The 51,947-nt window shown below is 33.0% G+C and overlaps 3 protein-coding genes across 3 annotated transcripts; 1 reads left to right on the forward strand and 2 right to left on the reverse strand.

Annotated features, from left to right (window-relative positions):
• Positions 1-2,068: 2,068 nt before the first annotated feature.
• LOC148600951 (uncharacterized) lies at positions 2,069-2,395 on the reverse strand. The gene has a single exon (XM_088556310.1). The coding sequence runs from the start codon at positions 2,393-2,395 to the stop codon at positions 2,069-2,071; it is 327 nt and encodes a 108-aa protein (XP_088412436.1).
• Positions 2,396-25,024: 22,629 nt separating this feature from the next.
• On the reverse strand, positions 25,025-40,340 carry LOC148600952 (glycosyltransferase 8 domain-containing protein 1-like). Its single transcript, XM_088555199.1, has 9 exons — positions 40,193-40,340; positions 39,539-39,640; positions 38,931-39,123; positions 38,121-38,238; positions 37,614-37,701; positions 36,296-36,396; positions 35,112-35,278; positions 34,408-34,520; positions 25,025-30,980 (listed from the first exon to the last, which is right to left on the reverse strand). Exons 1-9 carry the CDS (start codon positions 40,215-40,217, stop codon positions 30,811-30,813), a joined length of 1,077 nt encoding a protein of 358 aa, XP_088411325.1. The 5' UTR covers positions 40,218-40,340; the 3' UTR covers positions 25,025-30,810.
• On the forward strand, positions 40,341-50,623 carry LOC148600953 (28S rRNA (cytosine-C(5))-methyltransferase-like). Its single transcript, XM_088555198.1, has 8 exons — positions 40,341-40,500; positions 42,841-43,026; positions 44,535-44,634; positions 45,429-45,546; positions 46,603-46,744; positions 47,497-47,612; positions 48,706-48,884; positions 49,589-50,623. The coding sequence occupies exons 1-8, from the start codon at positions 40,408-40,410 to the stop codon at positions 50,605-50,607; spliced, it is 1,953 nt and encodes a 650-aa protein (XP_088411324.1). The 5' UTR covers positions 40,341-40,407; the 3' UTR covers positions 50,608-50,623.
• Positions 50,624-51,947: the final 1,324 nt, after the last annotated feature.

A 51,947-nucleotide genomic window follows, 5' to 3' on the forward strand; every position in this document is an offset into this window, starting at 1 on the left:
TGCACCACTAAAATCAAGGAAATAGGAAATGATTTTCCATATTATGTTGGTAATCGATTTAAAATGAACATTTCAAAGACAAAGTTTCTGCCCAATCTCATTTCTAACATTCTATTGAAAAATTTCTGAAAAAAATCCAGTGATGTTGAGATCAATTAGTGGCCTTTTTATTTAGAGACTCATGCTTAAGTAAAATTATATTGTCAGATCGGTGGGTTTTCGTCATGCATGTTTCTGATTTTTCCCATATTGCCTGATTCTTATAAATACTTACACTAAAGATTGGTGAAAGTAAACATTCATGCAAGAATCATACATGTATGTAGTGACAGAGAGGCATAAAAAACTTTTGTTGAAAAATGAATTTGAGGTAGATCAAACCTATTACACTTAGCACAGAATTTCTTTTCTCTGGCCCCTGTATGTATGGTTTCGTTTTCAGATTCAGTTTACTTTTATGTTGCTGGGGTATATAGGGCAGCTATGTCGTAGTACCTGTGTATATTGTTGTTTTTTGGCCATTTGCAGTCTGCAAATGTGGTATGAGGATATCCTCATCATTTATTGAAGACACGTGTATATGGGTGGCCTTGAGCTGATATTTGTCATCATCCCGGTGGGGTTGTTGTCTCTTTGACATATTCATCATATCCAGTCTCGTTATATTTTCAGTCATCTTGCAAAGTTACACAGAAGTATGTAATTTTAATAAGCAAATAGTGAATGAAAATATTGTCTTTGAATTATTCAAAAAGATTTTTGACATAAACCCATATATTGTAAAATTTCAAACATTAATTTTAAAAATCCTCTTTCAAGGGCAAGATAATTGGCGGGAAAATGTTGTATATAAAGAAATGGTAATTTTAGTTTTTTTCAATATTAAAATAAAAAAATTTTTTTGAAATATGAAAAAAAATGTTAGACGAATGTTCTTTATACAAATATTGATAAAATTCTGAAAAAAAAAATAAATACCAGTTTGTTTCATATTTGACGAAACAGGTTAAATATTCCCTGCAGAATCCATATAAAATGTAAACATCGCCTATTTCGGTGATATGTTTTTCAGTATGTTCGTTCTAGGTCATATCTGAGAAAAAAAAATTAGAAAATCTACCTTAAATCACATTCAGTTGGAACCCCCCTCATTTTGTTGGAAGATTTTGTTAACTTTATCCGACCCATTTCAGGAACACCTTAGGACCCCCTTTTTAAAATGTCTTGATTCGCTCATGCCTCTTCTCTTAAAATTACTGAAATATTGCCGTTGTTATATATCTTCTTCACCATATCAACATTTTATCAAGAGCACGTTTAGCCACGATTGTTAAATATCATCTAAGAAACAAATGAAGTTACACACAAATGACGTGTTACCATCTGCATGACACATACCTATATTCAGGTAATACATATTAAAATTGAGATTAAAGAACTACTAATTTTAACAACTTATTCTTTATTACTAAAGCGCCGAGAATCACACCAATTAAAACTACCACTCTGAAATACGTACAAATTTCCACAAGTCTTATACTGTGTCATGTTAATACAAGTTAGTAATCACTTCAGTTGCTGTGCAAACCTCCTTAATCAGTCACTGTTAATAAAGATCATGAATGCAGGCAATAATGTCTCTAATTTTCAAGCCGTGAACTGTCAATATAGTCCTATATTAACCTGCATTCAGAACACCAATGAAAGAACTCGAGGAAGTATGACAACCTTGTATACAAATGTAATTATATTGATATACATTAAGGTACATTAATGGTCCATCCATTTTGGGATTATTATTGCACTATCTCAATGACGGTTACTGCACAAAATAAATAAAACAGAATCCGTCTATAACCTCGACTTTTATTATTAGACAGAATTTGAGAAAAATAAGAAACACTGCATTTGATACGACTTTGAAACAACTAATACCTAGAATGTCATAAAAGTGACTATGGAACGACAGAGAATTTAAACTACGGAAAGTTAAATATGCCAAAACACTTCGACACAATAAGAAACAAAAACGATTGACAAGTTAATAATACCTTAATGACGACTACTATTATTCTCTCGCCATGAGTTGTCCATCTTGGTCCCAGCCAACTTCTTGGGCTTCTTGTACCAGGGCACAGATCCCACAGCACCACCAAATAAGGAGATCATTTATGCAGCTTCCTTCAATGCCTTTCTTATCCCTTATGATCCCTCTTATTTTAGTAACAGCATAAAAGTTAAGAATCGGCACAAAAAGTGCAAGACCGCACATTACGCAGTCCTCTCCAACACGCGAGGCATTTTTGCCAAAAACGTAGCAAGGCACGAAGTAGGCTATAATACAAGTTTTCAGGTCGTCGAAGCAACCAAATAGACCATGCTGCCATTCACCCATGTTAAAAAATTATGAAAAGCCTGCTTTCCACTCGGCGCAAAATATAGAAATGTTCTTCAATTCACCAAATTATAATCTACGCTTACTAAATCGGAAAGTATTATATTCAGTTTGTCATTATAATTGGTACGTCAAAATGGCTTATTTCCTGTTTTTAAGGATGTATATACAAGCTGTATTATGTTTTTCCAAAAGGACATCTACTTAAAGCTTGTTAATAAATAAGATTTTTACAAAACCTACAACCACTAAATCAACGATGCTTAGCATCATGATAGAAGTGTATATGTTTATATATTTATACATGTACATACAAATATCTTTCATGATAAATTCGTATTATCCAAATCTAAATGTATTTATTATATCTCCCCCGTGAAAAAAAAAACAGAAAAAAAACAACGGAAGTAGAGATGCTATTTATCTCTAATTTACTGGAAACTGGTGTACGGTTCTATATACTAAACAATTGAAAGATTTAAAATTTAGGGGCGAATCATCAAAAAATGTGTAAAAAGAGGGGTGTCTACCACCTACTCATGCATTTTTGTCCAAATTATAAAATAGCGCAAAGGAAAACCAGTGCAAAATGTTTTTACTCAGTCATTACTGAACAATGTAGATTTTCAAATAAAAAAATATGATCCCGCCACCACGAGAAGAAAATGGTCTGTGCCTTATTTTACCAAAGAGAAAATATTATTATGGAAAGGCAACATGTAAATAGATCAGCAACTTGAAGATGCTTTTTATGTCCCCAATCGTTTTGGTCCTTTCTAAATTATCAAAATGCCTGGCAGCTGACATACATGTAAACTTTTAACTACATAAATCATGCGACAGCGTTTTAGTACCCGGAATTTTGTTTTTGATATACACTCAACTGTAACCAAGTTTTTTGTATATATTTCATGCACATTTGATATGATATGCACTTGCAATGACTTGAAATATTGCAAATTAAAACTAAATGGCGCATGTACATGTATGCTTTGCCCAAAATAGTCATCAAGACAGCCACATTTCCAATTTCTTTTTATATAATCATAAACTGATCTATTCTGGGTGGATTCATCGTTGGTATTACCTGTGTATTAAACATTCAATTATCTCCTCACATAAAAAGGGTCTAAAAATGTTACTACAGGAAATCTGAAGGAGTACAACACCAAGCACGTTGTTTTGTTCCACTACACTGAGCTATAATATTTTGTGCATTGTACAACGATTGTTAGAATCGGGATAATCGAGGCAGAATAGGCAAAATCAGGATAACAACCACATTCTCTAAATCGTCAAAACTGAAAGTCTATGAGTATTGTTTGCACTATATTTGCGAGTGCTGGCGAATGACACAAAAAGACACCAAAATACTGTCAACTTTTCATAACAACTGCTTAAGGAGTATAATGGAATATTCTAGCAAGATAAAATCTCCAAAGAAGATCTGTACAGAATAACACACGCCAATGGCATCGAGACTACAAAAGAGATGGATGTGGCCTAACACCGGAAGGAAGAAGGAAGAAAGGACGACCTGAAACAACATGACATTGAGAGAGAAATAGTGGAAATAGGAAACAACTGGGTACCATCGAAAGGAGAGTCAGTAACAGATAGGAATGGCGAAAGCGTGTCCTTGCCCTATGTGTCCATGCATGAAAGTATAGCAAGACTAAGGTAAGGTAAGGAAAAACAATTGTAACCGTAAATAAGGGATTATTGTTCTATTGTGTTCTACTGAGGATTTGGTTAGAAACAACACATACAAACGTAGTTACAATTATGATTAACATAAATGATTCATCTTTCAGCAGATCAAACCCTCAAGTTACGCCCAGTATACACTAATTGGATAACAAGCCGGAATAAATGTTACTGAAACATAGTTACTTAAACTATTCAAAATCCTCTCCGTCAGAAACCAAAGATCCTACATTCCTGTTACGTCTACAATATCCCAGTGTTTTGAAAATTTGAGCTTTTTGCACAAGTAAACATAAACAAAATTGCTTAACATAAAATCTTGTAAGTAAAGTTTAAAAGATATATCGGTATTTTACCTTATGTAAGCCAATTCATTCTCTTGCCATAAGTTGTCCCCCTTGATCCCATTGGACTTCGTTTGCTTCCTGAACAAGTGCACAAATTGGACAACACCACCAGGTCAGAAAATCTCCACAACAGCTTCCATCAATTCCTTTCTTTTCTCTTATCGTTGCTCTGATTTTAAGTATGGCGTATATGTTCAGAACAGGTACAAACATTGCCAATGCACATGTCAAACAATTTTCGCCAACTCTTTCAGCATTTCTGCCAAAGACGTACCAAGGGATAACGTAAGCAAAGATGCAAGTTTTGATGTCATCGAAGCATCCAAACAAACCGTGTTGCCACTGAACCATTTCGAAAGGAAGTTAGAGCTATTTCACCAAATACAAAACGGAGAAATGGTAGGTTGTCAAAATATTGAACGTATACTCCGAATTATGCACCTTATCGCTTGATTATTTCAACAGATAATTGATTAAATAGAAGTTCTTTTCAAAGATAAACTACATAACATATTGAATACTGCATGGCGAGAGAAGGTGTACTTGCCTAATGAATAAACATTTTGGTCGGCAAATTACACATTTTGCAGATATACATGTACACTACCAAAAGTACCAGTTATGATTATCATATGGTGCTTGATTAATATGGTAATCATATATTGCTCGATTCATATAATAATCATATAATAATTAGCATATGATTATCATATGAATTTCATATGTAATTATTGGCTTGTTAAGATAATATTATCATATGTTTGTTTAAACTTTTATACCAAGAATGAAAATAGGACAAAAAAAAACAACATAATATCAAAACAAAAACAAAAAACAGAATATAGGAGCAACAATCATCTTTGGTGTAAGAAGTCATGACCCTTAAAAAAAAAAAAAAAAAAAAAAAAAAAAAAAACAGAATATAGGAGCAACAATCATCTTTGGTGTAAGAAGTCATGACCCTTAAAATACGGTAACAGAAAAGTATCATGCGTTTTATTTATGTATTAATGTGAGTACAATTCTCAAATTCTAGATTTAAACACCCGCACTTGAATTAAAAAAGCAAAAACATTGGGAAGATTATTTTCCCTCAAAAAATGCATCAACAACAGAAATGGCAAAAACATAAAGTATGTATCTGAACAAGCATTATGCAAGCCGATAAATTCTAGGTAAAATTTATAAAACAAAGGCATACATCTATTTGTCCCCTTGCGATAGACATTTGAACATCTCGGCCTCCATTGTTTAATATATGTATATAATATTTAGCTTTAATATGCGAAAGCATCGCGTTATTTCGCGAAAAAATATATTTTCAGTCTATGAAAATGAGCTCAATGGGCTTTCGTACAATCATGACTGTGTACACCATCGCTTCCAAGATGTTTCCCATTCTTTTTATTCCAATGACATTGTTTTACCTCCTGTGCACAGCAAGCACCGATTGCAAACGTAATTACATAGATGTCACGAAATATGTATTTGAACAAGTTAGAAGATATGGATAAAAAAATGCGGAACCAAATGACAACACATTAATTCGTTTGAAAGTTAAATTTAATAATATAAAGACGTCATCGTTTAAGGAAGAAATACCCAACAATCCAACAATTAAGAGTAAAAATATTGATTAGTTGGTGCATGCGTAACATGAACATCATTTGAAAGTTGAGGAAGTGAATGTCTAGAAAACCAAAACATAATCGATATCGCGTGAATCGTACAATGCTTCTGATTGGTTAGATCTCTTTGAGGTTCAAATTTAATTTAGACTGGAAAATGTTCAGAATTAAACCATAAGGATTGTATACAAAGCTATGTTGTGATAACCAATTTAGAGACAATCACCCTCGTCGTGGTTCATAAACGAAAGTTTGCTAAGTTTTGTTTTTAAAATCCCCAAAGTTGACTTCCAATTTTTCAAAAGAATCAAAATGCTTGGGACATTTTAATTAGAACAACATTACAAACACATCATAATAGAACAAATTATGAAATGTGCGTTCTTTATCCCCAACTATATTTTTTTACTCTCGAACTTGAAAAAAAACTGATGGTAGAAAATATCCAGCACAGCAGGTTACCGTTAACGAAACAAATGATATTAGTGGTATGTTATCTTATATAAACCCTAAAAATGACAATACTTCCTGAAAACATGACAAGCTCTACCAACTATAGAATAGTCCTTTTAGTTTTAGATTCCGGTCTCACCTTGTATTACTATGTATAATAATATAATGCTGCCGATGAGAGGTGACTGCCTAATGCACGTACATGGACAGCATATCCAAAAATGCAATAGTAGTACTAATGTGATCAGTATTAATGTATTTATTTGTTCCGGACGAGTACCTGCAGTTTTGTGCATTATCGTGTATATCCTATGTTCGTTTTATGTATAGGAATCGGATTTTAAATGTACCTGTTAAAAAACAACTAACAAACAAGCAAACAGTCATACAGACTGAAATATAGATGAACAGCAAATGTTAAAATGTATCTTTACAGGAAAGTGAGTGTATACTCAACTCTTATGAAATTAAATAGGAGACAGAAAAAATGAATTAATGTTTGTTATCTAAGAGAATTCGGTTTCATTCTCTTGTCATGAGTTGTCTCCCTTGATCCCATTGAACCTCATTCGCCTCCTGAACGACAGCACAAAATGGACAGAGCCACCAGGTCAGAAAAATCTCCACAACAGCTTCCTTCTATTCCTTTCTTCTCTCTAATTGTTTCTCTGATTTTTAATATGGCGTATAAATTCAGAAGAGGAATGAAGGTCGCAAAAGCACACAAACATTTCGGCCAAAAACGTACCACAGTACAAGATAGACACACATACAAGTCTTGCAGTCATCGAAGCAGCCTGTCGGTTATATACAAACGTCTCAGAATGTGACGACTCTATTCAGTACACTGCTCCATCGGATCAAATTGATACAGGAAAGTTATGTAAACGTATAGAAAGGTCTGAAAAATTCCCAACGATGTTAGAACTGTCAAATTTGCGATGCAACTGGTCGTTCCCTCCGCGGGACTCGAACTCGTACCGCTGTGACATCTATTGCAACACCGCCTGCACAAAGTCCAGCGCCCTAGACCACTCGGCCAGCTAGGCTATGTAAAAATATATCCTCGTAGGATTAATCTAGGGCTGTAACTTAGTACACGATGTATGGTGGTACGGGACAGTTCATTTCGATGTTATTATGTAGGATAGAGGATCAAATTAATGATGCATGTCACAACAAATCAATATTATACAAACGTCTCAGAATACAGCTAATTTACATTGGTACAAAGAAAATCAACAAATACATAACATGCACATTGATGAACAAACACAACTATTTACATGTACAAAAACTGTGACAAAATGACGGTACAGACAGATAGTCAGCCAGGAGATCAAACAGTATCGTTAATATGTTTAATAAACTTACATTAATTGTTCAATAACTTTTTGTTTTTACTTGACATTAGGTCAGAAAACTTAAAGGTGTTATGAGCTTTCAGTTTTTGTTTGTTGTTTGTTTTTTGGGGTTTAACGTCCGAGCAGCAATATTTCAGCTATATTCAGACGATGAACATGAAGTGGATGATAAAATAAACATGGAATGATGAATGAAATGGAAAATGAGATAGGACACAAGGATAATGGGGGTCGAGAAATTTTTGATTGCCATTTGAAATAGGGAGAGGTGGGTAGGGTCGGGCAATGTAGCCTCCTGTGGTGGAGCCCTATAGTTCCTGCTCCGGGAGAATACCACAGTAGGGTTCTTTAACGTGTGAGGGACGTGGCATCTTTCCCAACACGGTGCACCACTATGATTTGTGGTCAGGTTTTCCGTATTATAGCCTGACAACCCCAGCATGTAAAACGCCAGGGGTACCCCATTCCACCACCTGGGGCACACAACCCAGTTGTTCTGTGGGCAGAACACCCTAGCCCACGGCTAGGTTTCTGAGCACTATTCAGTCGTCTTTTACGACAAGCTTAGCGCTGCTGCAGGCCTATTCTTTTGACACCCGGACCTGCACGGGTCATGAGCTTTCAGATGATACCTAGGAAAAAGTCTTGTGCGTTTTTCGGTTTTTATACATTCAAATGTATAATGGTATTCGTCTCCTAATTTTTGACATAAGTAGAAATGACAATAACTGTTTTCTCTATCTGTATTTTGCCATCTGCCTTTTATCTATCGGTAGTTGATGGTTTGTAGTTCTGAACCTACAAAATTGTATTACATAAAAGTTTTATGTAAAATATGAAAACATAATTCGAATTCAAACCTTGTCTTAAAGATTCTATAACTTAATGCTTTTGGAGAGTCAAACATGGTTGAATGCCAAGATTGTACGAATTGTTCTATTAAGCTTCGCCTCACGACGCCTTTATGCCAGTTAACACTTTCGAAATTTTCGTTATTACATATGTTTGAAAAGCCACATTTATTCAACATTTTCTGTATAAACGACACCCAGCTTAAGGATAAATTGTGTTCTTTGAATTTTTTGCATATTTTATATAATATGCATGAATTTTTTTGTCTGTTTACCAGATACAAGTCTTCCCCAAGAAGCAACTTTATATCAATTTCTATTGGGTATCTACCCACCTCACCGTATAAAAATATCATGTAGCTAAGAGTGGAAGATTTCAAATTTAAAAGAATTTTACAGAATTTCCCAATACACCATTATTACCACATCCAATAACCTCACAGCCATAAAGTAATATAGGTTTTACCATTTTATCAAATAAATCAATTTGAGTACTAATTGGAAGATTATAGACTCGTCCGATCGACTGAATATAGCTGAAATATTGCTGTTCGGGCGATAAACCTCAACAACGATCAATCTTATAGACTCGTCCCAATTTAAGAAGCTCATACATAGCTCTTAGAGATTTATCCAACCAAATGGTTTTTTGCCATAATAAAATTACAAGTTTTGGTAAAGACAATACCAAGATAATTGAATTCTTTAACAATTTCAATATTAGCGATTCCATTTAAGTCTTTGCCGGTTCTACCGAATCCAAAAACCATGACTTTTATTTCATTTGCATTTACCGTCAATTTCTATGTTTCACAATATTCCTGAAAGGCATTTAATTGAGCTTGAAGATCCTCTGGTGATTCGGCCAAGAGAGCGGTATAGTCGGCATATAGAAGAACAAATATTTTCAAATATACTTCTAATTCTCTTTCTACTTCACAGGAAACTGTTTGTAATCCAAGAACGTTTTTTGTTAAAAGAAAATCTGCCAAATCATTCAGAAAAATCGAAAAAAGGAAAGGTGTCAAGTTCTCTACTTGCCTAACTCCAATTTCACATTTAAAGTAATCTGATAAACAATTGTTACAAGAAATACATGATTTGATATAGGAATACATATTCAATATAACATTATACATTTTCCCATTAACATTATTAATTAGTAGTTTATAAATGATACCACGTCTTCATACCATATTGAATGCTTTTTCAAAATCGATAAAATTGTAGTGTAGTTTTTTTCTTCTTGGATGTCAATAACTGGAACAGTGAAAAAATTGAAAATATATTATCAAAAGTAGAATAATTTTCACGAAAACCACATTGGTTTTTTTTAATATCATGAACTGGTTGGAAAAAAATTATTCAGTCGTATATTTAAGACAGCCGTAAATAATTTGCCGAAACAACTAACCGAAGTTATTGGTCTGTAATTTTTCTGATCATGGCGATCTTATAAAAAGGTCTAATGATACCGGACAACCAGCTTTGAGACATTATTCCCATGTCAAAGATCAACTTAAAAAGTTTTATATATATATATATATATATATATATACTCATTTACAACTTTGTCTTCACCACAGGCTTTATTATTTTTCAGATTTTTACACATTTCAGGATTTCGTCTTGGGAAATGTATTCATTTATTTTTTTCATTTGCGTTTACTGATTGATTTAAAAAAAATACAGAGTTATAAATCAATATCAACGTGATGATGCTTTTTTCTGTTTTGGGACTAAAATAACTTCCAAAATTCTTTTGGATCTTTCTTAGAGAAATCCTTTATTTCGTTTGATATTTTCTGCATATATTTCTTATATTTTTCATCCATAATTTTCAAACATGAGATTTGTCAATTATTTTTGTCGCGATTTTATTTTTGACTACAGAATCATTGTGTAATATGATATTATTGGTCGTCATCATGGACTCGTGGATCCATCTGCACCATAATAATCGATTCGTAAATCGTGTGTCATAGGTTTTGATCCTCCTTCGTCTTTCGTCTAAGTGACATTCTATTAGCAACTCGGCGAGTATTTCTAGAAAAGCAGAGGGCGCTTACCCTACAGGTGCACATAAGTTTTAGTAGAGTCCGAGTTTCTCATTTGTGTGTGTGTGTGTGTGTGTTATTTTGGTTATTTCATGTTATCTGTTGTGTGTGTTCTAGTCGTTATTCTACGAATCCTGTTTTTCAGGGTTTCCCTTTCACCCCAGATTTTCACTAAATTGCAATGGTTGCTCTCTTATTTATACAAGTGTCGTGATAAAAATACACTTGACCATATAATTTTCGAGACAGTTTTTCGAACACGGCTAAGTTATCAGTATTTGGTCAAACGGGGAACATAATTGCGATCAGATGATTTTGCGTTTCCATGAAAGAGCGTCTTTAAGGTCAAATGGTTAAAAAGCGAAACTATACCGACTGCGTCGGAAAAAGTTTTTTTTTATGTGAAGAGAGGGGCTGAGGAATTCCGATTAGTTAAACGGAGTGTAGCGGAAATGGTAGAGTAGTTCCAATTGTTCTGCTTCAGGAATCCAACATGTTTAACTTTTAAAAAAAGCTTGCCGCCTTTGTAGCTTCTTATTTTTATGTTTGCAGTATATCAATGGAATTTTTGAATTTTTTTTTCAGGATGTTGAATATTATTTTCGTAATTTTTGCTATATGTATACGATTATTATAATATAATGTTTGCTGTTTGAGCTATATTATTAGAAAGTAGTGTCAACTTGAAGCTTTAATGTTGTGTTGATCTTTAATGTGCAATGCCTGACCTTTGATATCAAGGTCAGTTTTTCACCTTGACCTTAAAGCTTATTCGTGGCACATCTTGTTTTGGTAGTGAACAATCATGCCGTAAATGACTTGTGGATTTGGACCCAATTGGTCATATTATACAAAGTTATTGGAGTCTTATATTAAGGACATGGATGAAATCTGGACCTAAAATTTAGTACAAGACCTATATTTTCTCAAGCTTGGCATTATAGCTGCACATTCGACAGTTTATTCTGGATGGTGTTTGTTTACAGTCATACCAAGTGTCATGTATTAGATATTTTAGTATTGAAAATGTAACGACTGTAAGCATAAAGAGCCGCTCTTTCTTCGAATTAGAACAAAAATCAGAAGGAATTCCGAAGTATCGGAAGATCCCGAAAAGCAAACACCTGGTGGTTTTTTACGTTACCTTTCCCAGTCCGACGAAACGTTATCGGATGAAAAGTTTCCTGACCAAAAGTGTTATCCAATGAAAAATTAGGATCGTTGATTTTTATCCAATCACTGTACATTATTGCCGACTTCTGTTTTCCGTGGCAGATCAGAAGCAATCAATTTTAGTTCCCGTCTACGGAAGAATAAAAAAAAAATCGAAATTGGACCAAAAATAAAAAATGTAGTCCCTTTGACTCCTTATAATTTGAAGAGATATCTGAAATCTGATTGAAAAATAAAGGCAAGGATATTTATGAGGACCCCCCCCCCCAAAAAAAAAAAATAAAAATAAAAATAATCGAAATTTGAATTAAAAAAAGTAGATCTTTTTTTCAGGTTTGGCCCCGTTGACCCCTATAACTCGAAAACCGTAAGAGATATCTGAAATCAGATTGAAATACACATGCAAAGATTTATATGAGGAATAAAAAAAATATACTTTTTTGGGTGTTGCCCAACTTTGACCCCAAATTACTTGAAAACGGTTCAAAATACACAAAATCTGCTTGATACATTTTTGTTTACCAGAATTAAATTAGGAACACAATAAAAAAAGAATAATTAAAATCGGAAAAAAAAAAAAAACTTTCTGCGTAGGTTTTAATAAAACACCTATTTTTACCCTTTTGGTCCTTTTTTCTAAAACGGTAGGGCCATTAAGTTCAAATTAAATAGAAACATTCCTTGAATGGTTAGTAAAATCATATTAAAATTTCAGAACAATTGGTCAACTACAACCACAGTTAAAGGAAACGAAGTGTCCCCAGACGACGACGCCGACGACGACTGCGCCATAACATTATTCATAAAAATACTGCAAACAAAAGCATCAAGCAAACAATTCTGTTATGATCATAGATGTCAATTAAATTTGTTCAAAGTATTAAATTCAGTATTGGTATACATTGCTCTAAAGGATATCTGTATGTTTGTTATGCTCCCTAATTTTGTTTTACAGACGGCCATATCGGAAAGGTTTTTTTTAATTTTGTTGACATGTTTTACTGGTAAATACTATTGAATTTCTGGCGAATGTTTGTCATGAAAGTGTAATAATATAAATATATATATACATATATATATACAAACGTCTCAGAATGTGACGACTCTATTCGCTACACTGCTCCATCGGATCAAATTGATACAGGGAAGATATGTAAACGTACAGAAAGGTCTGACAAATTCCCAACAATGTTAGAACTGTCAAATTTGCGATACAAACTTTGGTCGTTCCCTCCGCGGGACTCGAACTCGTACCGCTATGACATCTATGGCAACACCGCCTGCACAAAGTCCAGCGCCCTAGACCACTCGGCCAGCTAGGCTATATAAATATAGAGCTTTCGCTGGCGGGGTCATTCCTCCTCGTAGGATTTAATCTAGGGCTGTAACTTAGTACACGATATATGGTAGTATGGGACAATTCATTTAGGTGTTATTATGTAGGATAGAGGATCAAATTAATGATGCACGTCACAACAAATCAATATTATACAAACGACTCAGAATGTGACGACTCTATTCGCTACACTGCTCCATCGGATCACATTGATACAGGGAAGAGTAAGTAAGTATAGAAGGGTCTGAAAAATTCCCAACGATGTTAAAACTGTTAGAGGTCGTTCCCTCTGCGGTAGTCAAACTCGTACCGCTGTGACATCTATGAATTGGCAACACCACTCGGCCAGCTAGGCAATATAAAAATATAGCTTTCGCTGGCCGGGTCATTCCTCCTCGTATGATTAATCTAGGGTTGTAACTTAGCACACGATGTATGGTAGTACGAGAGATAGCATAATAACACCTAGACGAACTTTCTCGTACAAAATGTTTAGGTATTCAGAATCATGCAGAAACGAAACGAAACGAAAATACAAAAGGTATAAGTTCATATTAGGATCATGTCGGAGCAACAACATGAAATGTTCAGTACCGTACAAGTCTTTCTGAAAGCCATGCGAGAACAAAGGTCAATGTTTCAACTACTCAAGTTCAGTTTTGTATACGTTTATCTGAGAGGATTGACAACAAAAATAAAAACAAATAAAATTCGGTAAGATAATTAAAGTAATACAAATGTCCACATGAATCGTGTATGAAGTAATAATCAAACTAACAAGTTCAAGCGTGTTTCTGAGAATCATGATGGATCGCTGATATTATACAAGCCCATCTAAGAAACGTGCGGGTTTGACACAAAAAAAAATGGCGAAACACGTTTTATTTGGAATGAACTTTATGGAAACATTATTATGAAAACAAGAAAAGTGGTTGGTTAGATAAGTTAAATATTTGCAAACAAGACTTAGTAAATTTTCAGCATACGGAAGTATATATTTTTCAGCGAGTGTCTCCCATTATAACAGGTCCATGTATGGTTTGTATTCATCATAGTGGGCAAACGTCATTATACTTATATTCCGTATTGTCAAATGAACAGTCTGATGACACCAGTAACTTCAAAGTTGTGTGTAAACTGAAAGTGAAATCAGAAACGTTAACTGAGAATGGACTTGGTCCAACTATTGGCTACATGAACCACCATTACTATTCGCATACATGTTTGTTAGCGGGTACAAGTTAGTTCATAACGTTATATTGGTTAGGCATGGTTCTTATAATGAGTTGTTCTTTGCTAAACAAGTAAATATAAGCACACAACATTAGTTCATGTATGAAAATCCCGTTTCAGTGAAGAAAAAGTGGAAAATAACCAAAGAATTAAATCAATGCTGCTATGTTATCAACAACACACTACGTTAACTCAAGATATCAAACTTTGTTTTCAAAGTTTTATGTATAGGATTGGCAGTTTTTAATCATTCATTCCGGGAGCTGACACAGTGTGGTTTTAATTCTTCATGTAATTCCTCGTATTCATGGCTGATCAATTTAACGTGAAAAATAAATTACATGTGACAAACATTGTATGTGCATGTACATTTAATATATTTTGCAGACAAGTGCCTTTAGGTTAATTATAATAAACGGTAAGATACTTAAAAATGTGCTTTTAGAAAATACATTTCCGTTTTAGCGGTCGAATTTGGAACAAAAAAGACACTAAATCTGTATTCATTTATAAGCAATAACACTTTCCTTCTGCTTTATCCACGCTAGAGACCATAGGTCATGTCTGTTGAAAAGCCTTCATAAAAAAGTAAGGTTACAGTAAAACGTTACTTATTTCCTTTAGTTTGATCATTAAAGCCATGCAAGGCACATAAAATATTCGCTTTCTTGTCCGTCAATATTCATTTTTTTCCATTATTATGGCCTAATGTGGCGCGCCCATCCAATTCTAAATTTTCTTGATCCCCTGCTATAAAAAAAACAAATAACAAAGCTCCACGCAGTGGTAGACATTCGTTTCCTCTCGCACTAACCGCTGCAGACAGGCCTTTCGAAAATATTGGGCGTTATTCAAATCAAACGTGTCGTTTGACGATCGTAATCATTCACTTTTTCTCGACTTAGCAAAATTCTTGCATATTCTGAGAGGACTGGCTGTCTAGAGTGAATTTCGAACTGAGACGCTGTTCAGAGCTTGCAATATTATAATTATGTTTACCTTTATTCCCTGGCCATGAGCTGCCCTTCTGTTTCCCATTCAACCTCTTGTGCTTCTTGTACCAAAGCACATATTCCACAGAACCACCACATGATTAAATCATTGAAACAGCTTCCTTCTATTCCTTTCTTTTCTCTAATCATTCCCCTGATCTTTGTCACGGCGTATAGATTCAGACCGGGAACATAGAGTGCCAGAGCACACATGATACAACTTTCCCCGACTTTCTCTGCATTTTTACCGAAAACGTAGCACGGAACGAAATATGAAAAAATGCATGTCCTACAGTCATTAAAACAACCAAATAGTCCGTTTTTCCATTCACCCATTTTGATGCTAAGTTACTTTGAGAACAAAACAAATAAGCTTTCGATCCAACTAAATTACCGATGGAGTTTCTTTAAAGAACAAATCCCGAATGCCTATACGTAAACTGGTTAGCTTTATTTATTCTTTTATTGGTCAGCTTGAAAATTGGACAAAAGGTTTGAATAAGTCCTTGCCAACATGATCTAAGCTACAGGACAAACAGTTGGGTTAATTAATAATTCAAAGAAGGATTTACTTAACAATAATACATTATGTTGTACAAACACAATGGAAAGTTTTAAAAATTAATTCAAATTGTAACACAGGTATAAATGGAAGCTTAAAATTACGGAAACCTGTTGGAGACATTTTAATATATATATATATTGATATTGATTGGTGTAACAAATAATGACTTTTACCCAACCCCGTTTGCTATAAAATATGTTTCAACTAAATAAATCACTTCTGATGAAAAAAATAGTAACGTAAAATATTCTACTAACCCTCAACAGGTGGGACAATTACGAATACAATATGGCACCGAATACGATCAGAAACAAAGATGTCTTTTTGGGCCCCTTATTCTCAAATTGTCTACGGCCCAACCAAAACCTTTTCACTTTGTGGTACAATTTAAAATCACCTACAGTCAATTTATTGTCCGGCATAGTCGTTAACCTTCGAAAGTCTCTCTATTAAAAGCAGTTGTGGATCCAGAGGGGGTACAGGGGGTTAGCATCCTCTTTTTATTGTGAAAAATTGACAAAAAATGGCAAATAATGTCTTAGCATCCCCTTTTTTTCTGAGAAACCCCGGCTGGCATCCACCTTTCAAAGTGCCGGATCCACCCATGCAATGTGGAAGATTTACGGAGGTTTTGTCCATTCGACTTGTTTTATATTTTGAAATTTGGCATTTTTTGAACTTGATATCAATTTCCCCTGTGCCAATTACTTGTGACATACTTTCCTTCAAAGGTGACACATGTATTCAAGGTTTTCCTTTACTACAATGAAAATATTATAATTCAAATAAGACAGGATAATTTTCTGAATGCGGCTAAATCTCCCGCTTTGACACTGTCACATAAGCGGGAGACGTAACATGTAGATATTTAAAAGTCCGGAGACCATAAGAATTAGTGTCGCTTGGGTGCTTTTTCACCCCTTTATTCCCAAACGGCTCAAGTCACAATCTCAAAATAGAATCCAGGCCTTTTTTTTGTGGTATGACACCTTGTGCAATTCTTATACAAAGAAACCCATTGACTTATAGTAAAGTTATTCACGCGTAACATGAGAACGTTTGTTAACTGACCCGTCCTAAACCGTTTAAGTCACATTCATCGTTAGGGGCACATTGTGGTACAGTGTTATAAAGATCTATTTTTTGGTCCGGACACAAAATGTCTATCGACGACGAAAGTGTGATTCCATTTTGCGACCGTGTTTACATACAACACAGCAGTAGTTCTGGTTTAAGTAAGCAGACGTTCTCAGTGAAAATTACATGTTATTGCTGAGATAGCTGGCCTAAAGCTAGAGAAGATTTACATACATGTCCATTATAAAAATCAGTATTCAGAGGCAGATTCAGAATTTTGGGTAAGGGGCTGTAAATAGAATAGGGGGTAGAATCTGTAAAATATCAAGGTTTCAAGCAATTTTTTGTCCCCTTCAGTTTTAGAGGGAGTGTATTGGGTCTGCTCCTATGAACCCGCACCTGTGACTACTTTCATTAATGACTTTCCGTTATGAATGAAGACTCCTTTAAGAATACTTTCGTAACAATAAAAAAATTCCTTTTTTTCCTTCTTTTTTTTGCAATGCCGTATTTATCAAGTCTGAATCTAATTTAAAAATAATAGTTGTCGTTATTAATAAGATTATATTGTTAAAGAGATTTAAACCATCATAATTATTCATTGTATAGAATATTTCATGTGTTTGAGCTAATACCAAAATAAGAAGGTAAATAATATTTTAATACTATATGTAAATATTATATTACTCAACTTTAAATGAGAATTGACCAAGAGGTCTCCGGCCAATGTAGAGAATTACGGCCAAGGTCAACATTCGGATGCCAAAGATTGTGAAACCCTCCGCATTTTGTATCTCCCTATCTCACAATATTTCGCTAAAAATATCGCTCTTCACTAAACACCAGTATTAGTATCAAGTATCAATATATAATAACAAACAAAAACTCTGTTTTAAAAATGACTTAGTTTCAACAAAATAAGAGAAAACTTTCTGTTTTACGATAATAAAGTGGTGTAATTTTTTCCAATTGCTCATTTACTTTCGTCATTTTGTACGTATTATTTTGGTTCGTTTATGTTCTTTGTTGTGTTTGTCTGTTTTCCATGTTTGGTCTTTGTCCCTGAATTACATTCTTTTGACTTCCGCTATAGTTTTGTGTGCACTCCATAGTTTTGTAACCTATGCCATATTTTGTTTTGTGTGTGTTCTCCTTATGGCGATTCACTGGTAAAAAATTGAGAGCCGTGCATACATGTATATATCAAATGAAAGCTAATAATAGACTTTTCAATGCATGAACTTATTAGAGAAAAAAATAAAAACACAAAAATAAATGTCACCATGGAAACCACACAGAAATCATGTAAAAATGCATAAAAACTGACAAAAACATACCCACTTTAAGCTTCAAAATGACAGATTTCCCGCGAAAAATACAAACATTTTTTTTCTGATTTTCTTGCTTTGGACAATGAGCTTTTTGAATAATTACATTTCCTATGGGCATTGCCGGTTAGATTTTAAGCTATTTTACCTCCAATTCCACTCACCAATTTGTACGGGGTAAAAAAATTCATTTACTTTCCTTTTCACATGTTGGACAGGCAGCCATTGAAAATAGTTCCTTACAACAATGAAAATAAATGTAACATAGCCAAACACTTGCCCTTGTTTACTTTTTCAGAAAAAAAACAACAAATAAAATAATATCTTTATTTATAATCACCATAGCAACCATCAATTTTCAATTATTTATTTTTCATCCCTAGCCAAAATTGCGAAACTGTGGAATGCTAGCTTTGGTTCCCATGATTATTCTTTTAAAGGAGATGGTTATTTCGTTAAATGTAACAATAACGCATATGAACGCGGAATTTGTTGTGCTGTTTGTAGTTCGTGATGAACAGGGTCTATTGTATGTATGTGTTAAATGTATTAATCAATGTTAACAAGTATTGAACACTTACATTGTATGTTTTGATGTTCAACAATGTTACTTAAGAAGGTAGACCTAGGTTAAGGGAAATAACTCTTGAAATCAGTTATATGTTTGTATCATATTCACAAAAGCATTTCAAGCTTTCCTTTGAAACAGAATGAAGTCATGAGATTGATGTAAAATGGTGAATACAAACGTTCAAATGATTTGTAAGAATTGTGTCCCTTACCCTAGGTCATCACCATGCAGGCACGAGACCTCAATTAATTTTCAAGTGCATTTCAATACACACATTTGAGCAGATTAAAAAAATTCCACCAGCGCAAACTGAATAAAACTTCTCTGGCCTAAAGATATGTATAAACAAGATTTTATATATAAAGTGTAGAAAATTTCACCATCATTTTCTGAAATTAATACATATAATTCGGAGATGGGGTAAACTTGCCAAATGAACGAATTAAAAGTCCTAAATTTTAACCTTCCACTGAACCAAATCACAACTTTTAGTCAGAGTTGATTAATGAAAAAAATCCCATGTAATTTTAACCTATTTTCTACCAATTAGAGGCAAAACTTCAGCAAATAAGTTTCCAGTAAAAATATGAAAAAATGTGGAAGGTACCTACTACCAAAGTTGGAACTATACTCGTATACAATGCTCGGACGTTAAACCCCAACAAACAAGCAAACAAAACGTATACAATGAAAACCAAGGGGAATTAATTGTGTTCTCGTGCCTATTAGATCAATAAATATGCTCACTTTGAATAAAAACTGCACCCATGTCAAGATGAACCTTTTTTTTACTTCCAGTACAAAGTTTCACCATGATTAGTTGAAAAATATATAAGTTGTAGCAAATTTAATATCAGTGGTACATTGCATGACTCACATGTCCAATGGTCGAAGGAAATAAGGCCCCTAAATTGATCAACTTCAAACATGAAGTGGTCTACACATATCAAATGTACATTGAAAACAATAAGAAGTGGTTTCAAAGCTAAAACTGTCACTCCAGATCAATTTAAACCAGACCTGTACAGAGCTTGTTCAAGTGTGATTGTGTCCCATATTAAAAAGCCTTTATTTGGGTTTTGAATGATAAAAAACTGAAACAAATGTAAAATAATGTAAGGTTCTAAGCTTATCAGGTACATAAGCAGACAGACAGCTGTATTTTTCCAGTTTTTCTACAATTACTTTCATTTTTGAACCTTATAGTGTATGTGGTACTCTAAAATTAGGTGTTTTTGAGACATCACAAGGTATATACATGTAGTGACTTACATTAGATGCATGAATATCGATGGAATGAATATATGAGGTTTTTTTTCACATTATTTATATTAATTACTAGCAAATACAAAGATTCAGACCAATAAAACACATGTCTGTGATTTTATAGATCCTAAGACAAGGCTGTGAAAACCCCTGATTTTGCCATATTTCATTGACTGGGTTCATAAAAATTACACTAAATTGTCAGATTTCTGCCTAAACCTTGTTCATAAAGTATGTTTTTTTGTTAATTTAATGTTCCTAGTGTACAGTTAGAGGAGAAAAACTCAAAGCTGTACAATATTTTCCCCACTGGTCTATATTTCATACCTAGCAAAAGTGCAATTTCAATGGAAAATCCCATAGAAACCATATTTTTTTTTATTTTAATTTCAGAAAATAGAGAATAAAGGGCAAAAATCTTATTATTTCATGTAGATTTACTGAATTCTTGAAAATAAACACCGAATTACCCCCAGCAAATACTAGCAAATAAAATTTCTGATACCCAGTCAACCTCCTTATTAGGCACGAGACCGCAATTAATTTTCGTGGAAGATTGAAAAATTGTACGTTTTATATCTGTGGCAACACCCCCTCAGCACCTGCGTATGGAGTGTTCATATCACAACTCATACGTTATGCCAGAGCTTGCCGAAACTACGCAGACTTTTTGTATCGCGCTAGAATCCTAACAAATAGGCTTCTGGAACAGGGTTATGTTGCTACAAGATTGAAGTCATCACAGAAGTTTTTGATGGTCGTCATCATAAACTCGTGGATCGTTACGGTGTATCCATCTGCGCCATGAAAACTAATTTGTTCAAAGTGTCATAGTTTTCCTTTTCTCTTTCGTCTACCACGGACTTGACTTTATTATGAGCAACTCGGCGGGTGTTTCTAGAAAAGCAGAGGACGCTTACCCTACCGGTACACCTGGTCCATGCTCCCAGTTTTTAGTGGACTCCGAATTGCTCATTTGCTTTTGCTACTTTGTATGTATGATTTTAGTTACTTTATGTTCTTTGTTGTGAATGTCTGTTTCCCATGTCTGGTCTTTGTCCCTGGGTTACATTCTTTTGAATACCGCTATGACCTTGGTTCCCTTGATTACTCTTTGATTATTGCTATAGCCTTGGTTCCCTTGATTAATCTTTGATTATTGCTATAACCTTAGTTCCCTTGATTACTCTTTTAAATCATGAAAAACACTCACTTCGTGATCCTCACTGGTGTTCCTGTCAAGTATTTTTTTGGGCCCCCACTTACCTTGAACTGTGGATCCGCCACTGAGTCTGATACTTTAGTTTTGTTGTTCACCTTGCAATGTTGAATGGAGTTGATTCATTACTTTGTTAAGTTTATGACTGAATCAACCGCGTCTATACAATAAAATATATTCCCCAATTAATAATATATATTCATTCAATTTACAACTTTTGCGATCATGATTCATATTTTTGGGCGGTTTATACATTGCTGAAGGAGCATTGCTAAATACACTGATGAAATATCGACGATGTTCGTGCGAGTGAATTTTTTCCCTTTGCATATTTTGTTTCTAAAGATATTCAATGACATGAGGAAAAGTTTAACAAAAATACAAGAAGAACTAAAACTTCCTTATATAAGTCATTGAAAAGTGTACAATTCGTCATTCCGTGTATGGTAGAGGTTACAGACCACCAATTCAACCAATGAGCATTTGGAACGTACGCAAAAATAGTCCTACGCAGAAATTACCCCTGTTCCTCATAGTGCTGTGGAAAAAGTTCTCATCTCATTTAAAAAATTTAAACAGTTTCTGAAAGGAAAAACATTTCTGTACATTTTATAGGTGCATTTTGCTTCTTGTGATGTGAAGCCTAATCTCCATAATGATTTCTAAATATACCCCTATTTTGTGAAAACACTGGGATTTCCCATGCTATTTATAGACACTTCACTTCCGGTGACCAGTACTGCACTGCAAGCCTGCTAACCCCACATGCCATTCTGAGGATTGTGAGCTGACATATGTAGAATCATGCTGATATATAGTCCTCTGCAGGTTAAAGTTAAGGTAAAGTCCAGAGAAGCCATTGAATATTGTGAAATTAGCATAGAAGCCTATGGGAAGTGGAATTAGTGGTTTTTAGCCTTAATAGAGGTCATCCTGAGTCCAATACAATAGAGGTCATCCCGTGTACAATAGAGGTCGTCCCGTGTACGGTAGAGGTTATCTCGTGTACCGTAGAGGTCATTCCGTGTACGGAAGAGATTAGTCAGTGCATAAAATGCTTCATTTTGATTTCGGTAGAAGTCGTATAGTATCGTAGATGCTATTCCACGGGGGTCATACAGGAACTTATGTGAATATTGCAGTACCAGTATATTACACAAGAAATTGAACTATTCCCAGGTTCTTTGCATTATATGTCTTTCATCCTGTACCTCACGCGCTTCTTGCACGAGAGCACATGGCGCACAAAACATTGTCAATACACAGTCGTCACTACAAACTCCGTCTATGTGAACAGTTTTACGAACGTGGTAGCGTATTCTTCCAAAAGCGATTAAATTTACAAATGGGATAAGCAGCAGGATTCCCCACAGTAAACAACTTTTGTCGACCGTATAAGCAACTTTACCAAACACATAACACGGACAGAACGTGGAGAGCATGCAGAGGTTTTTGTCCTCAAAACAGCCAAATAAATTGTAATTCCAACCAGCCTGTACTTTATGGTCCATTGTCTACATGTAATATATTTTTTAGTTTTATGACCAATTCCGTCTGTGTATGGTCATTCATATCATTTGAAATTCTTAGATTCCTTACAGTAAAACACATGCAAAAAGACCCATATTACTGGTTGAAAAAGGGTCAAGGAATATTGTGATCCCCAAAAACACCGTAACTGGTTTCACTCAACAAACTTTATTTACAATTCTTTCACTTTTCACTTGTTGGAGCGTCTTCAATTGTTCTCGGGCTGAAAGGGAAAAGATTAAAGCTCTATTTAAAACCGTCTTCCGTAAGACCGACCATGAATACACTAAAACTCGCATGACACAGAGATCTATGGCGGTCCGGGGTTCAACATGAAAATAACATGCATCGAAACTTGATTCAACTTTAGAAGGAATGATCTTCCAGTAGATGGCGGTCATTAAAATCATCATAAGCAAGTATTTAACTAATTCGAGGCAAAAAATGCATGCTCACGTACAGGAGAATAAAAAGTTTATTAAACTAGGTAATTGAAATCATCGAAGGACATGTAGAATTGACTATGTTAAAACATTGTCGACGCATCCGTGGTTCGAATGTTTTAACAAAGTACATAAACATGGTTCTGTAACTAAGTAATATTCAAAACTTTTGAAATGATTTCCTCAGTTTCTTGGCATTATGTGACCTTCGTGACGGACTTCACGCGCTTCCTGTGCCAGTGCGCATGGACAGCAGCAGACAGTTATTATACAATCATCACTTTTGGTACCATCAATTCTTAGATGTTTTCTGATGAGATAACGAACTTTAGCAAATGCATAAATATTTACACATGGAATAAGTATAACGATCCCGCACAGAAAACAGTTCTTACCGACGCGATTGGCGGTTTTTCCAAATAAATAGCATGGACAGAAAAGCACTTGTGCACATATCCTAGCATCTTCACAGCAGGAATACTGCTCGTAAGTCCATTCGACCATTCTTCCTCAATTGATTTAAAAGTTGAATATAAAATATAAAGTAAGTGCTTGCTATTGTAAGTGTTTTATTAGGTTGAATGCGTGCGCATTGTTTCGTTTACTAGACTTATCGTTTAATTTTAAAAAAAATAAAGAATTTAAATTAGTGAATATCTGAACAAAAACGGTTCAATAAGAACAGTATACGATTCTTACATCTTTAAGCTGAGTAAAAAATATTGTTTCTAAATAAACAGTGTCGGTTCCACCCTTTTGTTGGAAAATATTGTTAATTTCGTACAAAGTTTGGACAAGAATGTCTTGAGCAAATAATCCCGCTTTTTTCTTGACCCCCCCTCTCTTTTCAAAATTTCTGGATCTGTTCCTGCTACAAGTATTTGCGTGTCAAAATCAGTTTATTACTTTATAACAAGACAGCTCGGTTGTAAAAGACGCGTTTAGCATACATGTACGTCCATGTTACTCCGATTCCATGCCAATCTCTCCTAAATTCCTCGCGTTTAATAAAAACATTTCAATTACATGTACCGGTCCGATAATGTACAAGTATTGGCGTGGTTGATCACTCGCAACCAGAGGAACGTACTTTGTCTTCATTTTAATCATGTGTAACGTTTGCTGTAGTCGTTTTTCTCATCTTCATTTTTATACCGTGTATTTGCAATTGTTAGATTCTGTTGTTTATATTGTTTACGTAGTTCGTCTGTGTATTTCAAGCTATGTGTCTGAATTAATTGTTCTTCCATTTTGACGCTTCGGTATTCTTTTTGCCGATATTCACCATTTATTGCCATTTTCCACTTCATAGACGTCATTAATATAATTATTTGAGATAGTATTACAAATTAGGAAAATGCGGTAGTTGTCTTATAAGTTTTATTTTTAGGGACTACGTTCTTTCACTAACCAGGAAGTTTAATTTTCAACTATGCAAAGGGTTTTACACAGATAAAAACTTGAACATAAAAAAAAGTATAACAAACAATTTACTTCGACTTTTAATTTTATTTTTTTAAATAATGACGTTACAATTGTCTTTGGCACAGGGTTATTCGTACAAACTTATCAGAATCACTAGACTGAAGACTAGAATATTACAGTGTCTGTAACAAATGCTACAAGGACTTTACAAATGTACAAAATCTACAGTCAACAATTAGATTTCTACTTTTATTTGCTTAAAAATATGTTCTTGCGATGCTGTCATTGAAAACTAAAAAAAAAAACTCTTTAATTTATGCGATTTAAGAAACACTTAGCAACTAAGACGTTTTATAAGTTACATAATGCGAGTTTTTATTAATGAAATTTCAAGTCAGTGACATTCTTCGCAATTATACTAAAACCTCTTATTAGTTTCTTAATAATGAGATTTTACGCCATTTCTAAGAACAGAGTCTGATCCAGTGGGAAAATTTCTGGGGGTTAGACCTCCTCTTAATACTCTCTGGACAGGACACACCCAACACTTACAAATCCTTTTACAACTACACGGGATGTCCAATAGGAGAGCTTAAGACAATCTTTAGAATATGAAAAGAAAGAAGAGCGTGAACATGGAGACAAATACGTAAGGAACTGACAAATTAAATGAGACAACTGTCATAAATATAATGGTGTTTTCCAGATGTACATCACTGCATGACAAAGGCTGTATGAAAAAAATTTTCTAGCATGGCCTTATAATTCCAAAGTCTGGCTAGAACACGAAAGTTGTGAATTTCTATCTCTAAATATACATCTTAATAACCTCTTTAGAAATGGTTATGCAATCTTAAAGTGCTGAGCTCTTTTCTAAAGGTTCAATGCGAAGTCACGCACCTACAAAGCAATCCTTTGAATCGTACTTATTTAATCTAACTTCTATAAGAATTTAAGATTTAAAGCTCGTCCAAAATGTTACCTATTTATATGTATAGCTATTAAAACAATACGTCTTAACTGACATCTTATAAAGTTACTATGAAAACAAGAAATATATACTACTACGAAAACTTCTATTATAGATAATCTACCCCTACAACGTAAGAGGTTGCAATTCCGGCACCAAGTCAGAAAATAGCTTGCTAGATAACCTCTTGCACTGCTGGAATATAGATAATCATGACGTTTGCTTGGGAAAATTTATGTTGAAGCTAGGAGGGGTCTAAGCGAAATGAAAACTAGCTTCCCAAATCGACATACTTATTTTGACTAGGAATTTTGTGAACAAAGGGAGCATCCATGTTTTGGGCGAGCGCTTGTGATAGGAGTGATTTTATCCTCAGAAAACTCGGGATGACTCCCGTCTACTACAGTATCTACTTTATCACATCACGATAAAGTAGATGGCGACGGATTAACCACTGGATTACCGAGGATTAAAGGGACTCATGGTGAAACAAATCCAGGATAAGTTTTAAATCATATTATAAAAAAAAAAAAAAACTAGTATGGAAAGAGTCGGGACTGAAACAAAACGCACACAAAAATTAAAGAATAAAATGTTTGATCGTTTTAGAAAAGAACAAATGACTATCACTTACTTGTAACATACAGCACCATTTTTTAAAACAAAAGCATGTGTGAATAAACAGCAGCACAAAGGATAATACATCATTCTATACAAGTTATTGACAATAATTATATACAATACAAATCATCATTCACATTAAAGTTGTACAGTGAAACCTGTCTAAACCAAACTCCGAATAAACCTGAAAACTGTCTAAACCAACCCCTTAATAAACCTGAAACAAGTCTAAAACAACCCCTTAATAAACCTGAAACAGGTCTAAACCAACCCCTTAATAAACCTGAAACAAGTCTAAACCAACCCCTTAATAAACCTGAAACAGGTTTAAACCAACCCCTTAATAAACCTGAAATCTGTCTGAACCAACCCCTTAATAAACCTGAAACCTGTCTGAATCAACCCCTTAATAAACCTGAAACCTGTCTGAACAAACCCCTTAAAAAACCTGAAACAGGTCTAAACCAAACTCTGAATAAGCCTGAAACCTGTCTGAACCAACCCCTTAAAAACCTGAAACGGGTCTAAACCAAACTCTGAATAAACCTGAAACCTGTCTCAACCAACCCCTGAATACACTTGAAAACTGTCCAAACTGAACACTGAATAAACCTGAAACCTGTCTAAACCAAACTCTGAATAAACATGTAACCTGTCTTTACTATAAATCAGTCGATGATACCATTGAACCTGTGTAAACTGAACACATCCAACTCAACATTTCTCAAAGTCAAAAACTGATTCCTGTATACTAGAATTGTCCACAATATAAAACCGGCCGAGGTGCCAATTTTTCATCTAGCAGAAAAAACAATCATTTTTTTTACACATTACTCAGGTGCTTATTCATAAGAAGTGGACCCTACATACAACCCCCACCCCCTTCCCAAAAAAAATTAGGAAAAATATAACTTATTAATTTTTCATAAATTTTAAAATTCTACCTGCAAGTTTTCTGGTTTTCATCCCTCCAAACACAACCTGAAATCTTGGATCTGCCCCTGTTACCAAACACACTTTTCCAATAAAAAGGAGGGGTTTATAGTTTTTAAACATGCCCAATCGTATATTATCCATGTAAATTAAATACTCATACATACAATTTTTTAAAGTCCATTTGACACTATATTTTACAGATAAAATATCACCAAATCATATATACAAGGGTAAAAAAGGTTGACACAATTCAGCTGCATGTATACCATTATAATTTAATTTGATTTGTACCAAGCCAATGAATGATTAGTTCTCTTTAAGCAAGAGTATAACCAGGCTTGGTTTTGTAATCATTCACATCTATTTGTCCACACTCCACAATTCAAACGATCCCAAACAAAATCACATTTAGATTATGAATCAGTTATCTGTATTTGGACTGGAATCTATTAAAAATCTAATTATAAGGAATGTTTCAAATTTTTGAACAGGTTATACACGTTAAATGAAATAATCTGTTCTGAAATAAGAAATATTTCTGAAATATAGGAAGTGGACTCCCATGGATTCAGATAAAATCATCAAGAAGGTGTTTATCTATATTTTTGAGAAAATATTATGAATGAGAGAATGTGCTTCCTGAATATGCTTGTAAAGCTAGAGAACCAAGCATTTATTTTAGTTAGTCTATCTTACATATACTCAGGGGTGGATCCAGACACTTTGAAAAGGAAGGGTGCCAGCAGGGATTCCTCAGAAAAAGGGGGTGCAAGGACATTATTTAACATTTTTTGCAAAAAAAGTCCATGCACCCCTCCTTGATCCCCCTTTATATGCTGAAACACCAGAACCTTAAATTATATAACTTTGATCAAAAGCATATCAATTGCACCTTAATGCCCTAATACATACATACATACAATTACACTTTACAAGTTTAATGACTGGTTACATAGTTGGTGACAACCCTTCGATAACAGCTATGGATTGAATAACAATTACAATGTATTGATTTGACTATTCAGGAATCATGACATATGGGAATTTACAGTCATTTATAAAGCAAATTTTCAAAAGAATTAGGTGGAGGGTAACAGAGGCTGATCAATTATTCAGATTTAGAGGTGACAATAGAATTAAAACCTAAGTGAAACAAGGCAAGACAACTTTTAGGGGTCAAATATGTGAAAAATCAAGATTTTGTTAAAAAAAAATAATTGATTTCCAAATATTAGGGTACTCTGTGTTCAGCCCTTATTGCTTCAAATCTGTGACTGGGGGGAAAAAAAGCTAAAACCGTGAACATGATGAAATATAAATTAGTAATCCCAGTCTCAATAATATACTCTTCATGCAGCAGTTTAATATGATTGTTTATTTAAAATTGATACACTTCTAAATTTGGATTGTATAAAATACAAATGTACTTAATACAGCAAGCTTCTGGCAGGGAATGAATTTGTTAAAAAGAAAAAAAAAAATTGATAATTGCCCTTAAATCTTTCATGGTCTAAAATGAGTTTGATTACATACCCTTACATCCTTAGGACTCTGATTTGGACCAACATGAAAGGAGTCAAAAATAGAAAATTGAAATAAATTGTCGGATTCAACATGATGAAATCAAACAAAGTTAAGAAGGTAGCCCTAGAGTAAGGGACATAACTCCTGAAATCAGTGACATGTTTGTATCATATTCAATTTTACCAAAGCCTACCAAGCTTTCATTTAGAACATATTGAAATCATTCCAAGTTACTTTGATGCTTACATGAGATTGATGTAAAATGCTGAATACAAACGTTCCAATGATTTGTAAGAGTTGATCACTTACCCTAGGTTTACCTCCTTAAATTTTGTATCCAAATTTTGACTTATTTGAAAAATGAGCAAAAAAAATTCAAAAAAACAACAAACAAAAATCTTATATAATATTGTCAGTACATTCTGCATATCAAAGGACCACAAGAATTTAACTAAATTCAATATGGTCAAGAAAGTATATATTTTTAAATACAATATAGTTCCAAATTGTATAAACTGCTTCAATGTTCTAGGTCCTTTTTTGCACCTAATTCCTAAAATCTGGTAAGCAGATCCAAAGATATTCAAAAATAGGGTTCCAGAAAAAAAAAGGGGGGGTCCAGGCTATTATTTGCTTATTTTGCTCCAACTAGTCACAAAATTAACAAAACCTTTCCAACAAAAGGGGAATTCAAAACCCCAAAACTCCTTGATATGCTACTGAAGGTCATAACTCACACAATTTAAGTATAATTGTCCTTAAATAAATAAAAAACTCAAACTCTGTCTTTCATCTCAGCATTCAGTTTAAATAGGTTTCACAGTAACAAATATTTACAATACAACAATAAAGCACAAATTAGCTTTTACATGTACAATACTCATTGCATAAAGTCAATAAACAATATAGCCTCAATGTCAATAGATGAAAGAACCATAGCCCTAGATAGGGGGAATAAGATGACAGCAAGTTATATATATCAGAATAAAATTAGAAAAATATAAGGCCATTCAAAGTTAAATCCTTAGCTCTCAGACCTTTTTTTATTAAAATGAAATGTGGGGGAACATGTTTGTAACTTTTAATTATCCTAAGAAAGTAATTAGGATCATTTTTACATTGTTTATAGCCAGAGAATTATAGAGGGTAGCGTTTGTTTATATTTTTTATATACAGGGATAAAAACGAATAATGTAGTATCCTCAAAACAAGCATGGGAGGGCCAGGGAACTAAGAATTTTTTTGCTGGCCTTAGCTTAAAGAAAAGATAATGTTCCAATAGAGGTTACTTCCTGGTACCACAAACACATTAAGATCTATCTGAGTAAAAAACCTATCTATACCTCAGTAAGGCAAAACATATCAATGTCATGGTCTGTAGACTTGATCAAAAATAAAAATTTCTAGTAATCTGCAGATGATGCATAATTGAATTTCATGCATTCAGTTTATATTCTTTATACTGATATAGATTAAATTAAATTCATCAGTTTTTGGCATCTGTAACTCATCAAGGTTGACTCACATACCAAAAATCAGCTCAATAGCTGCAAGCGTTTAGAGAAAAAGTGTGGAAAACTTCAATTTTTTTCCGGATAGATAGAGTGTAAATCTTAAATCCCCTTCTGCTAAAGCTGGTAGGGGACTAATAAATAGAAGACCAAGTTTGATATTTAATATCAGTTACAGTGGGGACCAAACAAAAAATGAATGTTGAATGAAATTGTTACATATTTTACATTATGATTGATGTTAGTTACAATGAGGGTGGAAGGGGAGGTAATTCAAATATTGCACGATTAATATTTTCTGACAGGCACAAATTTTCCTGTAGGATCTTCAATATAATACTTGTACCATACATCTTTGTGTTGTGAGGCCCTGCCCCATGGTTTAAATCGTCCATTCCAGTGTAGTAACTTGGCCATTCCAACAAACTGTTTGGTATAACTTGTTCCAGATGTCCAACCTATAAAAAAATATTTTTCAAGGAATATATTTGGACAGGAACCCTATTACCCTGTTTAGGTACCAACCATTTAGGGGTTTGTGATTTAAAAAAAATATATATTTCAATTTACAGTCATAATTATTGTTTTACTCAGTTGAGGGGAGAAAAAAGACTTAATATTACCCTAATTATTCAACAATGTAGATTACAAAACAACATTTCACTCTGGCTGTTGCTGAAAAATTATTCTCCCTCAACAAAACATCCCACCCACCCCCTTCTAAGAAGAAAATGGTCTGTGTCTTAACAATGCGAGAACAGTAAATGTATCATTTAAGTATGTAACATTCATTGATTACTGTTATAAGCAAACTTCAGATCAATCACATTACAGTTTAATGACTAATGTGGCGGAGCAACAGGTGTGCTCTCAACAGACTGATTTATTGCATATGTGTCATGTGAGCATAATTAAAGTATATAAAACCACAAAGCTATTTTCAACTGCAACAAAACATTTATAAGTGGGTATTATTTTTTGCAGTTTGTTTAGCTTTTCACTCTTGGATTTAGCCAGATCATATAACTTTGCAGTGGAAACTAAAAAGTAACATTTTGTAGATTGTTTGAGCTTGGGCTTTGATGCAACCATGAAAAAAAAAAAAAAAAACAAGTACCCCCCACTCCTCCCAAACAATAATTCTTCCACGGGTTACACATGAAAATATGTCTTATATAAATTTGGAAAGTGGGTATAATTAATATGACTAAGCACTACTAATGTCGTCATGAATAATGGGCCATTTGGATTAGCAATATTTGGGGGCTATGTTGCAATCATCTTGTATGTCAGTCTGTTACACTTTTCTGTAACAGATTTCTCAGCTTTTGCAAGAGGGAATGCTTAAACATTTGGTACAATGCTTTGATAACTCATGTTCTGTGTCTTCCCTTCTAAAAGAAGTGTGACGTCGATAAACAGAATGTTGCCAATTTTGCACATCTCAACAGAACCTCACATCTTGCAGTATCAGGTTTATTATGATATTTTCTGTCTGAACATCACTACTGCCATTATTCTATATGTACATGCATCTACCACACCTTAGTATCTGACAGGCTCATTGTAATATTTTCTGTCTGAACATCAAACTGCCATTACTCTATATGTACATGTATCTACCATACCTTAGTATCTGACAGGCTCATTGTAATATTTTCTGTCTGAACATCAAACTGCCATTATTCTATATGTACATGTATCTACCATACCTTAGTATCTGACAGGCTCATTGTAATATTTTATGTCTGAACAGCACTACTGCCATTATTCTATATGTACATGTATCTACCATACCTTAGTATCTGACTGGCTCATTGTAATATTTTCTGTCTGAACATCAAACTGCCATTATTTTATATGTATATGTATCTACCATACCTTAGTATCTCACTGGCTCATTGTAATATTTTCTGTCTGACCATCAAACTGCCATTATTCTATATGTACATGTATCTACCATACCTTAGTATCTGACAGGCTCATTGTAATATTTTCTGTCTGAACATCAATAATGCCATTATTCTATATGTACATGTATCTACCATACCTTAGCATTTGACTGGCTCATTGTAATATTTTCTGTCTGAACATCAAACTGCCATTATTCTATATGTACATGCATCTACCACACCTTAGTATCTGACTGGCTCATTGTAATATTTTCTGTCTGAACATCAAACTGCCATTATTCTATATGTACATGTATCTACCATACCTTAGTATCTGACTGGCTCATTGTAATATTTTCTGTCTGAACATCAAACTGCCATTATTCTATATGTACATGTATCTACCATACCTTAGTATCTGACAGGCTCATTGTAATATTTTCTGTCTGAACATCAATAATGTCATTATTCTATATGTACATGTATCTATCATACCTTAGCATTTGACAGGCTCATTGTAATATTTTCTGTCTGAACATCAAACTGCCATTATTCTATATGTACGTGTATCTACCATACCTTAGTATCTGACTAGCTCATTGTAATATTTTCTGTCTGAACATTAAACTGCCATTATTCTATAAGTACATGTATCTACCATACCTTAGTATCTGACTGGTTCATTGTAATATTTTCTGTCTGAACATCAAACTGCCATTATTCTATATGTACATGTATCTATCATACCTTAGTATCTGACTGGCTCATTGTAATATTTTCTGTCTGAACATCAAACTGCCATTATTCTATATGTACATGTATCTACCATACCTTAGTATCTGACAGGCTCATTGTAATATTTTCTGTCTGAACATCAAACTGCCATTATTTTATATGTATATGTATCTACCATACCTTAGTATCTGACTGGCTCATTGTAACATTTTCTGTCTGAAAATCAAACTGCCATTATTCTATATGTACATGTATCTACCATACCTTAGTATCTGACAGGCTCATTGTAATATTTTCTGTCTGAACATCAATAATGTCATTATTCTATATGTACATGTATCTACCATACCTTAGTATCTGACAGGCTCATTGTAATATTTTCTGTCTGAACATCAAACTGCCATTCTTCTATATGTACGTGTATCTACCATACCTTAGTATCTGACTGGCTCATTGTAATATTTTCTGTCTGAACATCAAACTGCCATTATTCTATATGTACGTGTATCTACCATACCTTAGTATCTGACAGGCTCATTGTAATATTTTCTGTCTGAACATCAAACTGCCATTATTCTATATGTACGTGTATCTACCATACCTTAGTATCTGACAGGCTCATTGTAATATTTTCTGTCTGAACATTAAACTGCCATTATTCTATAAGTACATGTATCTACCATACCTTAGTATCTGACTGGTTCATTGTAATATTTTCTGTCTGAACATCAAACTGCCATTATTCTATATGTACATGTATCTATCATACCTTAGTATCTGACTGGCTCATTGTAATATTTTCTGTCTGAACATCAAACTGCCATTATTCTATATGTACATGTATCTAACCATACCTTAGTATCTGACAGGCTCATTGTAATATTTTCTGTCTGAACATCAATAATGTCATTATTCTATATGTACATGTATCTACCATACCTTAGTATCTGACAGGCTCATTGTAATATTTTCTGTCTGAACATCAATAATGTCATTATTCTATATGTACATGTATCTACCATACCTTAGTATCTGACAGGCTCATTGTAATATTTTATGTCTGAACATCACTACTGCCATTATTATATATGTACATGCATCTACCATACCTTAGTATCTGACAGGCTCATTGTAATATTTTCTGTCTGAACATCACTACTGCCATTATTCTACATGTATCTACCATACCTTAGTATCTGACTGGCTCAATGTAATATTTTCTGTCTGAACATCACTACTGCTATTTTTCTATATCTACCTAAGTATCTGATATGCCATCCTGGATCTATGTTGGTGTATTTCTTGTAGAACACAATCATCATTGGAGGTTGGGACCCTCCACCAGCCCTCTCATTACCATAGATTTCTTCTCTAAAAACAGAAGGGGGACATATAAGACCTTAGCTTACCCTTAAAATTACTATAAAGTTATATTCATTTGTTGGTATAACTGGTATAACTTCTATGGTTTGTAAAAACTTAGTTGTTCTCCCTTGACTGCACCAGAGCATACAAGCTTTCAATGTTAATTTTTATTTTATAGTGAATTTGTGTTATGATTAATGATTGACTGATGACTAAACTTTTCACACTAGTAATAATTCTCCCAAATTTTGATCCAAAACATGGATGTAGTGTGTACTAGTGACATGGCAAACTGAAAAAATAAAATATACTCCTGGACTTTCCTATGCATACAACTAAACAACAATTTTCAGTTACAGCCCATACACAAATCTGTCATGCAAAATCATTAAGTTGACCTTGAAGTCAAAGTTCAAGGTAAAAGGTCACCAACTATGGTATGTGCCTTGAACTATCTTCCCTCTTGCCAAATATCTAAAGCCTACACCAAAAGACAACAAAGTAACAGCCTGGACACGATTTGTTACAGACAGACAGACAGACTGATTACTATAGGACATCATCCATTTTTTATGGCGGGCCTTATTAAAGACTTACTTAGTATTTAATTTTAACCAATGCTCTAGCTTCTTTGTTATATTATACTTCCTCCACAGATCCAAGTCAGCTATAAATACACCAGTGTTAAAGGCACACTCTAATGGATCAATTTTCATTTCTCTGATATGTTTACTTTTAAAGTCTATATAATCAGCATAATTATTCTGAAATACAAGATGTAAAAAAGGTAACCATGTAAAAATAAAAGAAAACCAATCTGCCCATCACAGATATTCATGTATTTAACTTTTTAATGAAAGGGGCCATAACTTCAAAACCCACAATAGTAAATGCAAGAATACATATAAATTCAGAAATTATAATTCATGTAAAATTTTAAACTTTTATCATTATTGTGCAACTTTGGTTTGGGTTGTTAAAAACAAGTATTGCCAGTGATATGTATTTATCTAAGATGCTGCTGAGTTTTTTCAAGAGCTTTTAATGAATATATTAATTGTTTGTGGTATCAGTAAGTTCTGAATGCTTCATAGTTAAAGGAATGATATCAATGCATCTTTGTCAATTCTGAAAGCAAAAATTGAAATCAACATATAATTTTATACTTAGAGTACCAGCAGCTTAGGACAAAATTTCAACTACTGGTATACATTACAGAAGCAATAGTGGAATTTTATTGAAAAATGAAAAAAAAATAAAAATGATCAGATAAGGAAACTGTTCCGACTTTCCTGGCAGCTAAAAAGCACAAAGAATCAGCTCACAAAATTTTAATTTTTTCATGAGTAGACCTGAATTCTATATCAGAGGTGAACTGATGTCCCCTTTATGCTCCAAAATTTAAGTTGATAATATAAAAAAAAAACTTATAATCACTTGAATGCACCAATCCCCCCTTTTTGAATTTCTAGATTTGCCACTAGATTATAGGGTTAATTAATCTGCAAGAGGACTTAAAAACCCATCGAAAAATAGGCTGAACGATATTACAAAAAAACTGACCTTGGAGAGTTCTGGGCAATATTATGAAGAAAAAAAATTAAGAAAATGTTGGTACAGCCCTTGCAGTCTTCCAAATTGACCACCAGCCTGACAGCCATGGCTGGTAGAAATGCTGGTGAGATTGCAGAACATGTCAATGATTACTATATAAGGCTTGTTGTCAAGATATTTATACAGCAAAGACAGCTATTGACATCTAAATAAAGATTGCTAAGTACCTTCATTAATGTAAGTCTTCTGGATGCACTACTACATTCACTAGAGAATGCTACAGCATGGTGATTGGACAGCTTCATATGATACAGATCCTTTATATCACCTGCCAAATATATATATGTTCATAATATAATATAATATGAATTTGTAACAAGGTTTCTGATTGGTCGGTTCTCTTAGAACAAACAAAGTTACTATGTATAACTTGCTTTCAATAACAGTGATAGGTGCACATTCCACAATTCAAATAATCCTGAACAAAGCCATGTTTTGATATCAAACAAATTTGTAATATTTGGATATGAATACATGTACATGTATCCATTAGAAATTAAATCATAAGGAAACCTATGAATCATTTCCTCAATGAAAAAAACAATGCTTTCTAGGATTTCATTTTCTCATCAATAAAATTGTAATGATTAAGTTACTAAAAGTCTGTGTAATAGTTTGGAATTAATTTTGTATATAAAAATTGTAATTCTTGATAAATATGAAATTAGTATCTTAATTCTAGATAACTTCTCAACTCATGACTGCTGGATAATACAGTTTACAAATAAATGTAATAGTTTTCAGTAACATTTAGTAGTGAAATTAGCTAAACCAAACCCTGAATAATCCATAAACCTTTTAATGTTTTAAAACTTTAATCTACCTTACATCTAACTAAACTGAACAAATATCATAAAGTCCAAAAAAGGTTTAGTTTAGACATGTGTAGATTTCACTCTGGGTTTCATTGTTATTGAAATATTGGTGATAAATTGAAGAAAAAGAAGTGAAAGCATTTCACTATGGTGGGTAATTATCACAGGCGTGTAATTTTGTCGTTTGCTCTATGAATCTGGGTATTAAATTTTTGCAGTCTTTATTTATCCCACCCAAATTTATGTTTTACGGTAGATGTCTGTGAAATACATTTTTTTGTATCTCGAATTGAATTTGGTGAGCTTTCAATATCTGTGATTCCCAGAACCATGCAAAAATTTCCCAGCATAGGATGAAATATCATAAAATGATCATATCAAGTCACTTTTCAGGTTATCCCTCATTAGCCCTTGGTAATCTATTCTGCCCTAAGGCTTTGCTAATAAAGCTTGGAATAAGAAAAATGGTATGAAATTGAAATAATATGTAAATGGTTAAGTAATACCCAACCCTTTTTGGACTGTAGAATTTGTTCAGATTACTGACAGGTCTTGGATTGCCCAGGTTAAAAAAAGTTTTAACTGGTATACAGGGACTTCAAAGATTGTCTACTGAAGACAGGTATTTTTTGGTTTATTCATAATTTTTTTTCAATATCAAATGACAAACCTTGAACAATACTGTCATCATCAATGTATAGAATTCTTCCTTTAATATCTGGGAACAACTTTGGAAGATAAAATCTGGCATAGTTCAACTGGAAAAAATATCAGATATCAACATAAATTAACATTGTCATGAAAATGTCATTAATCTTTGGTTTTATAATTATCAAAGTACAACATTACCAGTACAAATAGGTCATTTTAAGCACTTGAAACAAAAGTAATATTTCAAAGTAAAGCTTTTCATTTTACTACATGTACATGTAACTAACATAAATCTGTTTTGGAAAAATTTAAAAAAAATTGTACCTTACATAAAATGCCATGCCTTCTGTCATCAGTGACTGATCCAGAAATACAAGGAATAGATAGGGTCAAGCTAACAGTCCTAAAGAGGTGGAGGCACTCCAGTGATATAATTAACTAAACGGCTTGTGCATGAGGTGGGGGGGGGGGGGTGGGGAGCTTACAACTACCAAAATTCAAAATTCTCCTCTCACAAGTTACTTACTGGTTTGGCTAGATCCTGTCTTCCACTCCAAACTTTAATTTTACCCTCAACCCAGCTCTCTGGAAAAACTTTTATTTGGTAACTTATGTCCTTCAACTTTGTTGTCTCTATCCATATCCTGTGGTACACAAAAAAAAATGTGTTTGTGAAATATTCAACTTTTGCTTCAATTATGAAATGAATTTCTTATTAAATGAAGTTATTGAATATGAGTAATGATTAGTATAGTTCTATCATTTGTCATTATTTTAAACATGCCCCCAAAAAACGAGAATACAATAAATTGCAAAAAACACTGACTAGATAGCTATGGTCATCCTTTTTTGAACTGAATACTGTGTTATAACAGAAAATTATATATATAGTGAAATTATTTACGTGTAGAAAAAACACTGAAAATTTCAGTGATATTGTTTTCTTTAAATTAACTCCGAAATAAGGTTGTTTCCCCTAACAAGAGTTTCCCAGCTTTTCCAAAAATAGCTAAAAACTATCCCAAATAATATACTGTAAATTATTTCCCAATTATTACTAAATTCAGCACTTAAACTAATATTATTAGTTTAAGTGCTGAATATATTGTGTTTCTGCTTTAAATTACACTACATAATTATTTATAACATGTTTTTCTTGATATCCTCAATAAGATAAATGATTTTAACTACAAAATCAAGGTTTTGTATCGTTTTTTCAAATTTCCAAAATTAAAAAAAATGACACAATAAGATGACAACAGGATAGTTTTGAAAAAAAGGCAATGATATCACTGAAAAATTGCATAACTCATACTTATTTCTGTAATATGAATACCTTAAATGGTCTTTACTTGGAGCATCAACTACAAGGTGGAAGAAGACATTGTGTTTTGTGTTGCTATGGATACTGTTGATAAGAGCAATCATTCCACCAAGGGTATTTCTATCTGAGGTGATACACACATGGATAGCATCTTTATGCAGACTAATGTTACTCTTAAAAGCATCAGCTTCAAGCCTATAAATACCTGGGAAAAAAGATGTAAGTACAATATACATGTATATTGTAATTGCATTTATTTCTCAAATTAGTGTTGTATTGAGGCTAGAACATTTTTTCTGTGTGTTTTGTCAGTACAAACAAACTGGTTGTATATTCAATTCTCTGAAAGAAAGTAAGTAAGCAATTGTGATGTATTTTATCAACATGTATTGTGGAACTATAGGAAATCCAAACAACAAAGCTCAGTATCATTTGGACATGATTTAGAGTGATTAGTGGTTGTGTCAAAATATCAATAAAATTAACATCATACCGATCCATAATTGATGGAAATGTTGCAATTATTTCACTTTGAAGGCCTTAATTGAATTTTTCAATATTGTAAGACATTAGTAATGAGGACAAGAACATGTACATGTACATGGGCATTGTTTGCTTACCTTTATCTATTACACTTTTCTTAGTGATAGAATTTGGTAGAAGCTCTGGAAACCATATCACCACCATAAATCCTAACCATACTAAAGTTGTAAGCAAAATTACTGAAAAAGAACCAATATGAATCATAACATGCATACCTTCACATTATGTTTACAGGAGCAAATACTCAGTATAAAAATAATAGATATAAATGAAAAGTATCAATATCCATAATATCCAAATAAAAAAGAGGAGGATTTCAGCATCAGTGGAAATTCAGACCCACAGCATGATACATCATATAAAGTTGCATAAAGTTTTTACTAATTAATATGCAACCTTAATGATGAAAGTTTTCAAAAAATCGGTGTTATAGGGAGCCAAATTCATTTTACCTGAGGGTCTTTCAGAATGAGGTACAACACAAGTACTGTGGTAAGCTGGACTAGCACTAGCACATGCAAGGCTTATGTTTCTTATGTCCCTTTTGGTGGTCCACAAAATGCATACATAAAGGCCATAAGAATAGTGTTGTTCCATAGCTATACTTGCTCAGAAAATCATGACATTTGCTGATTTTTGAAAATCTTAAGCTTATTTACTTTTTTTTCCATCAATGACAATGTCATTACAAAATTATAATAACAAAAATCATTTCATGCTAAATATCTAACCTTTCTTTGTTGAACAAAGTCCCATGCTTTCAGTTTACTCATTAACTACATCAGTCGCTTATTTAACCCATCGAATGAAAACAGATATCTTTGACACGTAAACAGATGCTGGAGGCTGACATTAACGGTACCCGGATTTCTTCGTACCTAGGAAAGAAAAAGTCCAAGGGTTTCGACAGGAAAAGATAACTCTGGTTTCACTACACATGTAGAAGATGAATTTGTACATAGAGGGTGCAAAAGTCCTAAATGCTGTAAAGCTCAAGAAGTCTTCCGTAAAAACACTAGTTTATTCTTCAGAATATGACGTAATTATTTTTTTTGGTACTTGTTCCAATACTTGGGCTTTATTAAAGCCTTTAGTTAAAAATGTAACAGTAACAGACTAAATAAACATTGACTTTCCTCGATATTTTCCATGACTCAAGATGCTGCTAACCTATAACCTGAGAGGATGCCAGTCATTGATTTGTCGGTTTCTACAACAGTGGGCTGACAGTTAAGCTCTCATCTATTTCTCATATGTTAGTGTTGTGTACAAACTATTGTTCTGTACATTGTATTATCACACATATTGATGTCTGTTTCTTTATATGTTTAATTTGCTTGAAATGAGCGATGTTCATTTTGTTTGTGAAATGAAATAAATAAATATAATGTGAATCAGTCTAAATAATAATGTCATCTTGGGAGGCTAAATTTTTATTTGCTTGTTCGTCTTTCTTTTACATAAGCATCATATACATGTGAAAAAATTCCTAAGTGAAAGTCATGATGATCTGGACATAACATAAATACTGTCAGATTATTTAAAGTTCTTCCAACAAGAGTAAAAAGCTCAGGAAGGCAGTGAATACAAAAGTAACAAAATCTATGGTAACAGAATGATCTCTGTCACAAAATAAAGCTAAAATAAAAATAATAATCCAAATAAATATGATCCACACAGGAACTCTCTTTGTAAACAGCAGTTTCTTTTTTTTGTCCAAAATATAGTCTATAGTTTACTTCAATAACAAAATCAATATCATTCATTTCAAGCATATTTAACATAAAAAGAAACATAAAGACATCAAGATGTGTGATAATCAAAACAATAACTTGTACTAAAGACCAACCAGTGAAGAGATAAATTCTATAACATTGACTACTACTTTCTGCCAAGAAGAGTGCCAACTGACTCAGAATTGAATACGTTTAAAGTTATCATTTATGTAGAATTTCTTAAATGATAAAAGTATGGTTTAAGCTCACTAATCTTAGAACTAAATTGAATGCCTTCATTAGACATGAGTCATATAAATATGTTATCTGTCATTATCAAATGAAGCCAGATGAAAGGTATCTGGTATAAATTTTACCCATGAATAATTTCCTTTCATTGTTAAAACATGGGCAAGTGAAAAAGAAATGCTGTTCACCCTCAAGCAAGTCAAATGAGCAAATTGGACAGATTCTCTCTGAACTTATATATAATGTTATTTTTTGGCATATTATGTTCATGATAATCCAACCATGTTACTAAAAAAACCTGCCTTCTAAAAGTATGCAATTGTTTGAAGAGTTGAAGACAATATAGTTGCACAATACAACATGCTTAACAATTTGTTATAGAAATATTAGGTATCTTTTGTACACAACCAGATACATTCAAACCTTGTTAAGTTGAAGGGACCAGACAAAAATGTATTTCCTAGAATTGAGTCGTCCAAGTTTTATTGTTTGTGCATATATGTGAACATTTTGTACTTCACTTTATTAGGGTACTTCCTGGTGTCTTGCCTATCTTTTCGAAAGATAATTTTCATGTGTTGTATATTGAATGAGTTCTAAATTCTGAGGCACATCACATGTTTTAGGGGAAATTGATATTTATTTTCCCTACATCGAAAATGCCGTAACGTGTTGCTTTCAATAATTCAAAAACTGTCAAACCATGTGCGCTAATTACAACGATAAAATTTACATGTAAGATTAACTAGGGAAATGAAGGTAGTTGAAAAAATTCTCTGTTTGGCGTGTAATTAGATTAAACAAAATTTACCACAATCTTTTTTTTTTATTATCTAAATATCCAATTGTATTGTTGATGTAAATTCTGAAGTGTGACTATTCAAATTCATTTCTTTTTACTACACAAGCTATTTTGTATCTATCAAATACACAAATCAAGATATAAAGCAATCAGAATTCTAATAATAAGTTCACTTCAAGACACCAGAGTAAATTAATCACGAAGGCCTCTGTAAGGGATTGATTGAAAACCTCAAGTAATTCAAAATTTTGATTCATCCCAGTTTGAGTTATTAGAGGTAGCATTGTTTCAGAGTAAGGAGATTTTTGCCGGGACTGTTAGTTCGAGTTATCTGAGATTTCGACTATTCCTAGTTCAACACATCAAGGTTCAACTGTATAGGATTATTATCAGAGATAAAAATTAGCAGTTGCCCAGTAGCCCATGGCTACTAGATTTTGTACTGTTATACCCACACTTTTGGGTAAAATTTAGTAGAACATATAGACAGTAAAAAACAAAAATATGGTCTGAACTATCAGCTTGTTTTTCCTGATTTTTACCCTTGATTATAGGTCAGGAATGAAGTGAGTATATTTATTAATTTTCTGACACATTTATGTATTTTTTTCAGAACAAGAAGCAGTTACTGGCACTGGTTTGTGAAACACTGAAGTATAGTAGTTATCTGTCCAGCATTGTCCAAAACCTGCGACTCCTGAAGGTTGAACATTTATTAAAGAATGACAGCTGTTTGGCAGAAGCTTTACTTTTTGACTTCATCATTGGAAAAGGTCTAGTCAGAGCTGGGAGGCTAAAGGTAGGTAGACCTCCCAACCAGTGATTCCATAGAGTCTTTACATTTTTTTCGATGACATTTTTGATTATAGCTTAGACCAAATAATTCATTGGGATGTAAGGGACCACTCAAATAGACTGGCATACATGTACTGGTATATCTCAGACACTCACTTGAAATATTAGGGGACAATGGAAGTGTGATTTTTCCCCCTGCTAATCTCCAAGCCTCAAGAGTATGCCTAAATGTCCTTTGGAACATCAAAATAATCCATGAAACACGCACTTGGTTTGCATTGAAAATAATTGTTTTAAGTATATATTTTATTTATTCATCTTTTTATTAAGCATTCCAAAGATTTTAAAGTCTCAAATTCACTTCACTCAGAGTAATTTGTGTAACTGATATTCTTGAATGACATCCAAGTATCGGTTTGAATTTAGTGATGTCTGTCCAGTACTACTTTTTTGTTTTACTTGGGTCAAAGTTCATTAGATATATTAGGCCAAATATTGAGGATTCTGGACCTTGGACCAACACTAATTTGAATCCTTGTCTAGTCCATATAATTTTCTGGTAAACTGAATGAAAATATTCAATTCACTTGTTTCATGTATACTTTTGTTTTGTATCAGAGTTCCTCATATCACAACATACTATTTGACAGTACAGGGATTTGCTCCAACAATAAAATATGCAGCCAGACTAATATATATTCATGATAAAGGGTGATCATAGATTTTGGGGTGCTTTACTTAACTAATTTTTTTATCCAAATCAAATCAAACATATTACTGCACTACCATTAACCTAAATTTTTAATTCACCACTTTTCACAGTGGAGTCACTATATCCCTCCACTGTGTCTCCACCAGTTTAAAAACTGAGGTAAAAAAATGCTTCATTCCAATACTTATTATTTATTTTTATGCATATGACTCAACTGCTTTTTAATTTTATAAATCATTAAATGTATTTTGCCATGTAAACAGAGGAATTAACTATTTCGAAATGGAGACTCCATTGTGTTGAGTAGAGACACTGTGACTCCACTTACAAAGTCTCCACTGTGAAGAGTGGAGAAATTAAAATTAAAGTTGACAGTAGTGTATTTACATCTTTGGGTTTCTCAGGGTTTTACCACACTAGAACTATAAGCCATTAAGTGTTTATAGTTTTCTCATACATTACATTTTAAGCCACAGAAAAACCAAGGATTGAATTTCAGAATTTTTTCCACTAGCTAAATTTAGCAAGTAGAGAAAATTTACATTTGCTAAATTTATGTTGTTGGGGTTATTTCTGGACTTCACATATTTTACATATAGATTTCCATTGGCAAATTTTAGCGAGTAGAAATAATTTTTACTAGCCAAATTTAATTTCAACCTGCATTTAGCAAGTATTTCCACTTAAAATCAATCACTGAAAAACCATAGTAAAGTCTAAAGAAAGAACTCTTCTTACTGTTTTGGTCTCAGGGAAAAAAATATTTTAATTTTTGTTACATTGTGAAATTATTTTTACAGCAAACAATGACCAGACACAAAGCCAAGGTAAATGCAGAATATAAGAAGTTATGTGATGAAGCTGGTGTAAGCAGTCTTAAGGAGATAATAGAAGATCAAGGTATTATAGCTAGTTAATAGAAAATAACCCACATGAAATTTAACCCCAAAAAGGTTGTTCCTGAAATTTTGTGTCTTTTTCTAGTTTTCAGAAAACAATTACTCACTCATACCCATTTTTACATCATATTTTAATACTATGAAAACATTGTGTTTCTTTTGTTTGAACATACATTCAATGACATTGTAGTTTCTTCAATTACAATAATAATTTCTGCAAAATTCACCTATTGCTTTTACAAACATGTAAGAAAATGTTCAATTTTAAAGAACTTTACGACAACTTTTCATTCAAAATATTTATATAATATATTCTTCTTAGATTATTTGCTTTTAAGTAGCGTTCCAGCTAAGAATCATGCAAAATGTGATACATGGTTGGGAAGCCTACATATTTTTATTTTTGATATTTTGTTTAAAATGCTTCAGTAAACAGAAATTAACATTTGGTTTTTCATATAACCTGTGCTCATAGGAGATAAAAATTGTATAGAATGCACCGTAGAATTCAAAATTAAGGGAGATAACTCTGTAATTGACACTAAAATACAATAGAATCTATTGAATTTTCAATGTTGATTATCTCTTAAGAGCAGGTAGATTTGAATGAATAATTACATATTTCATAATATAGACCCATAAAACAACTTAATCACAAAAATAAAAATATGTAGCATTTTTTTGGGGTGTATCACATTTTTCAGATTTTGCATGATTCTTATAAAGACAGCTACTTAAAAACATAGATACCGATAGATTTAATTGTGATTCTATAGAATATAATTTTCTTTGCAGAAACCAACCTACCACGTTATGTTAGAGTCAACTTGATCAAGACCACAGTAGAAGCCGTTATTCAAACTCTAGAACCTGAATGGGAATATGTTTTATCGCCTGCTACTCACATGAAAAGGTGAGGGATTTACTGCCAAGATGTTGACAGATTCAGGGGTCCCAGGACCTTCTGTTTCTTATCAAGGTCCTTTGAAATTTCTTTCCCAGTACCAGTAGACCTTTTAATTGACATTTTACAGTTGACATTTAATTCCCTATGTAGACAATGGATTTGAAGTTCATTGGTCGATTTCGCACAAAATTGTAAGTGTAAAATAAGTCATAAGTTTTGACGTCAAAATACTTTGATCTATTATGGCATCAAAAGGACTTCAGAACCTTCCACTCTTGAAGGTAAACTTGAACTCTTGAGATTTTTGGACCCTGGAGTTAGTAGTTTAAAAAAAAAAATACAGACAGATGATAAAAGAACTAAGTATTTTGAAAAGATATTGCTGTCAGTTTATAGTTGTATACATATTTTTAAAAAGCAGTTAACTATTTTAGCTGCAAAAGTAAACAAAATTTGGGGAATGAAACCCAGGGCTGACAATTTAGTCATACCACTGGTTGATATTATATAGTGTTTGTAATATTATGATTTGTATTGTCTTTCATTTTCTGTAGTTAGATAATATTTTTAAGATATTTCTAAAACCACTTAACCAAATCTTTGCCAACTTTTATCAGAGTGTTTTGGACCATAAAATAGACATTAACTTTTATTACTTAGCATATTAATATACCTACATGATTTAAAATTATTCTTTTAAATATGATATGACTTAAAAGTACAGTAATTTTAGTTTGAGGCAATTGTAACCTTTAAAAAGACAAGGTTGAATATACTGATATTAAAAAATAAATAATATGCCTTTTTCAGCTTCTCATCAACTTTACTAAAACTTTTGCTTTTGTTAAAAGTATTAAATCAAGTAATGATCCTTATCCAGTTTTACCCGGTGTATTACTGAAATGTGGCTCTCAGTGCTTCTAAGGTCAAAGGTTAAATTCATATTGATTATTGTTTTGAGGACTTCAAAATAAAGTGCTGTTTATAGTTGTGGTAATTTATAATTATATTCTTCAAATTAATTATTATTTTCTTTTCAACTCATGTATCAACTGATTTCAGATTTAGAAAAGTAGTTCGAAGTCTAGAAAAGCATCAGTTTACCAGAGACCTTCACCTACCAGATGTTTTAGTATTTCCTACTGGTACAGATTTCCATGATAATGAATTATTCCTGAAAGGGAAGATAATTCTGCAGGATAAGGTATAATTAAAAAAAAAAGTTCAATCAATACATTTGAACATTTGTTATTTTGTGGCAGAATCATCAGATTTTAGTTTACCTAAAAAGTATAAGTACACATTTGTTGAATTTTTATGAGGGGAACAGTAAATTTATTATCCCCATGTACCCGCTAATAGTGGATGCTATGCCAGATAGTATTTGGTATTATTGTTACACTTGATTTACTATAGAAAATTGTGAAGTAAACTGGTAAAAACAAACAGTGATGAGAGATCTAGAAAACTAGTGATCTGTATTTTTTAATAAATTTTTTAAAAGAAATGAAAACTTGATTTTCATATGGGATTAACATAAAAGTGTATGAAAAGTTATGTGTAAGATTCAAGAATAAATTCACAAAAAATGTGTTTAAATATGGCTTTAGAAATGTTAGTAGTTAGTATTCCCATATCATACTAATATATGAAAAGGTTTACTTGTGTGATTATGTTCCCCCAATGAAATTGAAGAACGTATTGTTTTTAATGTTTATTCTTCTTCCTTCTAACCTCCATCTTGTCCGTGGAATTACTCAGAAAATAGATTTAAACTAAACTTGGCACAAAAACTGACCACCATATGTAAATGTGCAAAAGCATTTTGAATTTCAAACATGGCCATTTTCAAAATGGCTGTTGGGGGAACATCTGTTACTCTACTCAAAACAATGATATCTAGTAGATAATTGTTTGCAATGATTACATATGTGACTTAATACTGTTATTTTATAGGCTAGCTGTTTTCCTGCTCATGTCCTAAATCCAACAGAGGGAGCTACTGTAATTGACTGTTGTGCTGCCCCTGGCAACAAAACCAGCCATCTTGCAAGTCTGATGAAAGATAATGGGTAAACTTTGATTGTTTTTTTCACATTTGGGACATTAAACACTAAACAGTGGGTTGGCATACATTTATCATGTGCCGAAGTATAGTTGTTTAGAAAAATGCAAAAAGATTGTTTGTAATATTTGCAGAAGCTCATTTGAGATTTGGTACATTAGTTTATCATGTAATACTCACAAAATGCATGTTATTTTTAGTGCCTTGCTTGATTCTTTGAAATCTGTAAGAATTTAAGATTACAAAATGAAACAAATGTATTGTATGTATGTATGTTATTCAATATTATCTGTTAAATATCCTGCAGTAACCAGTTTTTATACTTTACAGTTTTACTCTATAAACATAATGACAAATATCATTTACGTTAGTGACAAATGAGGCATGGAACTTCTCAGTTCTGTCATAACAGATAGAAAAGAGCTATTTATTAACCTATCAAAAAACCATTATACATATTTACATTAAGTTCAAATCCACTTGTAAGTTGAAATAAAATGATAAAGTACAGAAACTCTGCATAGAACATAACAAAAATCTTATAACAAAAATCTAAAAGTAAAGCAGAAGGGAGATAATTCTTAAAATTAGGCAAATGATTCAGTAGAATATGGAACATTTTTTCTTTAAAAAAAATCATGAATTTTCTGGTTTATTTAAAATTTTTAATCACTTATGCAGAATCTTCAGTAATTCATAAGTGTAGAAGAATTGTGTTTTTCTTTTTATGATTATCAGAATTTATCTAATTTAATTCACAGAGGTTCAAATTAGTGGTAGTACATGATCAAGGACCCTCAATTTCTCAACTAGAACCAATGACATTTTATAAACCTTGGTCCTGGACCTTCAACCCTTTCCACTTACACTTTATTGACCTTTAATTTTCTTCAAGTGGACCATTGATTTGAAACTTTGACCTTCCACTCTGGAAAGTAAATTTGATGCTTTGATTCACTAACATTTACAACAGGTACAATGTACATGCTTTGATTCACTAACATTTACAACAGGTACAATGTACATTGACACTTTGTTAGCTTACAGTTGGATCTTCAATAGCTGTATTTTATTTCTGATTTCTTGACGTTTTTTTTCAGACACATATTTGCCTTTGACAAAGATGGTAGGAGGTTGGCTACCCTTCAGAATCTTGTCAATATATCTGGTGTAATGTCTGTCACAACGCGTTGTCAAGACTTTCTGAGAGTAAACACAGAGGCTGACATGTACAAAGATGTAGAATATATTCTTGTGGATCCTTCATGTAGTGGTTCAGGTATGAGTTTAACCACCTTCTTGTCAAAGAAGTGGAAAAGATTGAAACTTCTTTTCACTAGTTTGAAAGAAGACTGGAAAATCTTAACTAGTTATTTTTAAATCCACATTGTTTTCAATTAACCCACAGCAAAAGAAAGAAAAAAAAGACAATTTTTTATACAACTGAAAACAAATTAATGGTATCATGCTGTTGCTGTTGTCGTAGATGTCCATTAAGTTCATTTATACACAATACCTTGTTATATTTTCAATGAATTTACATTTTTTAATTCTTCATTTTTGATTAAGTCCACTACCATAAGCTGCATACATTTGGATGTTTTCATTGGAAACAACAAATTATTAAATTTCAGTCTGTCAAAGTTACTATGATTAAATGTGTCCAGATTTTTCAGTAGATAGTTGACAAAGAAGTAGCAATAATGATAACATAAGGTAAACGTATCAAGCAAAGAAAAAACAAACAACTAGTTCTTTTCTTTTATCGTAATATCTTTGTCTGATTCATTGTCTTATTTGAATTTTGTCACATTCCTTTAATTGCGGTTCTGCATGCAGCTTTCTCAACTGGAAATATACAGCCATTTACAGAAAAAAGCTGATTCAGTGCATTTAATAGACTGAAAAAAAAGGTTTGTGTAATGGATAAAAATGGAACAATATTTAACTTTTACTGGAGTATTTTGTTTTGTCCATTTTCAGGAATAGTAAGCCGACTGAACAAGTTCACTGATGATGATGACTCAGCTGCTACTGACAGATTGGATAGTCTTTCCAGATTTCAGGCAGCCATTTTGGAGCATGCATTGAGATTCCCAAATGTTAAGAAAGTTGTATATTCTACCTGTTCGATTCATGTGCAAGAAAATGAAGAAGTTGTTGAGAATGTATTTCAAAAAGTTCAAGAAGAATTTGATTTTAGTAACATTATGCCTGATTGGTCTGAGAGAGGAGAAGCTGGTTATGAGCATGCTCAGTACTTCATGAGAATGGCACCAGAATCATCGTTGACTAATGGGTTTTTTGTTGCATGCTTTGTGAGAAAAAATGACATAGGTGATAAAACCATGGCAATGAATGGATCATGTGATCAAGAATTGCAGGAAGCAGAAACAGAAATTAGGGGAAATAACTGTAAGAAGAAATCCAAAAAGCACAAGAAATCAGAATTGGAGGACCCAGATGAAGAAGAAAATATACAAACCCATAAACATAAAAAGAAAAAGAAACATAAAGTTCAAGATGAAGATTCTAATGACGAGACATCAAAACATAAAGAAAATAGAAATGAAGATTTTGACAATAGCAAATGTCAAGACAAAAAGAAGAAAAAGAAACATAAGCATAAAGACAAACATGAAAATGATGAGATTGTAGACCTAGATTGCATACAAAATGGTCATAAAAAGCACAAGAAGAAGAACAAGATGAAGGAAAACAATGACAATTTAGAAGAATATGAGAGTGGTGTTAGTTCTGAGACACGTGGGCATCGAGAAAGTGGAGATTTGTCGCTTGATTGTAAAAAGCACAAAAAATCAAAACAGAAGAAGCACAAGCATTGTGAGGCAGATAGTGATGAAGAAAATGGAAATATGTCGGAACATTTAACAGAAAAAACTTCCAATAAAAAGAAACATAAGAGAAAGCACAAAGAGGGCAGTGAAACTGAGGAAATTGATGAACTGTGTTCTCCAAAGAAAAAAAAGGGAAAAAAATAATAAATGTGGAGAATTATGTTTTGTTTTTTTTTTTGCTTTGGTTTGTTCATTCGGTAATATATTTTAGTAAACATATCAGTTTTAAAAACCTGTTTAACTGCACACAAATTTAAACACACATAAAAGAATCATGTACAAATGTATCTGAGCATATTTAAAAAAAAAACAAAAGGAACTACTGGTACATGTATGTTTTGTCACAATAAGTACAAAGACTTGTACTTTATGTATTTGTGTTGAGTTAAAACGGAGATGATAGGGATTGAATTTAAGAAATATTTAAACTAGCTAATTTTAGCAAGTTCCAAAATATTCCACTTGCTAAATCTATTTGTTTGTTTGTTTGTGGGGGTTTAACGTCTGAGCAGCAATATTTCAGCTATATTCAGACAATGCTAAATCTAAGTTCCTTCAACTATTTCTTTACATCACTTATAAATTTTTCAAAATCCCACGAGCAAATTTTAGCAAGTCGGTAATAAATTGAATTTTAATAGGCATTTAGCAAATATTCCCTTAAATTTGATTACTAGATGACAAATGATTTTCTTGTAATTTCACATTAGATTTAATTGTACACAAAACTAACAGAAAAAGTTCAATTAGAATCTAGAAACAAGTACATCCTTTTACAAAAAGAGAAGCAATATCTTAGTACAGTTATGATGCTCCAGTTTCTAGGTCTTTAAAGTTCTTTTAGGTGAATTGTTAATTGTGAATTTAGCATTGCATAGCCATATATTGTCTGCAACAATTGAAAAACTATCTTATGTATGCTTGTTATATTTCTATACATGTGCGCCTTGTCTTGATGGACATACATGTGTTATGGTGTACCATTGTCCATCTGCCTACTTGCTACCAGTATATCACAACCATATACATGAAAATGCTTTTAATGAGGGATTTTGAAAAAAATAGATACAATATTTTTCATTATGGAAGGAAGCTCCCTTATTGTTGTTCATTGTTAGTTTTCTTTTTGTTTCAGAAATGTGGTCTAATAGCTTCCGATAGAAAGGGGTTGGCATATCATATGCCTTAACCCAGAAAAGCAAAAAAAAATACTAACATTTAGAGGTGTTTACCATTACTGTTTCACATTGCTTCTACAAAATTTCACTGCAAATTACCCTTTACAATTTTAAATCTCTCCTTAACCCATGTTAAAGTAGCACAAAGTTCAAGTTTTTAGGATTTTCTTCATAAAATACTAAAAAAATTTGTCTTAAAGTTGCATAAACAAGCTGATAATGTACTATGCTTAAAGGAATAAATAATACAATGAAATTTGCAACATAAACAAAATACTCTGAAGACCAACTTTGTCACTTTTCATT

This window comes from Perna viridis, chromosome 12 (assembly GCF_037379345.1).
Source record: "Perna viridis isolate PV_CMFRI_1.1 ecotype Kerala chromosome 12, ASM3737934v1, whole genome shotgun sequence".
Lineage (NCBI taxonomy): Eukaryota > Metazoa > Mollusca > Bivalvia > Mytilida > Mytilidae > Perna > Perna viridis.

Excerpts from the sequence above, each read along its gene's own strand:
- LOC148600951 (XM_088556310.1), bottom strand. The coding sequence starts at position 2,395 with ATGGGTGAATGGCAGCATGGTCTATTTGGTTGCTTCGACGACCTGAAA.
- LOC148600952 (XM_088555199.1), bottom strand. The coding sequence starts at position 40,217 with ATGGGACTTTGTTCAACAAAGAAAG. Across the intron at positions 35,279-36,295 it reads GAAGACTTACATTAATGAAG|AATAATTATGCTGATTATAT; the intron begins GTACTTAGCAAT and ends CTTGTATTTCAG. Across the intron at positions 30,981-34,407 it reads ATGGCATATCAGATACTTAG|GTTGGACATCTGGAACAAGT; the intron begins GTAGATATAGAA and ends ATTTTTTTATAG.
- LOC148600953 (XM_088555198.1), top strand. The coding sequence starts at position 40,408 with ATGAATTTGTACATAGAGGGTGCAAAAGTCCTAAATGCTGTAAAGCTC. Across the intron at positions 43,027-44,534 it reads TCAGAGCTGGGAGGCTAAAG|CAAACAATGACCAGACACAA; the intron begins GTAGGTAGACCT and ends TTATTTTTACAG. Across the intron at positions 48,885-49,588 it reads TCCTTCATGTAGTGGTTCAG|GAATAGTAAGCCGACTGAAC; the intron begins GTATGAGTTTAA and ends GTCCATTTTCAG.